Below are 62964 nucleotides of genomic sequence, written 5' to 3'. Positions count from 1 at the left end.
GACCCAATCTTCCGAGAACTCCCCCTGCCTCCCCCTCTTTGGGGCCGCAAACCTTGAGCTAAAAACGAGGCATTTCATCTTTCTTTCTTTTTCTTTCTTTCTCTCTCTCTCTCCTCCTGGGGTTGTTCTGCAAACACCCTGTTCATTTATGGGCTCTGCCAGCACCCCCCTTCTTCTGGCAGCTCAGTCTACCTGTGCCCTTTATGGTTCACATAGTTAAGCACCAAAACCTTCCTTTCACTGCATCTACCAAAGCATCGGTTCCCCAATGCTCCTTCATGCACTTTTTCCAGAATTCCCTTCATAACCTCGGGAGATACTACTTCTCCCCCTCCTTCCATTTGCCATCCTTTCTCCGTCTCTCTGCAACCCTCCTCTCTTAACTTTTTCTTTCCTTGCTCAGTGGGTTTCCAGATTGGGCTCTCTGGAGGGTCCAAAATTGGCACCGCCACCATTTGTAATTCCAATTGGCCAGCGGCCTCCTTCGCCCATTTATATGCCCACCGATTTCCCACCACCCCTGGGCTATGGCCTCTCTGATGAGCTGGTATATCGCTGCGCCGACCAACTCGGAGGCAAAGCTCCCTCTCTATCACTTCCCCATTTTCTTCAACAATCGCAAAACCCAACTTCCTCTTTCCCTCTTCTACTTTGCTTGACCCATCCACAAACCATCTTTCTCCGGTGCTTAATTGTGGTGTTATTACAGGGAAAAACTTCTTTCCCTTTAGTCCCCTCTCTAACCATATTTTTCAAAATTGTGTACCACCCCATAGGCATTCTTTCTCTCAAGTCATCTCAACATCACAAGTTCATTCTTATTTCTCCTTCACTTTATTTAATTCACTTTTACCCAATTCCCTTCCACACAAATTAAATTGGTCACCTACTCACAGCACTGAACACATGACACAATCAAATCCCATGTCCCTCCATTCACAGCAAAGCCAAAAATTTGGAAGACCCACAGCCTGGCCAGGGCCATGGATTTCCAAAAACCTGAAGCATTCCCCCTTCTACTGTGGAGGAGTTCAGTTCCTTAAAGGGACAGACTCACGTTTAACTCTTAAAGGACAAGCTCACATAGCTGTTTCTCTCCCTTCATTCCCTCTTCAGACTTTCTCTCCTCAGCTCAGGACAGATGCCCATGCCACACACACACATGAGCACACACACACACTCTGCACCATTTCCCTCAACAAATATACATACCAATACACAGGCAACTACCTACAAATGGAAAACATTTTCACATACTCATACAAATTCTGACAGTCCTGAAGGACTCCCAGGATTGATTTCTACCAGTTCTCTTCTTCCCCGCCATTTCCACACCGATACTTTCCTCATCTCTGGGTGGCGGCGTCCTGCTGTGTTCCCTTTGTTCCATAACTTCCCTTATTGTTGCTACCATGATCCTGCCCTCCTGCTTACATTTTTCTCTGTTTCTTTTAAGAGATCCTCTATACTCTCCTCAGCCCATCTTGGTTACTGCCTTCTCTCACCCTGATCCTTGATCAGCACTAGCCCCTCTCGACCCTCTGATTGTTTTACACCCAAGGTAGAGTACTCCAGCCCACGCTGGATTTGCTTTCCAGCAATTTTAAGCCTCTGACTGTCGGGGGCAAAACCGGGCCGGCCTCCCAGCAAGCGCTGGCTAGTTTTAAAGTCCGACCTCAACCTATGGCATCGAGACGAGTTTAAAAAGGCATTCCTCATCGCTGCTGTCCTCTTTACTTACAAAAATGCCTGTGGGCGGGTCTAGCCCTTCCCAAGACACATATTACCAGACTTCTACATAAGGCACCTGGTCCGTGAGACCATGTTCCACAATATAGTTCTTTAATTGAGTGATCCAATACCCATCGGACATCCCATTGGGATCCCAAAGGTAGGGACGTTCGGGATCGACCAATGGGTATTTTGGCCACTTGTTTTGTGCACAGCTTAATCATCATCACCTTCTCTAATCCTCTGGTATACCTTTTCAGCCATGGCATGCTCCACTGGTTTATAACCAGTCCTAAGGGCACATCCGGATCTGGCCCTCTGCTGGATCCTACTCGATTGCCAGCCTCCAGTCTCCTAGGCAGTTTGCTCTGTTCTTTCCCCATGACTGACCGTTCTTCTCACTGATCTCGCCCCGAGGACTCCAGCCCGCGCTGGATGCGAATTTTAAGCCCTCTCCTTCTCGGCAAGATCTTATCAGACTCCCAGCAGACGCTGGCTATTTTTAAAGTCTGACTCCTTCAATACCCACCCCCGATGGAGCACTACAGCCGACCTGAGGCACCGGACTCTCACGGCTACCTGCAGGAACTGCGACTGTTTAACCACCCACACCAAAGAGTCCCTCGGTCAGTCACGTCCTCCCACAAGCCTTACAACTCACCTATTCCAGCTTCTCGTCAGAGCCTACGACTGGACAACGCTCAACTGATCCTCCTCGATCAGTTGGCCTCCAACCGGTTGGTCTTCTCCACCCGCTGCTCCGCCAGCTGGGCTTCGCTTCTTTTCTCTGGATCGTCGCTCTGTATAGGAACCTGGGCAGGCGGTCCCGAGGGGTCTCGAGCAGGGACACTTCAACAATGGGAAGCGGTGGCCACTTACCCTCTCACTGCAACCCCTCTGGATCGGTCCTGAACCTCAGGCTCCTGGCTGGCTCGCCAGATTGTCAGCGGGAAAAACCTCCCAGAAGAATTCCAATTCACAAGGTTCGACGATACAGAGAAAAGAGTTTATTTGTAACGCATTTGCAAAGGCGGGCTCCCTCCATGCAGGTGCAGGAAAGAACCAAGAACAAAGCTAGCTCAAAACCTTTATACCCTAACTATCCTCCCCCTCCTTCGAGGGCTCAGCTCACAATCTTCCTGTTTCCCAAGCATTCTTGAGTTAGTTACTAGGTTTATGTGTTTATGTGTCCGGGATGATTCTGCCATCCTTATCTCTTCCTCCTTTCAAAGGCTAATCCCACTCAAACACCTCTTTGTAGACGCCAGCTACTCTACACAATCAGCTATAAATTCCTAACCTAAACGGCTCTATCTAACACGCATATCCTCAGCCCCACGGGTTCAGGGTCCGGTCACCCACCTGTGGCTAACTCCCTTTTTCTTCTCTCATGAGTTTGAGGCACCTTCAGGGGATGCTCTTCACCCCCCCCTCACAACACTGAAACCAGCAGTCAAAGGCTGCAGTTCTGTGGAGATATAATTAATATTTAATGAAAACCTGTATATAAAATGCAGTATCACAGAAATTGCTTCAGGGCTGTGGCTTACCATTTAGATTATCTAAGTTCCACCATATTCCAGCAAAGCAACCCCCAAAATATGAGGGTTGTATTGCATGATGAAAACACAATGTTGAGTTTACTTAAAGTAGACTTCAGTGATACCCATTTCACAAAACTGAGCTGCCCTTCCATTTTCCTCTTTACTGCGGTGGCTTTTCAGAAAAACAGGCAGAGCTTGAAAGGCATTTACACTTAGGAGAATAATCATTGCATAGATAGGCTTATAGGTTAATAATGAACATAACTGTAATTATTGCATAGTTCTGCATGTCATTACGTGCCACAGAATCCTAGAGTTGGACATTAAATTCAGCCCAGTGCAGGAATTTAAGCCTCCCATGTCGGATGGCCATTTAGCCACCACTTGAATAAGTCTAGCAAAAGGGAGCTTAACATTTTTGTGGGCAATTAATGTTATTGTTAAACTGCTCAGAATCTTAGTAATTTTTTTTCTAATGTTATAGATGCCATCATTAAACACATGTTTAGAATGATTTTTCCCCATATTCAGGTGGAGAAATATGTCGGTGAAATTAAGGGAGGACTGAGGCCAACTATGAAAATCACTATCATGGGCGTGATATATCCCACACCAAAAAGGTAGGTACATGACCTGGTATTTGAGCTGCAGTTAAGTCGCCCATTAGGGTCATAACCCATTATTTGGGAAACAAGAGAGGTAGACAGGCTGTTGGTAAAAAGATTCTTTTCTTCTCTCTGAGAACATAAAAAGAAATGTGGAGTAAAAAGACATTTGTTATTCCTGAGCAGTGTGTCTTCACAAAACATACAAAGCCATTTTATTTCAAACAATTAGATTTTATAACAGTAACTTCCAAATTGAGGCCAGTGAATTTGCTGCTGAGGGGGAAAAAAAGATGCATCCTGAGTTGTATATACCTCATTGAGCAGAAGATTGGATTAGATCAGAGGTTTCCAAACACTGGGGGACAATGAGGTCATTTGGGAAAGGTATCCTGGTGCCATCATACACATGTATATGTGAATTTTGTATATATGTGTTTTTATTTTCCTCTTTTGATTTCTCTGATCTTCTGAATTCTGCCTAGTTCACCTTACATCAAGAAAATACATTTTCGTTCATCATTCATTCAATCAATCAATCTATATTTACAGTATATGAATTGATATCCATCTCAAATTCATGCCTGTGTGTGACTCTGCAACAGTTAAAACACTATACAAAGGTATACATTAAAATTAAAATAATTTTTTTAATAAATTAAAAAATTATAAACAACACAGACATAATCAGCAGCCAAAGTAAAAACAGAACACCCCACAACAAATCAGTGCAACCATTGCACAGGCTCTGCCACACATCTGGATTCCCAAGCCGGATACCTGGGTCACCCAGAACTTTCATGTGCATGGCATCTGTTAATGTAATTGCCAGCATCTATTGTTGCTGCATTTCATTTCCTCTAACCTCACTATTTATTTATATTTCCTTTCACAAACCATATACACATCCTTGAAACTCCAGATGCATCTGTTTTTGTACCACTCAAGGCAGTATATATAATGCTTCCTCCCATTTTCCCCACAACAACCACCCTGTGAGGTGAGTTGGGCTGAGAGAGTGACCAGCCCAAAGTCACCCAGCCGGCTTCTGTGCCTAAGGTGGGACCAGAACTCACAGACTCCTGGTTTCTTGTCCAGCAACTTAACTGCTACACAAACTAGAAAGCCAGTTTTGTATAGTAGTTACTATGTTAAAACACACCGCAAGTCTTAGGATGCTGTGGATTCTGCTGGTTTTTCTTCCACAGACTGACATAGCATCACTAGCGCTACCAGATCTGTTCGCAAAAACTAGACAGCAGCAAACATTTAGAGCGTTTGAGATAGCTTTGCTGCCATCTAGTGATTGTCTGGATTTTTGCAGCCAAAATCTGCTAGCCCACAGCTACACTTTTGGAAATTGTATATTTCTGTGGGTGTAACAGAAGTTTTGATTTTTTTATTCAAGAAGGAATTAATTTCTTTTATTATATCCAAAATCAGATTTATATCATACCACACAAAATGATATCACCATCCCATGTCTTTTACACCTTTAAGTTTTTATTGTGCAATTTGTATTCTGCCTGATTATAGAATCATATGGACAATCCAAACAATGTTGCAATACATCTGTTATCAGCCCATATTTTCTATTTTTGCATCCATCTTTGTTCTAGCAGACTTTATTTTTCATTTCCAATTTCTTGATTTCCTTCCACCATTTCTTCCATCTATTTTTTTCCATAGTCATACAAAAGTTAAGAGGAGCAGAGACAGAGAGGAAGGAAGGAAGGAAGGAAGGAAGGAAGGAAGGAAGGAAGGAAGGAAGGAAGGAAGGAAGGAAGGAAGGAAGGGTGCGCTCTTTATAAGTCATATACTGTCACCTTGCATTGCTAAAACCTGTGATCCTTAAACACATATTACTTTCTTATAGTTTTTCAGTGGCTTTGCTTTGTGACCCCAAGGATGATCACACAACCAGGGATATTGGATTATTACTTGTAGTCAGCTTTAGTGAGAAATCCATTGTCCGGAATTCGCAAATTGGTGGGAAATGGGGTAAGGAAGAAAAGACAATTCCCTACTTCCCATTTACAGCAGAAGACTCATTTAAGGTAATGTCTCTCATACAAACATCATGTCTCTCATAGAATATATGTCTTAGGACCGTGCAAAGCTTTGGATTCAAAGATTCAAAGGCAAATAGGTGACTGTAGCATTAAACTGCAGCTCTTTAAAGCAGCTGTGTCTTTTCCTGGTATTGTGCCCCCAAGTACTCTGAAGAGTCTTTTTACCTTCAGATTTTAAGTATTGCACAGTCCTAATTAGTTTATGCTTGACCATCTATGTTGCCTAATCCCGATTGTTAAACTGACAGTCCTCCAAGTCTTCAAAAGCAATGTTCTTCTCCAGCTCTTCAAATCCTTTGACATTTCTGATGGCATTTTTAAAGGTTAGTAAAAGAACTCCAAGCAGCAAACAGCAATCTTGCAGAGTAGAAGCGTTAACCAAAAGAGAACTTGCACATTAAGCTTAATTACGTTCAGAAATAAATTCAGTCTTCACACTGTAGTTAGATGAAGAAAAATAGAGATAGCTTACTTTTATTCAGTAGATCTGGATACAAGTAGATTCATAGTAGAAAGCACTTAATTCTCACTGGTTCTTTGTAGACACTTTATATGTGGAATAGAAAGGGCAAGGAGCTACATTCTGCAGCCCCCCTGCTTGCATGTCTGCCCACGAGGTAAAGGAGATTGTTAATCCCCAAACCCAAGGAGGGGGAGGAAGAGGAAGAGGAAGTCAGGTGACCCACAACATCCCACAAGCACAATAGAGATGCAATTTGCTAGAGCGACCCCTTTATACTTATGAGACAATGCTGAGTTGATCCCTGATAATTCCAACAAGTTCACTACTGCAAGGACTCCAAGATCTGTAAACCAGGACAAAAATATTGATGGCTCTAACCCCACCAAAAAACTGTGGTCCCAAGCTGCAAGGAAGTTACCCACCGTTGCTTTAACTGGAGAGACTGAATTTGTGACCGCATTCATACAGCTTTACTTTCTACAAGAGCAAGGAGGAGAGAACCTAGACCAATAGTTCCCAGTCTGTCGTCTGGGGTAATGGGTAGTGTTTAAGAGTACTTGGTGAAGGTGCATGGGTGTATATGGCCCAAATCTTTTATCGTGGGAGATCACTGAATATTGAAATCTTAGTGTTCTTGCTTGAAATCTCATGAGATTTAATGATCAGTGAGGTGGTTGCATGCCAACTTTCCACCAGTTTCTTTAGCCTTTTCTTTATTTTCAGATGGAGCTTTTGTGTGAACATCAGCAGATCCGGATCCTGCTTGATGGACGTCAGTTGCTTAGTTTCAGTCACCGTGTGCAGCCTGTACAAAGGATGACTGTTTTGCAAATCTCAGGAGACTTCAAGCTTACCAAGGTGGCTTGAAGAAAATAAAATGCTGTTCCCAGTGTTGAGCTACAATACTCAACAATCCCAGGCAATATGACTAACAGCGAAAGATCCCAGAAGTTTTAGCCCAATGTCTGAAAGGTCATAAATTCTCCACCTCTGTAATAAATAACCCCATTTCATTTCTGCATTATGGCAAAACTGCTTTTTCTTCATTCTTTCCTTTCTTTGCTTTTATGTGTGCCTCTTGAAATGTTTGTGAAATTTCTGTTCTGTTTTCTTAGAGTTTTTCTCCCCTGCCAACAGAACTTAAATATTTTTTACTTTAGCTCAGGATTCTGGGACTCTTGCATGTCCATTCTGTTACTGCCTATTGCAGGCCTTGGGGTGAGAGAGCTTTATATTAATTTTATTAAATTAATATAAATTTATATTAATATAATATAAATTTTATTAAATTAATTTTATATTAATTTCTAAGAGGAAAACAACTTGTTACATACAAAAGGCTTTTCAGCACATTTTTTAAATTGTGAAGTAAGCCATACAATGTTTATTGGAGCTTGGGCCCAGGTAAATTTGTATGCTGTATGTTGAAAAAATGAGAATAAATAAGTGTGTAACAATAAGTGTGTAACAATTTCTATTATATTTAACTCAAAGTAATATATTTCCGTTGCACTGAACTTCACCTCACTTTTGTCTGCATTTAAGAACAGGGCATTTTGTTAGCAAAAATATTTGATCTGAAGAGTAGATTCTAGTGCTGAATCAAGCATGCGTTACAAGTATAAAAGATTTTTATCCTATTGTTGGTTACTATCAATCTGCCAAAAGAATTTTATCCCCACTTGTCAAATGAGAGCATCCTTTCTTAGAAGCCCAGGCTCAAACAATGTTAACTAGGATGTTTTCTTCCAAGATTATCTAAGCATGGTTTTCTTGACTCAACAAGGGACGAGATTGTCCCTCCCATTTCATGGATAGATTTCTCCACAAAGAAATGCTGAGGGTTGTTGCTGCTCTTGGTGCTGCTTCCCCACAACTTCTGCCAGCTGAGCTGATTGCTCGTTAGCAAAGGATAGGATCAGCAACTCTCCATTCACACAGTCTTTTACTGCAGTGTAGTTTATTTTCCTTTGGCTGGTCACTGAATATCCAGCCTAAGACAATAAGTCTTGAAGAGAAGAATGGAGCAGGTACTTTTGCCAAACCAAGACCTCAGAAAGTCTTTCTGTTCTTGCCCAGTCTCTGACAAGAACAACTTTCATTCCCAAGGAAACCACGCATGTGTGTGGTCATGGTTATGAGTTCCCAAAATATTTGCATGTTGTATCCAGACTTGTTCCTGTGACAAACACACACAAATCAGCAAAAATACCCAATAGTGTATAATGCATCCAAATCACCCTTTCCTCTATGGATTCGAATGAGAATTTGCAGCTTAAGCTAAGCTTATGCTTTTGAATACAGGTAGTCCTTGCTTAGTGACTGCCCTGTTTAGCGACTGTTTGAAGTTACAATGGGGCTGAAAAATAACTTTACAACTGGTCCTCGCACTTATGACCGTCTCAGCATCCCAGCAGTCATATTATCAAGATTCAGGTGCTTCGCAACTGGTGTGCATGTACGACTGTTGCAGCGGCCCATTGTCATGTGATCACCATTTGCACGCTTCATAGCTGGCTTCAGACAAACAAGAGTCAATGGAGAAGCTGGCTGTGAGGTTCCAGCTGGCTTCTGACTCAGAAAACAAAACTCTTTCTGAGTCAGAAGGGGAAACAGAAACTTACCAGGCAGAAACCAGGAAAGCAAAACTCAGAAATGACTCAGCAGCATGGGAGAAATTACAGACGCTGATTAGCCAGTCTTTGGAGGAGGATTTGAATCCTCCAATCAGCACGCGTGAAAGACGTGCAGAAAAGTGTGCGGAGAAGGCAGCCCAATTGGCTGCAGAAGGGAATAGGCGTGCAAGGGATCGGCATAAAAGGCAGATGTGCAAAGAGCAAGCTGCCGGAGACAACCAATCCTTCAAGCTCACACCCCTTACCTGCATCGGAAGCCTCGCCTGTAGCCAGAGTGGAATCAGCGAGGAACTGCCTTCTGTACAAGCTGCTTCAGAGGATCTTTTTCCTGCTGCCCCTGCCGAGCACAGCCTCACGTCCAGCTCCAGACCTTGCTGCCACATTCCAGTGTGATCCAGGTTTGCACCCAGTCTTGCTCCTAGCTCCCAGTCGTGCCTAGAGTTTCCAGTCCAGTCCAACCGTGCTTCAAGCTCCCAGCCTTGCCCCAAATCTTCAGTCCAGCTTTGTCGTGTTCTAAGCCCCCAGCCTTGCCCAGGATTGCCAGTTCCATTTTATCATGCTCCCAGCTTCCAGCCTTGCCCAGGATCTCCAGTCCAGCCTAGTCATGTTTCAAACTCCCAGCCTAGTCAAGAGCCTCCAGTCCAGCCTAGTCGTGTAACAAACTCCCAGCCCGGGGTCTCCAGTCCAGTCCAGTCCTGCTTCTAGTTCTCAGCCCTGTTTCAAGTCTCCAGCCCAGTGTGGTCTTGCTCCCAGTACCCAGTCTAGCCTGGAATATCCCGTTCCGTACAGCCTTACCTCCAGAGTCAAGCCTTGCCCAGTGGCTCCAGTTTGGTCTTGCCTAGCATCCATGTGTTGTTCCAGTTTGGGTGGTGTTTCAGATTGCGGACGCTTGTTTCCAGTTCGTCTTACCACGCACCCTAGATTCATCCAGTTCCACAGTTCCGGTCAGTGAATCCTGCCCTGTGGTTCTGCCACATTGTGATCCTGCAACCTTGCCTAGTCTTCCATTGTTGCCTGGTTGGTCTTGATCGGAATCGGCCTATCTATTGATCTCAAGGACTTATTACTGTAAATAGTTGTCTTAATAAAGAGTTGTTTGATATTAACCCTGTCTGGCTGCCTCATAGTCTGAACAGGACACTGGCAATAAAATCGCAAGTTGGGGTCACATGCCTTAATAGTGTAGTGGTGGAAGTGAGGTCATAAGTCTGTCACAGTCATGTGATGCCTTGCTTAGCAACGGAGTTGCCAGTCCCAATTGTGGTTGTTAAGTGAGGACTACCTGTATTGAATATGTGATTGTACCTGTTTTTCTAGACCTTCTGCGGTATTTGAGTACTTTTAACATTATGTTTAATAGTTTAAAATCACTTCAGTAATATGTGAAGTATATCAGTAAAATAATAAAATATTAATAGTGAACTATATAACTTCTTTGCAAAAAAAACTTTAAAAAATAGCATGTCCTCATTCCCATTTTCTTTTTAAAAGAACTTTGAAAATTAATAAAGTATATTTAAAATACAAAATGTAGAATATAGAAAAGATAGAACTAAAGAAAAAAGAAAAACTATAAAAGTGCAGAATTAGAGAGAAGACAGAAAGTGACTTCCAACCTTCTCCAGTACAGGTATAAATGCATTTACAAATATAATCTCTTGCCATTAGTTAAACCTTGGTAGCATCATTTCTATAAAATCAAACCTTTTAATCATCAAAACCCAAAATCAAAGCTCATTTTTTTCTGACACAAGCAAATAGTCTAAAAGTGGTTGCCAAACAGAGACAAATCCAGACATGCTATTTTCTCTTATCAATGCTGTTAACTTGGCCATTTGAGCCAGTTCCATCAGTTTAATCATCCATTTCTCCACTGTAGGAATTTGTGGATCTTTTTGTGCATATAAAAGTCTTGCTGCTATAATCATATATAAAAGCAAAGTCCCATGTTGTTTCTCAAGCTTTTTCTCCAGCAGTCCCAAGAGAAACAGTTCTGGGTTTTTTTGTAAGTCCACTTTGAGAGTCTTTTGAATATTAACACATATTTGATCCAGAATTTTTTAGCCTTCTCTCAAGTCCACTTGGGAGACTGTCCTCATTCCCACTATGTAGTTCCATCATTCACTTTATGTCAGGTCTTTGCCTCCAAATAGGGAACTATTAAAAGAAAACTGCAGGGGCTAATCCTGGCAGTTACCGAGAATCGGACACGATTGAATGGCAAATATATATATATGGAATTAAGACTATTATGCCTGCAGTGGAATTTCACCAGAACATTTTCATGTGTGCCAATTTCATATAATTGGTTACACATGCAACTGCAGTGCTTCAATTGATTACTTTTGAGTTCTTGTTTTTTTAAGTGCCCAGAAAAATTGATGAAAGGTGATATATACTTTTTAAACATAACATGGAAAAGTATGGGCATTGCTTTGATCATGTGTCAACAAGAACAAAATACAATTTTAACATCATCCACTGAAGATGATAAGCAATAAAGGAAGAGAACTCCTGCTGAAGGGGAATCCAAAGGATCCTTCCTAGATGGAATGATTATTGAAACCACATACAAGTTAGTGTGGGGGTGTAGTGGCATATATGTTGATACAGCTGAGCTGGCAATGCCCGATGGCCTTGGTGTTACAGTGGATAGCTCAGTGAAAACCTGGACCCAGTGCCAAGAAAGCCAGTGTGCCAGAGGGGTTAAGTGTTGGACAAGAATGAGGAGATGCAGGTTCTAGTCTACCCCTGGGCCTCAGAAGCTTATTGGATGACTATGGGCCAATCACTCTTTCTCAGCCCTACTTATCCTACAAGGCTGTTACCAGGGGGATAAAATCAGAGGATGGAACACTTCTGCATGCTGCCTTGAGCTCCTGCACAAAAGGCAGGATATAAATGAAATAAGTAGATAGATAAGCAAGCAAGCAAGCGTTATGAAAAAGGCAACCTCCATCTTGTGAAGATCATTAGCCAAAGAATAAAAGTGCCAATCTCATAATCATTTCAATAAAATAATGACTTAGTACAAATCTGTGGTGTGACTACAACTCAGAAATGATCAAATCAAATCAAATCGCAATGCTGTGGATAAGTTTAGGGATGAGCTAGAATAGTTTTACTGAAGACCTCAAGGACTTAATATCCACATAGCCTGGAAAGCATTTGAAATTTCAGCATTGTCTCCTGAAGATTTGAACACTCAGAAAATAATTGCTTTGAAAACTTAAGGGTATCTCCCAGCTGCAGACCTCTGCTCCCCAGATTTGCTCAAAATGTTTATTCAGAGCAGTTTTCAGTTGGGGGAAAGCCATAAGAACAAGAAATTCCACTGTAGGAGTGGACGTTTCTCCTTGAAATTTTGTTCTGGAACATCTGCCTCAATTATGAGGTACATGGCACACTTACCAAGCTTTTTCATCTAGCACTGCTCAAGATGCCTTCACTTAGAGCAATCTCAGAGTCCCCAAATGGTTACTTTTTAAAAAGAAAGTTTTAGGAAGCTAAGGACTTTGAGAGTAAAAAAATGGTTTATTTTTTTAAGCAAAAGTATGAACATCTAGAGGACTACCCAATGTTTATACCCATGCAGGATCATGTACAGTTAATGGAGTTGGAATGGGGAGAATCAAACTTGGCAGCATCTGGAGCCCACCATCACAGTAGTATGATGTAAAAAGATAAGTGATCTTTCCCAGTTCTAAGTATTTTGTGTGCCTTATGCTCAGATTATAAATATGCATTACATGTTAAGACATTTTTTCCTCTTCCACTTCCACCCATAGGGGAACAGCAGCCAGTGGCCTACATTGTACGTTCAGCACATGTGACCTCTCATATTCCCATCCAATTATATTACTCACTTCTCCAAAGAACTCAGTGTAGCTCTACATGGCTGTTCAGTTCATCTCTCCTTTTATCATTACAGGAATCCTGTAAGGCAGGTTAGACTGACAACATAATTGAACTAAAGTCATATTGGGACCGGATATGAAAAGGAGGCAAGAAGCAAAGTTTGTTCTCCCAGGAAATCTAGGGCACTATGAGTTAGAAATCCATGGTGGTATTAATATGGTGAATTCCCTATCTTCAGTATGCAAATACCAAGCCTTTCATCACAGCAACATTCTTGGTCTCCAGCACCTTCCTGAATAATGCTGTGATCCCTGAAGCTTCCCACTAGTTAAATAGGAGGGAGGGGGCCCTGCATATATAGAGTCATCTAAAGGCCTACAGTACAGAGATCCTTATTAAGGGATTTGCATGAAATCATACTGAAATGGCCAAATTTGGTTCCAGGATCTTGGGTTTGTTAGTTTCTCCACATCAGACAATTTAGTTCTGTTTCAAATGAAGGTACCGGATAGCATATTCTGAACTGCAGAATCAACATGTCATCACCGGGCCACATTAAAAAAAACACACAAATTGTCAGAATTTACAGAACTTCTGATGAAGTGGATGTGTTATAATGTGCTTCCTTGCTTCAAAGACAAAGCCTAAATAAAGTAGATCTGCCAGATGCTAACTTCATGCCAGGCTAAAACAACCCAGCCAGCGATCTCAAAAAGCAGCCTCTTTATATGTACCAGATACGGTATGAATTTCTCCACTGTCCCATTAACGCACTTTGGTACATCTTCTATGTTAGTGGCTTGATTGCCTCGATCCAGTGAGCTCTTTCTGTCTTGGAACTAGCCTGTATGTAATAGTGAATGTCATTCTTTGTGATGATTTTGAAGAGGTTGCCCTGCACATTTCCTTTCACTCCTGCAAAGGAAAGGAAAAAAAAAAAGAAGCAACCATTTAAAAGGACATAAAGAGAGAAGTTTGGTGTAGTGGTTAAGCCTTAACTGTTAAGGCAACCAGGCTGGAAACTGGGCGGCTATGAGTTCTAGTCCTGCCTTGGGCACGAAGCCAACTGGCTGACCTTGGGCCAGTCACTCTCTTTCAGCCCTTGGAAGGAGGCGGCAATGGCAAACCACTTCTGAAAAACCTTGCCAAGAAAACTGCAGGGACTTGTCCAGGCCGTTGCCAGGAGTCAAACACTGACTCAAAGGCACACACACACAAAAAGCTGCTGCAGTACCAGCAAACTCTCTAGAGCAGTGTTTCTCAACCTTGGCAATTTTAAGCTGTGTGGACTTCAATTCCCAGAATTCCATAGCCAGCAACGCAGGGGAATGCTGGCTGGGGAATTCTGGGAATTAAAGTCCACACAGCTTAAAGTTGCCAAGGTTGAGAAACACTGCTCTAGAGGGCAAATGTCTGAATAGGATACTGTAGAAGACTCACTGAATCTGCTTTTCTGCACTGTATTGACATGAACTTGGCTTAAGCCATGTAAAAATGCTTTCAAAAGCGAGACAAAGGGCCAGCTCAAGCAACTAAGCAGTGCTTCTCTTCTGAATCTATTATATTCCACCTGGGAAGAATTGCTTAAGTTACTCATTCCTGAGGAGAAACCGCAGCCATTTCTGCTGCTGTAATTGCCCTCTCCTAAGCTGCCCTGGTGATGAGTTAAAGAGAGGTGTGAGAGAGAAAGGGGCTGGCGTTTTACCTTTTGGACAACTTCTTTTGCTACAGCTTTGAGAAGGGTGTGCCTATGCTCATGCACGATATGGCTAAAACTGGAGGGAGCCGGGGTTTGGAGCCTGCATATTTTATGAAGCCCCACTTTTTCTCCCATCGTTCGAGAACCGGCCCTAGCATCAGATGTGCTCTAGGAACTCTTCATCATAAGCATTCCTTGGTGGAAACTGGGCCTTGCTGGGTGATAAAGAGAGCTGTCGGCAAAATCCTGATTCTATTTGCTCTCCTGTGTTTTGTGACTGCCCTGTATTTTGCAGTACAGAAAACAGTGGGATAAGACTTTGTAACTCATGGCTCAGAGAGGAGACAAGGCCAGCATTATGGGGATGGAGGTAACATGGGGTGGCCTGCTCATTCTGATGCCCCTGCAGATAGCAAATGAAGGGCCATTCTAGCCTTTATCAATAAACAAAAGGCCCATAACAGTAAGAATGGATCTTGCAAAGAGATAACTTGCCTGTTGGGACTCCGTTGTCTTCCAGTGCTGAGATAAGGCAACCACGGAGAGAAAATCCCCCAACTGGTTTGTTATCTTCCTGTGGGAGAAAAAAGTGGTCCAATGTAAGTGAAGCAAATAATCTGAATGCTACATTCCCTCCAACAAATTTGACACACACAAGGAAGGCCTGACTTGTCTGAGCTTGCCTCTATTTAAGGAGATGCTCTACAGTCCTTTCCTAATTGCTGGCCTCAGTGAGGGCTGTGTGGTATCTATTTAAAGAGGCAGTGCCAGAGTAGCTAAGTTTGCATGACATGCTAAGCCACAGTACTGTTAGCGAGCGTATGGACCCTGTCATCTAGGCTCTGCCACATGTGATTCGTGACATCCTAAATTGGTTGCTGTTGTCAGCTTGCAGAAACTAGAACTGGAAAGTGATGACAATGTCTTGTTTCAGATTCTAGTTTCCACAAGCTGAGAACGGCAGCTGCTTTAGGTTTGCATGACACATTATGCTCTAGGTAAATCTCCACACTTGATTAAAGGGTTTCAACAACTTGGGGATTAAATGGCACTTTCACAATACTTCACACTGCCTGAAGGAACTTCTATGCTGCCAAAGATTCTATTTTCCAGTCCTTTAAAAAGCAGTCTCAAGACCGCCTGGAATCAACTTCTCTTCTGCTGACTCACAACACAGAACAAGTAGCAAAGAATCACAGCCATGCCCTGAACTATCACTGTGGTCCTGGGGAAAGAAAATTTTTTACCACCTGTGGAAAAGGAAATGTTAAAAATCCATTAGGTTCCTCTCACGATCCTACTACAATCTTGATGTGCTGTGTAGCTATTTTATCATATGCAAAAGCTTTGAGTAGTTCCTATGGGAGGCGGGACTGCAGAGCTGTCAGTCTTCTTTTCTCTTTGAAAGACCTGTTAGGGCCAGCTGATGGCCAGGAACTAGAAGCTGGGGCAAGGCAAGACTTCTTGCAAGGAGGTATGTGCACAAGCTACACAGAGCTGCCATATTTCAAAGACAGGACTACAGGTAGACCTCGCTTAATGACCACAATTGGGACCAGCTACTCCATCACTAAGCAACATGGTCATTAAGTGAGACATCATGTGACTATGACTTGCATTTTTACTGCCGGCTTCTCCATTGCCTCTGCTTGTCAGAAGCCAGCTGTGAAGTGTGCAAATGGCAATCATGTGACTGCGGGGATGCTGCGACGATCATTAAGTGCAAGGACTGGTCATAAAGTTACTTTTTCAGTGCCCTTTATCTTAGAACAATCACTAAACAGGGCAGTCATTAATCAAGGACTACTTTACTATGGCTTTAAACACACCATAGTTGAGCTAAAATAAATTTGCTCAGTTCTCAAATACAAGCAACAACATGGAATTACAGACTTCCAGAAATGGTTTCAAACCTATTCAGAGCCCTCAGATGGAAGTGTCCTCTGTGTATCATGTAAAAGCAACTTATACTGTATATATATACACATCTTCCTAACAAAATGATTGAATAAGGATGTAGAACTGTAAGCTGAGGAATATCAAAAGGCACCTTATATCAAGTCTATTTTTCCACTGAATCAATTTTCACTTTTTAACTAGAGTAAAAAAGTACAAAAGAGAACAGGGCTCCTACATGTATCATATTTGTGTAGGGGGGAAAAAAACCCTTCAGCAGGTATAGATCTTGCCGAAATTCCTACATCAGGGGCACCCAAAACCTAAATGTGTTCTTTTTTCAAAAACAGAAAACAATAGCCACAAGGTATATCTGTTCCCAAAGCAAATGTATTATATTAGATTGCTTTCTGGATTCTGTACCCATCTTAAGGTAAAGGTAAAGGTTTCCCTTGACATTAAGTCCAGTCGTGTCCGACTCTAGGGGGCAGTGCTCATCTCCATTTCAAAGCCGAAGAGCCGGCGTTTGTCCATAGACACTTCCGTGGTCACATTAACTTACAACTGATATGGAAGCGAACAGCATAGTGCAAACTACTCAAGATGTACTGTAGATATTAAGGGTAATTCAGGATCCAGTGTGAAGAGGGTTCAATCTGCCCTTAGCCTTACAAAAATTCATGCAGAATTCCTTCCCCTTGCCCACCAACAACAGAGTCCCAAGGGGGGATGGGGGGAGATGTTCTCCAAAGGCACACATGCAGGGAGCTTCAAATACTGGGACACCATTTGCTCACCTTTGTGGGGTCATAGTAGTGTAGGAAAGCAGGGTCTGACCTCAGGACAAAGCGCCTCACTTTCCAGTTCTTCCTCTTGTGCCCCTGAAAGTTGGAAAATAAATTCAACTTTTTCTCCAAAATACAGATCTTCTGTAGTTGTCAATAGTAGAGTAAAAGTATTGCATTATCTATTTACTACCTTTTATCATTGCAGAAGCAGCCACAGGAGGGAGTACAAGCTGAGAGATAATACAGGTAGTCCTTGCTGAACAACCATTTGTTCAGGATCATTCAAAGTTACGACAGTACTGAACATTGGTACTTAACACCCGGTCTCTGAAATTATGGCCGTTGGAGTGCCCCTGAAGCCATGTGATCAAAATTTGGGTGCTTGGCAACCTGCCTGCATTTACAACCACAGGGTGCGCTTCAACAACTCTCCCCCCCCCATCTCCACCCTTTTGGCCCTCTGCACTCAACGGCAGAGTGCTGGGCTGGGCTGGGCTGGGTCTTCATGCCGCAGTGTTAGGTTGAGCCTCTGCACTGGACCACAGCAGCAGCTTGTGCACCCTCCCACCCCTGGCAACATCCACCCCAGCTCAGGACTTCCTCGCGACTTCCTGCCGGTTTCCCCATTGACTTTGCTTGTTGGATGCTGGCAGGAAGTTGCAAGGTCTTTGTTTAACAACCTGTGATTCTCGCTTAACAATGGCTACGGGGACTGCCAGGACAGCCATTGCTAAGCGATCCAGTCATGTGACATTGCGCTTTATGATCGCATCATTTAGCAACCAAAATTCCAGTCCCAATTAACCATTGTTAACCGAGGACTACCTGTATTTTGTCCAAGCAAATTACAGACCTGCTTCACATATTACATTAAGCTATGTTTGCTCAGCTTTGGCTTGATGATTAAGTTACTCCTGGTGGGGTTTACACAACATGCTAAGCTACAAGCCATGTTTTAGAATTCACAGTGGAAGGGCTCATATTAGTATGTTCTTTTGATACTGAAACCGGATTGCAGAGATATTAAACTTATCCATCCTGGAAAGGCAATATTTTCCACAAATCAAAGGATGAAGCAATATGTTCCTCTTTGGCACAGATGTTATGATATTTTACCATAATATTTTGTATCTAATACAGTATTATATGGTTTTGCGTTTGGGGTTTTTTTTTTTGTAAACCAGTGACTATAAATTTAATATATAAGGTAGATGTTTTTATTTGTTTTCCTTTTTTTTCCTTTTCCTGTTTTTTAATCATTTTTATTTTTATAGATGATTAATTTTATTACTGTGGGGTATTTTGGTACTTTGCTTACATTTTGTTTTTCTTTAAAATAAAGAAATTTAATTTTTAAAAGATACATTAATTAAACCAAAACTGAAGTCTCTACTGGAATTAGTATTAGGGCTTGCCATTATTGATATCAACTTTATTTCCTGATGCAAGTATAGAATATAGTGTTATAGTAATTAGCAATTTTATGTTTGACTGCAATGAATACAATGCGCGATTATTTCAGAGCGTACAGTTGGTTTTGCTTTCAACAGAACGTTCCTGATGCTTCAGAACAAGGTGTATTTACTGTGTACACCGCGTTTACCGAGACATTTTACTATGATCCTCTAATTTCACTGGAACCGAAGAGCTGCCATAAATGGCATGTATTAGAAATATTCAATATATTTAAGTGTGTGAGGAAACACTCTAATCCTCAAAGTTGTTTGAATGAGTGTAGATCAGGGATGCCTAACATTTTCAAAGGCCTTTACATTCCCCAGACTGATGGCCAAATTCACAATAAAAATAGTTGATCTTATTTAATTACATTGAACACAAATTAAATATGATTGAGTATAATTACTCTCCAGCCATGTATTGAATAATTTCCCCTTTCTGTTATATTACAAATTACAATTTGTTAATAAAAGTTGGTGGTTTGTGTGGGCCACTCCCCAAGCTTTCAGGAGCCAGGTGTGATCCTAGGGCCTCTGTGCACTCAGGTGTAGACTGTGCTGCATAGAAAAAACATTTTGCCATGTCAGAAACAAAACAGTGATGATTGGGTGGCATTTCCTGTATCAGACTAAGAGGAAAACTATGTATGTATCTCAGTCCATCAAGTCACATATTACAGATGGAAGACTGCTTATCTATATTCTGCCTTCCTAACACTTGCTTTTAACAGAAACGTAGCTTGAAGAGTTTCATTTAGTTACCAGCTAATTTGAACTCTTGTTCCTGTGTTGGTTAATCTGCTAACTGTACATTAATTAAATTGTGAGGGTTTTCTATGAAAATGACTTTTTTTTTCAAAAACAGCTTTAAAAGATACCAGTAAAATATTCCCCTACCCCCATCCTGTGCTTAGCTTGAGATTATGATCCAGAAGTCACGGTTACCTGTTTTATCAAAAAGCCTTGCTTTAAAATTGTGCCACTCAGTTCAAGAATGTTAATATTAAGCTGTTCTTTAGTATTAACCTTTTTCTTATAGCTTTCAGCCTGCAGTAAAAACAAAAACAAAAAAAAACAGGTGTTGTACTGTGATACTAAAGAATCAGTACAAGATTTACAAATACTGATTTCATCTTTTAGCATGATTTTTTTCATTCACTTTTACAAACTTCCATCTCCAAACTTCTCCTCCTTCTCCTCCCGCCATCAGCCATCCACCATTTTAATTATTTGCAAAGCATCATAGTGCATTCTAGGAAATTAAAATGGCAGGCAAACCCAGAGCTGGCCATTTGGCTGCTGTTGCTGTCTTTACTTGGAAGTAAGCACATAGCTTGCTAATTTAAGATGGTGCCCACCAGGAGGGATTTTGCAGTGCTTAGTTGATGGGGTGTTATTCCTGAAGCAGATCCTGACAAGCAGTCATAGTAATCAAAATGCACAACCCAGTGATGGGTTTTATCCTTGTTAGCAGAGCAGTGTTCTCCAATGTTATATTTACATCCAAAGTCTTACTCTAGGCTTGTTCACACCTATACAAAGTCCAACTAATATCATAATACTAGATAAAAGCACTGAAAGCATTAGAAAGTACAAGTCATCTTTCAAGCTTTTATCATTTGCTTGCCTATTTTTTTCTACCAGATTCTACAAAGTAAATGCACACAGCTCACTTTTGAACATCATCCATAGAAAGGAGGTTCAACTTTCAGAGTTTGTGTCACTTACAAATGCATACAAGGCAGTAGAGTCATCTAAAAATTGCTCAGCCAAATCTCCATTCCTCATGGCTCCAGTGCTGCGGACTCCCACAGGTTTAATGAAATTTTCATCCATCAACACAGAGGCCAGTGTGACTGCTTCAAGCCGGGAAGCTGCAAAACTATTGGAAATCAACCAATCTATCAATATGGAGCCTGAAAGGAAGAAAGGGGGTTAATTAGATAAGCAAGAACAATCCACAGTCAGCCGATCTCCAAGACAGGTAGAAGGAGAGACAACAATACTGTGTCCTGATAAATTTTAAAACATAAAATTTAAAAAGTTATCACTGAGCCCTTTTGAAGATTTGTTTATGTATTAAAACCTTTCCAGGTAAATTTAACTCTGCTTTTAGCGGAGCCACCTTCAGTTCACTATTTCTTCCCTGGAAGTCCCTAGTCTTAGATTATCTTTGGCTGAGTACATTGGTTGTAAAGTATCCAACCTTTATACCCAGTGAGTTTCATAAATGAATATGGAGATGAACCTGAACCTCTCTGATTCTAGTCTAGCACTCTAACCACTAAGCATACTTGCTGTTGTAGCTTTACCCTCTAAAGGGTATTTCCATCCAATTTCTGAATTATGCCACCTGTTTTTTTCAAGCAGTGGAACAAAAGGAACCAAAGGTACATTTTTTTATTATTTCTCACATACCAGAGCTCAGTTCTGATAATGAAAACAGGTTCTGAAAAGTATTCTACCAGAAAACAACAACTCTGTAGAGGAGCATATTGGAGAACAATGATGGTGACATGTGTACCTGTAAAGCTTTCTTTATACAAGCTGCCTTGTCCTGTGTTGGGTGTTATCTTGATTCCACTGCTGCTGTCATACATTTTGTCTACAATATGACTGGAGAAAAAATCAAGAGATGGTCGGCGATAAGCAAACAGAAGAACCACATGTGAAGTTACCCACATTCCATTGTTTCCATCAAATAACATGTTTTGAATCCAAAAATATTCAGATTATGTTTGGAATCCAGTTCTGCTTACATGCAAGTGGAAATCATCCATTTCTCCCGAGTGATGGCCACCCTCTACTGCCAGCAGCCATTAACTGTGCTTCATTACATCGCATTCTGAAATTTCATGATACAGTATGGAAGACCAGGTTGGATTCATCAGTGGGAAATGCATCAGGGAATCTTGAGTGCATGTACAGAGGGTGTGGGAAACCTATAGCCTTCCAGATGTGGTTGAGCTACAATATCAAACATCCCTTGCCACTGGCTTGGAAGGCTGGGGCTGTGGAGATGTTTGGTTCAGGGACAAGAACCACAGGTTTCCCATTCCTAACATACAGAAAGCTGTGCTCATTGTTTCAGTACGAACCAGCAGTGTTCAAAAACAGATTGAGAATTTGTTTACCACGTACTTCAGACTGATATTTGCAGGAAGTTTGAAGGAGTTTCTCATGAGATGAAGTTGCTGAACTTGCACTGGATTGCCAGCATGAATAGCACCAGTTATATCCAAAGCCCAAATGTCACGCTCTTCTCGAGAGCAACAGTCAAGGAAATAGTCTGTGTTGGTTTTTGTCTTTAGCTTAATAACTAACTGCAAAAGAACAGCATAAGAAGCAGTGTTTACAGAAATGGCTCCAAAAGGAAAGTGCCTTACAGCACTCATCTATCTATTTTAGCCCAACTGAGAACTATGTTTCATGCTAAAGCAGGACACCCTCACTCCATTAAATAAATTAGCCAGATAAGGAGCAAGAGAGAGATCATAAAAAATAGAAGGGATACCATGCATTCCCAAATCAAGAGGATGAAAAGCTCATCAGATTCAAGGAAGATCATTTATGTTAACATGCAGATTCCGGTGTCATGTTCAGTTGGATCTAAATGAGAGAATGATTTCAATGGTTCCTTCCCTGCACCTGACTTGCAGGCTTGAAAACAGGCACTGCCGAGCTACCAAAAGCTTATCAGGTTGTCTGTCTATGTCTTCCACCTTATTAATCAGAAAAAGCAAGCCTAAATTATCCAACAGATTTGTGATATGTAGAAGTGGTAGGCAAGCAACACAACAAGCTTAAGCTAACCAACGGGCAACAGTCTCATGGATTGGAGGGAATGGACATTAGAGTTGGGTTAGATTAGGCCATCAAATCCAACCATCTGAGTCAGTGTGGGAATCTAAATTAAAGCATATCATGTCTAATGACTAAAGAGTGGTTGGTTCCATGGGTTGGGTTTGCTAGGTCAGAATTATAAAATAATAGAGTTGGAGGTGCTTGCTGGAGAAATCCCAGTTCAAGCATCCCAGAAAGATGGATATCTAGCCTCTGCTTCAACACATCCGATGAAAGACAGTTCATCGCTGCTGTGAGTAACTGGATCCTCAGCTGAACTGTTCCAAGTGTTAGAAAGCTTTTTTTCCCCCTGACTTGCCCATTCACATTTTTTCCCTGCCGTACCATGTGCTCCCTCTTAGATCTATAAAAGTCACCATGGAGTTACGAAGGGATGTCATTGTGTCTTTTTGGGAGTCCTCTTTGAAAAGAACGTCGCTTTATCAGAATGTAATGCCAACGCCTTTCCAAAATCTGCATTGTTCCCTTCTCTAACTGGTTTCTCTCACTTTAAAGTCAACACAGCAATAAGAGAAATGAGCAAAGAATCTAACATGGGACGTACCTGCCTGTTCTCATATTCCAAACATGGGCAAGTAATCGTACAGCCATCCAGAAAAATCCTCCCCCTTGGAGAAGGCTCCTGCTTGCCTCCCACCACTTTATAATAGAGCAGCCTGTCCTGGAAAAGAACAAACCACCTTGTCTTCCAGTTGGGGACAACGTGGCCCTGCAAAAAATAAGGAAGCAAGACATAGTGGTTCCCAAAGCATCTTGAAAGCAGCTCTATCTGCTACAGAGTTACACAGAGCAGTACTTTTACTCATTCTAACTCATAACTTATTTCATTATTAATAGGTTTTTGATTGGTGGAACTTAGAACAAAATCCTAGCCACCAGGGCTGTTACATTTATTTAAGTTTTCCCCTTATGCTTCTATTATTCAGTTGAAAATACCCCATGGGTGCAATATGAGACCCGTGTCTTAGGACAGAACACCACACAGCTTCCGTGCAACATCTTAAAACAAATCCTAAAACTGAAGCTTAAATTGAGATGACTTGAATGAGATACACACACACACACACACACAGTATATATATACACACACACACTCATAAAAGGAATCACAATGTTCATTAAAACCATAGCAAAAATATAACCAATACTGCCCCACTCACATTTGCTAAAGCCCAATTCATACCACTTTTTTTTTTAATGCCCTCAAGTCAAGTCTTGATTCCTGGTGATTGTCTGGACAGGCCCCTGCAGTTCTCTTGGCAACATTTTTAAAGAATGGTTTGCTATTGCCTTCTTCTTAGAGCTGAGAGTGACTGGCCCAAGGCCACCCAGTTGGCTTCCTGCCTATGGCAGGACTAGAACTCACAGTCTCCCATTTTCTAGTCTGGCACCTTTAACCACTACACCAAACTCTCTCTATTGCTCTTACCAGCGATGTATTTTACAATACAAACTAAAAGTTTTTGAATATTAGAAGCACAGCTTTCTCAAAGGAAAAAAGCAACCAGCCCAAATTCAATGTAAATCAGGTGGAGATGTGTTTAAGCTGTTAGAGAATACTTCCAGATAAAATGTTAATGGTGCAATTGCACTGCCATATTCATGGAATTTTACCAACATTCCAGATAATAATATCACTTGTGTTATTAGCCCATGTTTCCTCGTTGTTACATCCATTGTTTCTCAAATTGCAACAAAACAAAACAAAAATCCCAAACCCCATCCTTGTAAAGAGAGAGGTATGTCTGATTTCTCCTAACAGATCTGGACAGCAATAAGACTGGGTGGTTTCCTCTTTCCATTCCTTGCTGGGCACTTCTTGCAGAACCTACAGGGCAGTGTGAAAGGTGCTAAAGAAGCCTTAGGAGAGGAAGGAAGTTCTTGGGAAGCAGAAATGCAAAGTAAACAAGATAAGAAAGGAGTGGCATCTCCAGAACATCATCCACCATAATCAGGAACAGCTCCTCCCAAAGTACTTTAGGCGTGCACTTTCCTGTATATACCTGTTGAAAAACTGTACTATTGTGCAAGCATACAAGTGGTTCACTGTACAACCACCCTCCCTCATTCATGAGACTGCATACAGAACCTTCATACATTTCTCTTTTTCTATTACAAAGGGAAATCTGTTAAGGAAAGGCAGCATAATTGTCTGAGACCATTGATAGGAGCAGACGCCCTCTAGCAGATGTCCTTTTAATCCTCATTGGATGGTTTATAGCTGAAGCCATGCAGCAGTGGGGAAAGCCAGCCTGTTTATAAATGGATCACAATATTATTTGGACCTTCTCTAAAGCTCTGAGAAATCATTAAGTTCTTACACCATGTGTGATTTCAGAGAAGGGTTCTATTGTATAATCATCCTGTCTAGTTGACAGAATTTTATTTTGAGATGGAAGGTGTTCGGACACAGATCATCATTCAGCTGTAACTTTTTCTTGTTTTCTTTTTTCTTTTCTCAAAAAGCTGCTAGGCACTAAAAATGCTATAACTCTACAGAGCCTTTCATTTGGTAGCATTAGGCACCATCTGTGTAGATCTCATAATGCAGGAATCTAAAGCATTATGCTGTTACAGTGGAAAATTGTTTCCATGCCAAAGATCAATTATGATAAAATGTCATAAAATGCCACTATTGAAATAACCTCCCAGGGCATTCTATTGCAGGTCTCAAAGTGACCATTTTGAAAATAAAAAACAGGACTTTAACAGCACCCCTGAGTGAGGACTTTCTGAACTTACATACATCAAAAGGTTTCAGGTTAACTCAAAAGGTCTCAACAAACACAATGCATTTTAATACATTACAGTTGTTAATTGTCAATGTATCTGTGAGCTTTCTCTCATGTAAACTGCATCTGCAAAACCAACTTGTCCTTCCTTCCCCCTCTTATTCCATCATCCTAATTTGGGGGAGATGGGCAGTGATAGAAATTTGGAAAATAAATAAATAAATAAATAAAATAATTAAAATCCTATATCAGTTTAGCCACACTCCTCCTGATTTTTTTTGCTACCATAGATTAACACAGCTGTCCTCCTACCTCGCCTGTTAAAAAAAACAGGTACTGAGTTTCAAACAGCGTACTAGAATACTTGCTACATCATGCCCATTGGCAATTAAAACAAAAACAAACAAAAAACAGGATAATTCAAAGAAAAATAAACTGAAATGAAGTCAATTGAACATCCACTAAAAATGGATCTACAATAATGAAAAAGCAGCAAGTCCAGGGTCATTCATCTGGAAGCAGCCTAAGAAAGTGAATTTGAAAAATGATATGCTAGAAATTGAATGTCCAGTTCTGAACAGTGGGTTCAGAGAAAGTATTAATAGATTACAGAAGGGATAGAAAGTATTAATAGAAATTCTGCAAGGCTGTTAACCCAGTTCAGTTCCTTCACCACTTGCCTAGTGACCATGGGAGATCATTCATAACTCACTTTCTAGTCAAATGAACATTGTTATTTTTTTAAACAAGAGGTTGTAATTAAGTCTACCAGTTAGAGATCACTGGGAGGGGGGGTCTTACCTTTTTAACTAGAAAGCCCTCTTTCAGAATCCCCCTTCCTTCCTCCATGATGGGCATGCAGTCAACAGAAGAATGTGCCTGTTGAGAATCTTGCAAAGCAACTGCAAACCAGTTCTTAATGTGAGGCTTTAAGAGGCGGACTGACTTTCCTCCCACCACTTCAGGCTGACGTCTGGTCCCCTCCCTACCCAGGACAGAGAAAGCAAACACTGAGCTGGCAATGAGAGAGCACCTGTCCTTAAAAGATTACAAAACGGTGAACAAGGTCATTCCATAAAGCCTTATTTACAATCGTAAAGGCTCAAACTGACTGAGTGCCTCAGGTAATATGAGTCATCCATTTGATTACACATCACAGGAAGAAGATTCTTTAGTATGTGGAAGCCAAGAACTTACCGGAGGCTACAACGTTTTGCTCACTGGGAGTTTCCAAGGTTTGTTATATTAACATCCTGACTGTCAGTATATTGCAGGTACTTTTGAGTTGGTGGGATGTGGGCAGCAGTATTTTGGTTTGGAAAGTAGTCTCTAGGCTAACAATCCTGGCTTGTATAGAATAGCATGAACAACATGCTTGGGATAGAACCGGGCTTTGATTATGCCGTCGTAGCAAGTATACTGGCCAACATATGCCAAAACTGGTGCAGTTGTTAATAAGGAATGTTGCAAATGGTATGATTAAGGCTGATAATAAAATCTATACCTTCTCTATCTTACTAAAAAGTGTTATGTGAAAGCCTTGATTGATCAAAATCAGGATGAGCAGCGGAGATCAATTTGTATGGATCCATCTGATGATGAACATGGTATATAGAAGATTGCAATGTAAAAGGAGTGAATGATAAAGAGCATGAATTAACAAATGAAATGAAAGAAAGAAAAATATATTGTTTGCCTGTGAAACTAAGAAAAAGGAGAAGGATGTTATAAATCTGAGTAAAGGTGCCCTAATCTTGTGGAATAAAGTTGATGAATACAGGCAGGAAAGTGAAGGCGTAGGTTTCATTATGAGCAAATGGACTAGAATGAATGTCAGAAAGTATGAATTGATGCCATCTGAGTTGTTGTGGATCTGTAGGAAAGTAGGAAATTATAGGTTTGTGATAGTTGTATGTTACCTCCAGTGAAGGATGATAATGAAAGAATCAGAAATGTTTTGAAAAAAAAAAACTGTGCAACAATTGAATGATTGCAATCCAAGGGGAAAAATATTGTGCTGGGTGTCTTGAATGGATGGGTGGAAATGAGATGAGAGCGTACAGAAAAATTTATTAGGCCATTTGGAGACACAAGAATGAAAGAGAATGGTAGGTCTTTTTATTCCAAATACATGGAATCATAGGATTGGAAGGGACCCTGGAGGCAGTAGACATGGTTTAATCATGTCTATTCATATGCACACATGGCAAAGTAATGAATATAAGTCTGTAAGGATTATTTGATTATTTATTAGGAAAGGTTGAGATAAATAGTGAAACACAGATGATTAATGAAAGGTTCTAAATAAAACAGATGATAGTTAATATATTTAATATATTTAAATATACTTATGTATAATCTCAAAGAAATAAGGACAAAATGTATGGGTCAACATAAATTGGTCTTTATTAAAGGGCTTCCTATTGACTTTTATGTGAAGATCTCCATATGTGTGGCACTACCTCTGACAGACAGTGGTGTAAACCAAATCAGGAGGCAGCTTCCCTTTGTCATTCCCATATGCCCTAAAAGTTGCTCCAGAAGATTTGCAACCCTTTTCTATGGAAGGCCTTAAGAACAGTGAGGAAGTATTTACACTCCCCTTAGTCCTTTGGGTGGAAACTGCTGCTGCTCAGGCCCGCAACTAGGGTCTGTGTCACCTGGGGCAAACATGGATTCTGCGCCCATTTTGGCACCCCCCCCCCGGCACTCATTTTGGCGCCCCCCCAGCACTCATTTTGGCATCCCCCCAGCGTGGTGCCCAGGGCACATGCCCCACTTGCCCCCCTGCTGCTGCTTATGGAAATTGTATTCTATCTTTAGACTGTAATGAGTGACCTATACACAACAGCATCTTACTGAGCTATAGATGAGGTGAAAGGTTTAGAATTAAGGTATCAGCAACAGTTTTCCTCACTGTGTTCACTAGTTTTTTAGAAAAATGCTTTTATGGTCAAAGCATGATTTCGAAAAGGGATCCTGGAGATAAGAAAGTGGGAGGGAAGGAGTTAATGTTATTCTTACATGGCTCCTGATTACACCCAAGAAAACAATCTGAATTCTAATAGTGCGAGTCACAGACGACACAGCATTAGTCACTAAATCAGCACAGCACGTCAGCAAATCTGTTTGCAGACATAATATTGTGGAGTGGATGGGGAAAGCCAACATGTTTTTAGCTTTATGGCTGGGTTCTGGAATACACCCCAATCACTTGCTTTCTACTTTACATATGGGTTAGCCCTATGTAAATATTTTCATGTATTTAATATGTAAATATTTTTATTTATTTTATAGGCCAGAGATGGTCCAGCTTTTATATTCTTGGAGGCTCTCTGCTCTCTAGGCACTCAAGTGTGCAACTACTCGAACATTTCATGGATGACTAGGGAGTATCAAAAATAGATTTCCTGCCTTCCAGTTTTCATGCGATACTTACTTCACTCCCTTTCGCTTTTAAGTCATATTTTTCTTGAGAATCTACATCTCACAGCTTTCTTTCCACCATTCCACCCCATTATCCTTCCCTGTTGCCCAATTCTTACCTTTCTGTTCAATTTATAGTTTTCCATCAACAGCTGAGCTATTTTTGTGTTTGTGGTGATGTTTCCAATGCCAACAATACATGGATAATCCCACTTACACTTTATTTCCCCATAGCACTTGAAATGTTTATGAACGATTCATTGTATGAAAACTGCTAGGCTAAGAAAAACACACATAGGACAAACATTGTAATTAGTTCTTAAACATGTGTCCATACTAATTTGCATTAGAATATTATCGGTCAATCTGTACTTTATACATAAAGAAAATAAATTCCTGGACATTGCAGAAAATGGCTGTGTCTCCTCCAACCTCACGGACACGGGAACAGCATCTGAGGTTACCAATTCTATGTAACTTAATGCTGAAATGTGAGCTTACTACCACAAGAAACTCCTCAAATACTAAATGTATACCCATGTGGAAGAAAACAAGTAGAAACCTGTATGGATATAAAACTAAACTCAGACAGTGATGTCAGATCAGGGAAACAGACATAGCTGTAAGGTCTAATCAGTTCTCAAATTATGTATCTTTGGTCTTATAGACTACCCACATAGTGGGAGGGAGCTGGCAGTAACAAACCATCTGTTGAGATTGATGTCAAAAGTGGCCTGAAGTTCTGAAAATTTTCTCCTGCAAATGAAAGATAATTTGCAGGGTGATTTAGGCATTTATTAAATAATTAGACGTCCTTAATTAAAAATGGAAGCATATGACCTGAAATGGCTTGGGATATGGGTGGGTCCTTAAAAAAGTATTTCAAATTTCCCCAAATTCCAGGGGAAAAAAACAAAAGATTGCTCTTTTCTAGGCTTCAGGGTTTTCAGAAAATTTTACCTCTTTCCAACCACAGCAGATATTGCATGCGTATGCAGGACAGAAGACTCCAGTTTACCAATGGCATCTTTGCTTCTGTTAGGCAGACAATCCAGTATGTGATAATATTCTGCATGGCTTTTGAAAGTCAAATACTGGACACAGAATATCTGCATTTTCCATGGAAACTTGAAACACTATGGTAAGGTTTCCTGGAAACTTTCTATGGATTTGATTCATACATTATACTAAACTGTAGTATTTACCCAGTGTTTGTAAGCCATGATATATGACTGAATGTCATGTGAGAACTCTATCATGGACATATAGATTAGAAATACCAGCAAAAATATTCCTTACTCAGATATGAAGACCACAGGTTGCCATAGAAGTCATTATCATTCACTCTGTTTATTTTACAGACTTGTGAGAATCAAGTATGCTTTGCCCTTGAAGGGAAGACTTGATACGAATTGGATGATTGTTAATCCATACCCACTACTCTGGAAATAAGAGGGATTAAAATGAGAAACTGTCTACATAGACACACACAGGATTGCACTATAGATTGCATGAGTTTGCCATGAAGTCATCTCTGATACATTTAATTCAAAATAGCACTATGACATTTAATCCAATGGAGGGCTGTTCTATTTGGAGCATTATCTCTTTCTCTAGCCGAAGCATCTCCAAATTAATATTTAAACCAATCTGCATTAGTAACAAAGAGAGAGTAAAGCCCCCTTCCCTTACCACTGCTTATCGAGGTAACTGCTTTTTCCTCAGAGATAGGTGCAGAATCCTCATAAGGAGCTAGCAGGCCAGATGGAGAACTTTACTGGACTTACTCATGGACTGGACGTTCCTCAGAACTAAATTTAGGATTTATTAATATGGTTTGTGATATATTCAAAGCTGTAAAAACCAAGTAAGATATATGGTTGGCCATTAAATTTTACTTTGTCTTCAATCTTTTCAGTCATTCCAAACCAAAGAGAACTGCAAAAGCAGTAGGAAAAGACCCCTTCAGTGAAACAGAGCTAAGCCCTATCTAAACAGATCTTAACCTGTGGTGGCAGACTGTCACTCCCACCCCCTAAATCTGAAACCAGCCTGGATCTGCAAAATCTGCATGCCAGATTGATGCAGATTAGGTTTCAAGAAGTAGAGTATGATCTGATCGTGAATTCTGAGTTTAAAATGTACAAAATCTGTATCCATTAAACAGAGGCTTCCCAATAGGGATCTCACTCTCAGGCATTGTATGTCAGCTACTTAGCTATGCATGTGGAATTATTTTTGTATGATCTTCAAACAATTTTCAGCAAACCAATCAGACAAAAGTAACTTGTGCTATTTGTACCAATTTTCTTTTGAACAAAGGTTTCATTTCTCCTGATCTTTTCAATTTTGGAAATGCTTCACAGAGATTTAAGTCTTTGGAACAGAAAATACGAACGCAGGACAACATTCCAAAATGTTTTAAAGCAATGGTAAGTTAGTATGTTAAGACTGCATGACACCCAGTGGTAGGAAAAAAAGTATACTATTATAAGCTACTACAATTAAAACATTTGTTGAGGGTAATAGTAGAAAGAAAAAAAAACTAATTTGATTACTTAGAAGTCTTACCAGCTTCTGATTTTGAAATACGTATGTAAGAACAGAAATTTCTTACATAAAACACAGTATTTAAGAAAAAAAAGCCACATTTAATAAACCTTAGTTTTAGCACATACAAGTCAGTATTTAATAGGATGCAGAAATGGAGCCTGATGTGGCAGATGAGCAAACAAGTACAAGATGTACTATCCTCCTAATAAACTTATTTAGGCAAGTGAGCCCAGTATTTCCTCATACTGCAAATGAGATAATTCATGGTTTACCTTGCACAGTAGGAAAAAGTCCTTTTGTTCTGTCTAAGGCACTGTATACAGCACTCAAAAATGTAAAAGAAAAGCCTACAAAATTAGAAGAGGAAGACTAATGCATCACTGGGACTGTAAAATTCATCACTGAGACTGTAAAAAAGGTATGTTTATTCTTGCTGCCTTGAAAATACAAGAAGTTGTGTATGAGGTAGCCCTAAAGTTACTTGTATAATGAAAACTGATTATGAACTATTTAGAGATCAGGATTTATTGGTTAAAGACGTGTGAACTGCCATCTTCAAGAGCTAAAAGCCACTCTTCCACTTTAGCTCTTGTATTACAGATTTCTTTTATGAATGTGAAAAGGAAGAAATGAAATCCAAGTAAATACCCAATACATTTATTGAATGCTTCAGTGCAGTCTGGAGAAATATTGGTTTAATCCTCAGAAACTCACTGACACAACACAGTGAACCAGTTGCCAATCTGAATGTATAAGATGTGAAAATATTAAGAAGAGTCATCAAAGTATGCTTGGATTATTAAGAGGGAAAAGGTTTAAATCTTCAGTGAGAAGCACCTTCCCACTGAGAAAATCAAGCAACACACTGTAGCAGATGGTTTCTTGTCTGTTCAAAATTTGGTCTCATTAAAAACTTGAAAATATTTCAAGTCTGTTCCTGTGGCATTTTTAACAATGATACCTCATCAGTCATCTCTAGGTGTCTTTAGTTATTTGCATGAATGCATAATTTCCATCTATACTGTCATTCCAACAAATTTAATCTTCAGTTTTTGCTTCCATCTCCTCAGCATCGTCATCTCCATCCACTTCAGCATTCTCACGCTCCAATCTTTCCAACTGCCTTGCAAGCTCAGTCTCATCAGTGTCAGTTACCACCTTGGGCTGTAAATTGACAAAGTGATCAACATTTGGTTATCTTTCAGTATAATCCAACAACTGTTTAAGCAGATGTACTTTTAACATGCAACTGACTTATCCAAATATAACAAAGACAGCGATCAACCTGCTATATGCAGCCAAACTCATTTGGCAGTTATGCAATGATTGGCACTGGGAGGGGCTGCCACGAGTGATGATAGCTGCTGCTTATCTATGGTTTGGTATAAATATTTCATTTATTTTTTATCAGTGCAGATTTCATTGGCCTCTTCCCAACTCCATTAATTAGATTGTGAACTCCTTGAAAAAGAAAAAGAGCTGTAAATTCTAAATCCATAGGAGAGAATAATCTTTATGCTTGCCATAAGAATGTACAGAAATACAACACTATGAAGGAGATCTATCTAACATTTATTGAGGATTTTCTTGTCTAAAACAGGTAAGATGAACATTGTAAAGGCACATTACTTTACAGCACGATTCTGAAAGTTCTTTTGCAGCACAATCTGTTGAGTTAAAGAACCCAGTCCTAAATGATACAATTATTAGAAAGAGTGGGGGACAAGGGAGGGATAGCTATCAAAGAGGCTCTGCACTGAGCTGAATTCACCCAATTCAGGAATTTTCATTGCTGGAGAGTCAAAAGCTCAAAATGGTGTAAAAGCTAGCATCCAATTGCTCTTCATGGATTTTTCATAACAAAATAGTCCAGCCCAATGCAATCCAAGTTGGATTTGTGGTTAAGACTTGCTGTAATAATTCAGTGTCTGCCATAATGGAGCCAGCCATGTGTTATTTTTGCTTATTTATTAAACATACACAGTTCCAGAAACACACTATTGCAAGTATGTGAACTTGTTTGAAGCCAAGAGGTGCATTTCCTAAATTGACTGAACAAGAACAAAAAAATTAACCTGACTGAAGCTAAACTGTATTTCTTTACTTTAATATCAGTTTGATATGATTACTTCTATTTAATAATTGTCGTCTTCTACCACATGAAATCCAGAGGCATCTGTTGTTGAGTACAGCTCTAGGAGTAGCATCCAAGGCTTAAAGGAACTGCAGGAGACCATGGGGCATTAGGATACGTGCTTTTGCTCCACTGAGTCACTCAGAAATGTCATTTCTAATGAACAGAAAACTCAGGATAAATGTTGGTAAACTACAAGCAGCAATGTGCATGTGTGTGAAATGTGTTGGTTTTAGGTAGCCTATGACCGAACCAAAATGTCTGACTGGATGTTTTAGTCTGTATCCGGAATGAAATGGGGCTTTATGATTTCAAATCCAGGTTCCTGAACCATGGCTGATCCAGGCAGCTAGGGGTGGAGACAGCTGAGGGGTGGAAGGGAAGGGAAGGGAAGGTGCTGGGAAGATCAGGGAGTAGGGAGGCTGATAGGTATGTGAAAATGCTGGAACGTGAACGGCAGCAACAGAGGAGTGGAAGGTGCTCAAAAAATTGGGAGGGCAGGGAGAATAGTGGAATGTGCTGTGCTGGTTGCTAAGAAAAGGATGGGGCAACACATATAAGCCTTGCCCTACTCTTCCCATAAAACCACTCTGGGATCTCTCACGATGTTGTTTTGTCCAAAAAAAACAGAACAATTTTGGGTTTTGTTTCCATTGAGCCACAACCAATATGAAAAAATTCAGCAGAAATTTTTTGACATGGTTCTTAGTTTAAAACATTTTTTTCTGTTTCCTGCACACCCTTAACTACATATTTAACTAATTCTAGTATGTTTTCCATTAAAATGTTACTTTTTGCTTCTACAACAAAATGATAAAGAGGTGTTAGTTTACTGGAGCAATAACCCATCTCCTGCAGAGCCAATTGTTTAGGCTGCAAATCTCTTCCAATGTAAATTATTCCTTGGTGTTCAGAACCCCGATTTTGATGATTATTTATTGTTAAGATTGAAAACACACTGATAACATTCTATAGTGTAAAATGAGAATACCTGAAGGAAAGCACACTTTAGACTTGATTCCACTGTACACACTTGGGTGGGGTACATGGATGGATAGGCTGTTAAGAATTCCATCCAGTATTACTAGACATTTCTACTCCTCTCCATAAACCCATTCAAAATCTATCCTGGTTTGGGGTGTTCACTAAGGGAAGAGTACTCTGATGTTCTGGAATAATTAAAATTTGAAATATGGAGTATCTTAGGCAGACACTTACCTTTACTCAGTATCTTTGCTCTGGTTATATTTATCCCTATTTTTTTCTTTTAATATTCCTTCCCTTCTCCTTTCCCTTCTATTCCTCTCTTGTTCCCTCCACTTGAAAACTTGCTTAATGGCAGTGTTCAAAAAAACAAGGCAACAGCAGCACCAACCAGATCAATTTCTTCCTCTTTTTCCTCCACTTAAGAAACCCTTGTGACTGGAGCTGTAAGGCTTTCTTGTGTCTTTCCAAATTTTTGACTTAGCATCTACGCTGTGATCAAACAGAGCCAATAAAGATGGAGCTGAGCAAGCAGGAAGTATATAAGAGAGGAAACAACATATTCCTAATTTTCTGAGCCAGTCCCACACCAGTGAAAATGGAGCACATGCTCTGAAACATAGACCTATAGAAGGGACATTGTGCTAACCTAACTTTCCAACTGGAAAAAATAAAATATTTAACGTCCTTGCTTCTGGTTGGAGACTGCAAGAGCTATGAGACCCCCACGTGGCAATATTTACAGTTGCAGGTATAGCACTGAGGATCACAGGCAAAGGGGTCTGCAAGGGTTGGAGGGGTCAAAAAAAATCAAGATGGCAGCTGCAGCTTGACTCATTGTCCCTCTGCAAGTGCCCTTGATTCCAGCCCAGGTGAACACACAATACTTACTTCCATCTGCACATTAAAGACCCCTCTCTTCTCTTCAATTTTTTCTTTAATGACAGCCATGGCTTGGCTGAGGACAGAAAGACCTTCAGTCCTTTCGAGCGTTGTTGTGGTCATCACATAACGAGGAGGAGCTATTAGATTTATCTAAAAAAGAATGAAGTAATATTAGACTTGCTTTCACAATTCTTAACCTGCTCCACAAAGCTGCTGATAAAACATCATGTATTGTTTAAATCTTGAACTAAAACCAAAACCCACGCCCTGGGCTTATTTCATACTGCTCTTCCTGAAGGAGCCCATTTCTAGTATTTTGGGAAAATACTACAAGATAATAAGCATTTAAATTACAAGTATTCCATGACATACAGGCAGTCCTCGTTATTCGTGGGTTCTGTATTTGTGAATTCACTTATTTGCAAAAATGTATTTGTAACCTCAAAATCAATACTCGCAGTACTGTTGAGCTTATTCACGGACACGCGAAGCAGCAAATATTGGAATCCCCTGAAGCACACATTCCCAGCTGTTTCAGAAATGGCTAATTCGGTATTTGCGGCATTTTGACAGAACATAACTACCATGAATGACAAGAATTGCCTGTAAATCTGTTTAATTTTCTACATAAAGGGGATTTTTTTTCCTATGCTTTCAAAATACAGTATTTTATAACATTAATTAGTAAAGTAATTAATCCAACTAGGCCACTTTAAAGTTGTAATTAGCTTTTGAACGGTACACTATTCCCAAAACAGATCTCTCCTTTCCTCTCGATCCCATTCCTATACATGAACAGACTAACTCTGATGAGGATTAAACCACAGGAAGATGTTAGAATTTTTTTGTATTTAAGATTTTCCAGAAGAACCATGTCAAAGAATGCCCACTTACTTTGATTGGCATACTCTCTGTAGAACAGCTTAGGCCAGCTCGCAGAGCTTCCTTTACTGCATCAATACCCTCATAGCCATAACAGGCCACTTCAATATCTAAAAAAGCCATAATTTTGATATATTAAAAATGTTTTTTTAAAAACCTCAAAATTAAAATATTTAGCAATCAAATATATGTACTTCAATTACACTGTATTTTAAGGATAAATACAAGTGGAAAAACCAGCAAGAGGCCACAGGCTGAGATGATCCCAAGGAAAAATGTGTTAGATTTGCACTTAATCTACAATATGGTTAGGTTGGAACATTTGAAGCAGAAGACACATGAGAAATTCAATCTCATTTATTTATTCATTTTTCGAATTTCTATTACTGCCCATCTCCCCCAAAAAGGGGGACTCTGGACAGTTTACAATAAAATTAAGAATTAAAACCATAAAAATATAAATTACAATATAACAAACCAATAAATAAGAATAATCTATATATAATTATATTTTTATAACTATAAATTTTATAAATTTATAATTTATATATAAGCAAGAATTCTTGTCCTTGTTTGCAACCTTTCCCCCCTTTGCAGTCCCTGTTTGGTATTTACTGCCAATAAAATCTATGGTATCATGACAAGAGAAAAGGACATGGGCACTTGCTCATTTAGACATATTACCACTCCGTTTCAGCACTTTATACACATTGTCGTTCACTATCCCAATCTGCATTGTTATTATGCCTCCTCTATTTAAGGCCTCCTTTGATCTCTGATTCCTGTACAGTACTTTCCTTTAATTAGATCACTTGATTTAGTCACTTGCATCTTCCCGCTTCTTACAATTAAATTTTTCCTCCTGTTTGAAACAGTTTGGTCTAGTGGTTAAGGCAACCGGCTAGAAACCGGGAGACTGGGAGTTCTAGTCCCGCCTTAGGCACGAAAGCCGGCTGGGTGACCTCGGGCCAGTCCCTCTCAGCCCAACCCACCTCACAGGGTGGTTGTTGTGGGGAAAATAGGAGGAGGAAGGAGTACTAGGTATGTTCACAGCCTTGAGTTATTTATAAAAATAATAAAGGCGGGATAGAAAATAAACAAAACAAAACATCTGCATCTAACCCTGTGTCCTGTTAGGAAGAAAGCCCTTCTTTACAATTATTTCACACTTCTGCAAAATGAAAGGAATTCATCCAATAGTTGTCAAGTCTCCACTGACTGGTAACATAAATGGCCAGACTCCCCTCCTTTGTTCCCTGCCCTGAATTTCCAAGTGGTTTGATAGTTGGGGAAAAAAAAAACTGTTTTTCAGTATTCATCCCTCATACTGGTAGAATTTCTTTAACTTACAAAGAAATTAGTTGTCATGTTAGAAATAAATTGAGCTAAAACAAATTTGGGGGGGGGGTGTTTTCATAAACAACCATTGGAATTTTTAAGTTTGCAACAAATGCATTTAGCTTACTATATAATTTAACCACTGCAAATTATAATCTGGACCTGATCTTATTACTTGGCAGAAATGTCCCACAATGTTCCTCGTCACAGTGGAATATTTCTGATTAATAAAGGTAACAGAATCACAGAATTGTTGCACCTTGTTAATCTGCTGATACCCAAAATTCACAGAATTAATTTATGAAGCAGCAGACATGTCAGGATTAGCTAACAATTCTGTGATTTGGAATCTATTGATCCAAATTTAACTAGCATTGCCAAAGTTAAGAGTGGTCTTATGTAAGAAGAAAACGAGGCTGGGGATTTTCATCTCTCTTATTAAAAGCTTCATGGAATGATGCTTCCTTAAAGCATGAATATGTACAGTCAGACTCAAAATTGCTCAAATAACTTTAAACATTAACAGTTAATTAGTAATAAGCTCCATGTAATAAGAATCCATTACCCAATATTCGTATACTCTGAATTCAACTCTGATTGAACTGAGTGGTAAACTAACTATACAGAAAGTTCTAAGTGGCAATATTATGTAAAACAAGATAGTCTTCTCTAATTGTGTATGTAGCTATTTCTCCTCCACCCATTAATTAAGATTTGCTTCTCCTCCACCCATTAATTAAGATCTGTATGAGCTGGGGCAAGATTTATGCAGCTGACTCAAGTCACTTTACAAATTTCAACTGTCATCCTCTTATTAGACCCTTCTTGGTTTATTTCACTGTTTTGTGCATGCTTTCCCTTAATGTCCTTCTTCACCTTCTAAGTGATTCCTCTTTCATAACATCTATTGTAATTTTTTTTCATCTCTCTGCCAATGAACCCAGCTTCCTTACGTTTTCAGAAACTTTCCAACCCCAGTCTACCTTGTGAACCTAGTGTCCCAGAAAACTATTTAACTTACTCTGGATCTGTTCCTTAAGAGAACTAAATAATTCTTTGGATAACATATTCAACAAAAAAGGCTGCTTTTTGAAACATAACACTGTGAAATTCACCCCCTTAATCTATACCCATGCAAACATTTCCTAGTCATCATGTTTACTGTTCAAGTCCTCAGTGAGCTTAAGGTAATCACAGCTTTAGATTTATCATAAAGCAAGCAGCAGCATTGAACATGTCCTCATAGTATACCCACTAATGGACATTTTCGTCATTCAAGTACATAGAACATTCTTCTATAAGACTGTAATAATGCACCTATCTCTAATAAACAAGATCAACTTCTTTAGCCAGTTTTTGGGACTCACCGGCTCGAATTTTGACTGCCTGTGGTGTCAAACGTCTATTGATATTGTCAATTAGCACACGCTTTTCATCTTCTGTCAAATCCAGTCCATCAAGGATTGTGGGGTCGCTATGTAAAAAGAATTATCAAAGTAAACCTTACCAGGATTTCCTAAATTATATACAAGAAGAGAAGAGGAATTATAGAAACAATAAACTATGCAAACATTTAAACACATTTACACATTTTCCCTTCAGCAAAGGATCGTTACCTTGTCGTGGTGCTGGAGCTTGAGCACCTCAATGATGCCATGAGCTAAACCGTGAAGGGCCACCCAAGACGGGAAGGTCATGACAGAGAGGTCAGACCAAATGCGATCCCTGGGGAAGGTAATGGCAACCCACCCCAGTATTCTTGCCGTGAAAACTAAATGGATCAGTACAACCAGAGATATGTCGGTATACCATCGGAAGATGAGACCCCCAGGTCGGAAGATGGTCAAAATGCTACTGGGGAGGAACAGAGGATAAGCTCAACTAGCCCCAGATGTGATGACGCAGCTAGCTCAAAGCCGAAAGGACGGCTAGCGGCCGACGGTGCTGGTGGTGAACGGCGAATCCGATGTTCTAAGGATCAACACACCATTGGAACCTGGAATGTAAGATCTATGAGCCAGGGCAAATTGGATGTGGTTATTGGTGAGATGTCAAGATTAAAGATAGACATCCTGGGCATTAGTGAACTGAAATGGACTGGAATGGGCCACTTCACATCAAATGACCACCAGATCTACTACTGTGGACAAGAGGACCACAGAAGAAATGGAGTAGCCTTCATAATTAATAGTAAAGTGGCTAAAGCAGTGCTTGGATACAACCCAAAAAACGACAGAATGATCTCAATTCGAATTCAGGGCAAGCCATCTAACATCACAGTGATACAAATATACGCCCCAACCACAAATGCTGAAGAAGCTGAAGTAGAGCAGTTCTATGAGGATCTGCAGCACCTACTGGACAACACGCCTAAAAGAGATGTTATTTTCATCACAGGAGACTGGAATGCTAAGGTGGGCAGTCAAATGACACCTCGAATTACAGGTAAGTATGGCCTGGGAGAACAAAATGAAGCAGGACATAGGCTGATAGAATTTTGCCAAGACAACTCACTCTGCATAACAAACACTCTCTTCCAACAACCTAAGAGACGGCTTTATACATGGACTTCACCAGATGGACAACACCGAAATCAGATTGATTACATCCTTTGCAGCCAAAGGTGGTGGACATCTGTACAGTCGGTAAAAACAAGGCCTGGAGCTGACTGTAGTTCAGATCACGAACTTCTTCTTGCACAATTTAGGATCAGACTAAAGAGATTACGGAAGACCCACAGATCAGCTAGATATGAGCTCACTAATATTCCTAAGGAATATGCAGTGGAGGTGAGGAATCGATTTAAGGGACTGGACTTAGTAGATAGGGTCCCAGAAGAATTATGGATGGAGGTTGGCAGCATTGTTCAGGAGGCGGCAACAAAATACATCCCAAAGAAAGAGAAAACCAAGAAGGCAAAATGGCTGTCTGCTGAGACACTAGAAGTAGCCCAAGAAAGAAGGAAAGCAAAAGGCAACAGTGATAGGGGGAGATATGCCCAATTAAATGCAAAATTCCAGAGGTTAGCCAGAAGAGATAAGGAATTATTTTTAAACAAGCAATGCGCGGAAGTGGAAGAAGACAATAGAATAGGAAGGACAAGAGACCTCTTCCAGAAAATTAGAAACATTGGAGGTAAATTCCAGGCAAAAATGGGTATGATCAAAAACAAAGATGGCAAGGACCTAACAGAAGAAGAAGAGATCAAGAAAAGGTGGCAAGAATATACAGAAGACCTGTATAGGAAGGATAACAATATCGGGGATAGCTTTGACGGTGTGGTCAGTGAGCTAGAGCCAGACATCCTGAAGAGTGAGGTTGAGTGGGCCTTAAGAAGCATTGCTAATAACAAGGCAGCAGGAGACGACGGCATCCCAGCTGAACTGTTCAAAATCTTGCAAGATGATGCTGTCAAGGTAATGCATGCTATATGCCAGCAAATTTGGAAAACACAAGAATGGCCATCAGATTGGAAAAAATCAACTTATATCCCCATACCAAAAAAGGGAAACACTAAAGAATGTTCAAACTATCGAACAGTGGCACTCATTTCACATGCCAGTAAGGTAATGCTCAAGATCCTGCAAGGTAGACTTCAGCAATTCATGGAGCGAGAATTGCCAGATGTACAAGCTGGGTTTAGAAAAGGCAGAGGAACTAGAGACCAAATTGCCAATATCCGCTGGATAATGGAAAAAGCCAGGGAGCTTCAGAAAAACATCTATTTCTGTTTTATTGACTATTCTAAAGCCTTTGACTGTGTGGACCATAACAAATTGTGGCAAGTTCTTAGCGGTATGGGGATACCAAGTCATCTTCTCTGCCTCCTGAAGAATCTGTATAACGACCAAGTAGCAACAGTAAGAACAGACCACGGAACAACGGACTGGTTTAAGATTGGGAAAGGAGTACGGCAGGGCTGTATCCTCTCACCCTACCTATTCAACTTGTATGCAGAACACATCATGCGACAAGCTGGCCTTGAGGAATCCAAGGCTGGAGTTAAAATCTCTGGAAGAAACATTAACAATCTCAGATATGCAGATGATACCACTTTGATGGCTGAAAGTGAAGAGGAACTGAGGAGCCTTATGATGAAGGTGAAAGAAGAAAGTGCAAAAGCTGGCTTGCAGCTAAACCTCAAAAAAACCAAGACTATGGCAACCAGCTTGATTGATAACTGGCAAATAGAGGGAGAAAATGTAGAAGCAGTGAAAGACTTTGTATTCCTAGGTGCAAAGATTACTGCAGATGCTGACTGCAGTCAGGAAATCAGAAGACGCTTAATCCTTGGGAGAAGAGCAATGACAAATCTCGATAAAATAGTTAAGAGCAGAGACATCACACTGACAACAAAGGCCCGCATAGTTAAAGCAATGGTGTTCCCTGTAGTAACATATGGCTGCGAGAGCTGGACCATAAGGAAGGCTGAGCGAAGGAAGATCGATGCTTTTGAACTGTGGTGTTGGAGGAAAATTCTGAGAGTGCCTTGGACTGCAAGAAGATCAAACCAGTCCATCCTCCAGGAAATAAAGCCAGACTGCTCATTTGAGGGAATGATATTAAAGGCAAAACTGAAATACTTTGGCCACATAATGAGAAGACAGGACACCCTGGAGAAGATGCTGATGCTAGGGAGAGTGGAAGGCAAAAGGAAGAGGGGCCGACCAAAGGCAAGATGGATGGATGATATTCTAGAGGTGACGGACTCATCCCTGGGGGAGCTGGGGGTGTTGACGACCGACAGGAAGCTCTGGCGTGGGCTGGTCCATGAAGTCACGAAGAGTCGGAAGCGACTAAACGAATAAACAACAACAAAACACATTTTCCTCCTCCTGAAAATCAGATGGCAAAAGATACAAGTAGAATTTATAGATAGGAGCAGACTTGCATGCTGCTGTGTCTTCACAATGAGGAAAAATCTACACCTTGAGTAGATTTTTGAGTAGGGTGCAGAAATCTGCATAAAAGCAAGGAATACATAAATCTGTCCAATTTCTAAACCATAATGAAAGATTAGAAAGGTATCTTTACTTACGAGACAGCAAGTTTGAAGGCATCATATGCACCATATCCAGGCTTTTTGTACTTGTCATCAAATACCCAAGCAGTTCTCTGAAACAGGCTCTCCAGCTGTTCATCCTTTGTGTATTCTAAAACTTCAGCAACATGGCGAAGGATGCTGTAAACCTGGGCAGAAGCAGGGGAAAAGTTGCACGAGAATGCAACATTACCAAGTTTAATACAATGAATCCTAATTCAATGGAACAATACTAAGGGCTGAAAATCTCATGCAATATGGACAGAGGATGTCTTTTCTCAACATATTAAATATTTAATCAATGTACCTACGCTCAAACTTCCTGATCCAGATAAAACTTTCATGCCCCTGTGTCCTGCCATGGTATCTTTTTAGAATCCTTTGATATAGCTAACATATCCAAACAAGTCAGAAGCTAAGCAATTCTTCTAAAGCTGAAAAAGGTATTAAATATATTCCAGATGAATTATTTACTAAATGGTGTACAGACTTTTGCTTCTCTTTGCAGTAGAGCGTACATGTGATTGTCTGAAAAAAGCACGTTCCATTTCCCAGAAATTAACTCATGCATACAGAATAAATAGGAAAAAAACAAAATAATGAAGATTCACTCCAGAATTATTCACAGTATAATTGGAAAGTTCTGTAATGTAGAAATGTTTAGGTGACATGAAATCTCCATACAGAATATGCTACTACATCCCCGATAACAGCCATAATATTAATTTGGTCATATTAACACATTATACTGAAAATCTGATAACTGTCAGTGTTCTTTGTGTAGCTGTGAACTGAACTAGATTTTCTGGTTTTACAGTTAATTGGAACATGGGCATACCTATGCAAGAGCAGAACAATGTGGTATGAAAAAGTATTATTTATAGTATATACAGTATAGCTTCAGATGGATTCCTTGTATTTATTTATATTAAGGTCAAACAGGCTGGAACTTTTAGCAGAATTAATAAGTAGTTCATTATTCAGCAAAGCAGGAAGACAAATGTTTAATACAAGAACTTACAGTTTTTGATTTGGTGAATTTGTCTTCACACTTAATTGCCTCCTCTGGAGAAACTCTTCTTTTTGACAGGTCAATATAACCTAAAATAACAAGAAATATTTCAGAACGTATAAAGGCAATTAGAAGAATTGTACAACATTCCTTCTCTAATAAAAAGCCACGTTCAGTGTAGTTATTAAGTGCAACAGGAAAGATTTGCTCTTCCAAATTACTGCATGCTATCCCTTCAACTATGCTGTTCTACAACTTTAATCATTTCCTCACTGAATGTTTTTAAAAACCATAAATGCGTTCCTATGGGTTGAAAAAAGCTGCTGTATTTGTTACATAACTCACCTTTCTCCTTATCAACCCTTATGACAACAACACATTCATTTCTGCCCATTCGGATGAGTTTATTTATAGAACGGATTCGTCTCCTGGACAGCTCACTGAGTAAGATCATGCCCTCAATACTGTTGTATTCCAAAAGACTAACGTAGGCTCCCATTTCTGCAATGGACCGGACATTGACCATGACAACATCTTCTACTTCAGGAAATTTATGCTGGTAAAACCTACAACTTAGTCCAGGCATCCTGCAATAATAAGTTAGAAAGACAGAAGTAGAAATTTGTTTTAGCAAAGTATAACTGAAAATAGAGTAAAGAATAACACCTAGAACTCCACAGTGACTGGCCAGCACTTGTGAGCAATGGTCAGAAAAACCTTATGTTTCTTTAATTTAATTCATTTAATTCATAATTCATTAAATTAAAGAATAACTTAGAGCTATGAAGTTCAAGATGTAAAATACCTTTGCAAAAAATAAAGAAAAATATTTTAAAGTACACTAACACATTTGATGGCATTTGATACACGCTCTTAACTCACTCATAAACTCACTAAACAGCTTTATATAAATCACACTCACAGCCTTATGTCCAGATTCACATTAATACTGCAGAAGTCTAGGCAGCATGCAGATAAATGTGCAAGGTGTCCTAAAAACCCCAGCACTGGAACTGACAGAGAAGATGCAAATGCAAAGTATTTAAAACTTGAAAATACCCCACCTTCAAGTCTGCAACAGCTGTCTTCACAATTACAGAAATGTCCTGAGTTCAGAACAATCCCTTTTCAATTCTAATACCTCTCAAGTGTTTTGAGAAAGAGGAGCATGCATCCCACTTGTCAGCTGCCTACACAAAATCTGTGTTAAGCTAAAGGCCGCTTTCAGGAGCTTTCACTCAGAACTTTAACAGGGTGGTTACAATTGATGGTGAGTGGGATCAACGGGAAGGAAGACTTGTAAGTGTCTGTATTCTGTATCTGACAGCAACAGTAACTGAAGTCAGCAAAAGCAAATATGATTTGGGACAAAGGTTTTTATGAACAACCACCAGTAGATCGACAGCAGAAGCAGCAACCTTCCCAGCTTTCTTGCCCTCCTATCTGATAAGGCCGGTCAAGGAAAGGTGACCAAAGCAGCAGCCCAAGTACTGCCGAAACCATTAAGCCACTTTCACCCCAAATGGGCGAGGATGAGCCTGAGAAAAAGACTCCAGGACGCTGTTTCCCTGCCCCACGAGGTTCCTAGACGTACCAGGCATGCCAGTTTGAGGACCGGCGCCTAGAGGCGTCCTTCTCTCTCTCTGCACCCTGGGCCGACATTGGCACCCGTTGCAGCTACATCTCCGGCCCTGAAAAGCCTTTCGGGCCGGCGCCGTGCAGGCCCTCCGCTGTCGCCGCCCGCGTCTGTGACCCAAGAAGGCGGGAGGAAAGGAGGCGCTGCGGGGCGAGAGCCCTTTTGTGACATATCTCGAGGGGAGCCCGTGGGCAGGGAGCAGGTCCGAAGGGCCACAGGTCAGCGGCGGAAGCCCATTCCGCGGGCACCGCCGGATGAGACGATCTCACGGCCGCCGCCCCTCTCACGGACAGCCCGAAGGGCTTATGGTGGTCACCCTCGGAGAATTTTCGACATGGTGATCCCTTTCCTGCTCCGCCGCCCGGGTGCGGGAACCAGAAAACAAGCCCCTTCCGAGGCATGAAAACCGCGGGACCGCCCTGCTCCCGCCTTACCTGTCCTCTCCGCAGGCCCCACTCCCAGCGCTTCTAACCCAACTCGCGCTTCAGCGTACTCCCCAGCCTCACACTGCGCAGCCGCTGCCTCGCCTCTTCCTGTTGGGAGGCAACAGGAAGCACTTCGAGAAACTCCGGCCAATCAAGCCGATGGACGCCTACAGAGATAGGAAAACGGAAGTGGTCCACTTTTCAAGTGGAGGGGAAGGTTCATGGAATATTCCGAGATGATTTTGCGACTTTCGATCTAGCCTATAATCCTGGGCTTCCCCGCACTAATCTATCTTTTTCAAGATCGGCCAAAATCAACTCACAGTGGTCTGAACGTGACAAACATGACAAACGTTACTGACCTTTGAGACTATAATTTGGGTTTCCACCTTAAAAAAAACTTCTCAGTATTTTGGTATTAACCCAAGCTGGTCAATTTTAATTCAAACGTTTCAAAAGTTACAGCAGCTTCTCCCAAATTCCACCTCTGCTTGATCCACAATTACTTTCAATTCTGCCGCATGACAAGAAAAAAAAGGTTCTAAAGAAGCGTCTTCTCATATCCAGTCACTCAGAACTTTCACATGGAAAAGCAAGTAGGAGCTCTAATCTTTCTCCAGACAGCCCACAGTGGCTTTTCCGCAACCTGACTTGCTTCAGAATCAAAGCCTTTTGGTTCCGGCTTTTTCTCCCCGGATTCCCACTACGCGGCACTGACCCACCTCCCTACTTTCCTATGTTTCATTTTGCACTCGGACGTTTTAGAGCCCTCTTTCCTTTTCTTTCCTTTCTAGCTCTACGTTTCTGACGGGCACTGTTGCGTGCTCCGCTGCGTCGCGGCGCGCACCAAGGACGTAACGGAAGGGGCTGCGCCAATCGCGAGAAGCCGTATTGGAGGGCTTGGTGCCCTTGGTAACCAGGGGAAGTCACGTGATCGGGTTGGGGCGCCGAGGAGGGAAGGAGCTTGCGGTGGTCTCTGTCGGCTGGTCTTGGCAGCATGTCGGGCAAAGACAGGATCGAAATCTTCCCTTCGCGGATGTGAGTTGCGCTCTCCTTCTGCCCGCTCCCTTGCCCTGTCGCCCTGCGTGAAGATGGGCCAAGAAGGGTATCACAGTGCAGCGGGCTTTTATTTTTAATTCTTGGGCTCAATCAATCCCAGGTTCATGAATTCCTCCTTGAACCCGTTCAATCATCGTGTGGATGGTCGTGTTTTCTGTCTGGGCCGGATGGAGAAGAAAATTTGCAGAAGGGGATGGGTGGGTTCGCTGTCCTCTGATTACAAAAACGAGCCGGGTGACAATTCGTCTGGACTGTTTAAGGCTGAATTAAATAGTGGGTTTGGGGTGAAGAATAAGACAAGCAAAAGGTTTTTTTCCCCTGCATCAGAGTTCCAGCATAGCCACTGGTAACTGTGGGGTGTTCTTTCAGCCTCTCTTGGATACCTGCAGAAGAGGAATAAATAATGATATTTGGAGAGTCCCTGGAGGAATATTATTTCTCACAGCCTTTCCCAACACGTCTGTTTTTTCGCTCAGGTTAGGGGCAAGCAGGATAAACAGGCTGAAGAAAATGAAGAAGTGAAATACATGCATTGTGCTGTCATAAGAACAAATGCTTTGTCATATAGTCATGTGGTTGACTTCGTATGGAACAGGATTGTCACTGAACCTGAATGTTTCATGACAAGGGCATTGTTGAAAGGACTGAATTCAGAATTACTCCTTTTCTAATGTGAGGAATGTAGGAATAAAGAAAGGGTGGGGTGGGAGAGAAAAATCCATAAGTAATACTCTAAAGTCTGTCTACAATAGTAGACAGGATGGCAGGAATTCTAAAGTAAAAAACTTCTAATGTTATACAGTTGTGCCTGCCTTTTCATCATCATTGCAAGTTGACGGTTAACCCAGTGTTAAGTGGGGTGTGCGTACTTAAAAATAAAGTTCACAAATTATGTTTACAGATTGCATTTAAAATTATTTGCTTCTGGTATTTTGATAGCAACCTTCATGGAGTCCAATTCTGTCATGTTTTTAGAAATCAGTTCCATTAATTTTATTGGTACCTATGCCAGACAGGTGAGCACTTTAGCCCTACAATATGATCCTTTGTTTGTCTTGGTATGCATAAGCCTATTGATTTTCATGGATTCACTTGTGCTTAACTTTAAACACAGTAATTGAATAATAACTTCAAACTTTCCTAAACAATAAACATCTTTTAATAATTGTTGGAATTGCTAACTCTGATCAGAGAGGCTTCTGTTCTTACCTCTGCTTCTTAAGGGTACTTATATACTCAATATTGTTGAATATTCTTCCACTTTTTGTATTTCAACTATTTTTTTTCTGCTGTTCAATCATATCCGATTCTTGTATCTGATTTTTGGAGACTGCCTGAACTAGTCAGTGCAGTTTTCTTGGCAAGATTTCAGAAGTGGTTTGCCATTGCCTCCTTCCTAGGGCTGAGAGAGAGTGACTGGTCCAAGGTCACTCATCTGGCTTTGTGTCTAAGGCAGGACTAGAGCTCACGGTCTTCTGGTTTTGGTTTCTAGCCTGATGCCTTAACCACTACACCAGACTCGGTCTATTGTATTTCAACTATACAATCCACCAAATTAGATGACCTAGAGTCAGATAAGTAGGTGACCTTTCAGTATTTCTGTATTGGTTGTCATCTTGTTAGTGCACCTATAGTAGAGTCATATTTGTTTCTGAATGGAACTTTGATCTTTCAATATTTTATATGATCTAAACTTTGTTAAATATCTGTTTAGTAAACTTTTAAGTTTTCAGTGATAATATTTTATCATTACTTAACCTTGAGAATGAAGTGTTGCATTTATGTTATTTTCTCCTGTTTTTTAAAAATAAAAGTCCAGTAGAAAATATTAATATCGAGTATTTAATTCCCCCCGCCTAGCTCCATAATTGAGAGAGATGTCAACTATAAAAACATTTTTTTTTGCTTTTTCTTTCTTGTGGAGAAGTGAATTTGTATGATCAGTTCTGAGTCTTATCTGTAAGTATATATTCCTACTGGCATAAATCTTGCATAGATCAACCACACTTACAGTACGTTTGCAGACTCCAGTGGATGGCATTGTTGACAGCAAACAGAATGTTGTTGAAATGCACACAAAGAATCTTGTTCCAACTAGTAAGTGAGTTAGTCTGCTGGGGAGGCAGTGGCAAAAGCTAGCTGGTACAAGAATATGAAATCTCCCTTTTTCCTTCATTTGAAAAGAACTTCTGTTCTTCAACTTGCTTTTCAGCTTAAGCTCTTTCTATGATATATGTTACAATTTTAAAAAAAGAATCTACATTAAATCTCCTTGGTCAATACTTAATGCTACTCAGTGCTAGTTTATTGTTAAGGTACTAATTATTTTTCCTCAATTCAGACAAACTAGCGGCAGGTAGTTTGAATTCATTGGAAACTTGAAGCATGTGGATAACCAGTAGTGTCTGACCACTAGGCAATTGGGGAAGTATGGAGGCAGAGACACAGCATGTGACCTATTATGTACTAATTTCCAAGAAACCACTCTGTGTTATATTGCCATTTTGCATTTATCAGTTATATAATATGCATCTTGAGTTATAAATGATTTAGTTCTTAATGTGCCTTACTTTGAATGATGGCAAAGAAATAATGCTAAACACATCTTTATTGAGGAATCTATTCACTTGATGGAATGATCCTGTTCTGAAAATTCTCCTGTCAGCACTTCTGAATTTTTTAAGCCTCCCTAGAAAAGAGTTTTCCATCATCACTAATTTGGAGTTCATTCCCTTGTAAGGCTTTTTGGGATTGTAGATATTAAGACTGCAATTCCATGCTTGCTTACACAGGAATATTTGATAGTGCAATTGTTTCAAGCAAAGGATGATGCCATCAGGCCTGTGTCCTAAATGTACCCTCAAGTTCTGTGAGCCAAAGAAGATGGTGGTTTATTTTCAGAAACATCCATCTCAAGTTATTTTCAGAAACATCCATCTCAAAAATCAAAAAGTCACTTTTTCTGATTTTTACAGGGCTCAGACTATTATGAAAGCCCGTTTGAAAGGAGCCCAGACTGGTCGCAACCTCTTGAAAAAAAAATCAGATGCATTGACCTTACGATTCCGGCAGATTTTAAAGAAAATTATTGAGGTAGGGAGTTTAAATGCATTTGTTTTGCTTTATTTTGTTAGTGTTTTAGAAAATTCTTAAGCTTAATATCATCAAACCAATATTTAAATATTGTCATAGTGTAAACAAATTTTGTTCTTTTTTTAAAGATCTAACTTCCATTATTGTCTATATGTTTTATGCTGGGTTCACAAGTGCTCTTTTTCTGTTGTATTTGCAGACTAAGATGTTGATGGGTGAAGTGATGAGAGAAGCAGCTTTTTCCCTTGCTGAAGCAAAGTTCACAGCTGGAGATTTTAGGTGAAGCCCATAAGCTTTGGGTGCGGGTAAAGGATGTCCATGTGAGATGCTGGCCCTGTCATGAAAAATGAATTAGTGAGATGTTTGGCATTTGTGAATGCAGTTATGAGGGAGAAGAACATTCTGTAGCAGATGCTTTAAGAAAACATGAAATAGGTGTACTCATAAGAAGATTTATTTCAAAATAGCATTTAAAGACAAACGAGAAGAAAAACAGTGGAGGATTTGAATTTGTGAAAAGTATTGGCTAGCAGAATGGGATACTGAGCTTTTTGTGGCTATTTTCAAACAGAACAAGGTGGGCAACCTTTTACTTCTTGGACTGCAGAGTTTGCCAGATCAGGATTCAGGTTTCCTACATTTGGCAGGTTTATGTATGCAAATGTTCACACACAAACACTGCTTAAGCGTACATGTACAGTTCCACTCTTTCTCACCTTATCCCTGGCTTCCACCATATACTGCAAATTGCCTGTTTCCATTAGGTGATAATGGATTGCAAGGAACCAGTTATTTGGTTCCTGGCTATCAATGGTGATTGGAACTAGTGTTCTGTTTCCTGTTGAGCAGTAGAAAAATTAGTAGGACTTCCATGGCTCTGGGACCATACTTCTTGTGGTTGTTCATCCATGTTTTAAAACACATACTGCATGCATGATGGCCTGATGATCATGATGGTTTGCTTTGGTCACCATCTTGAAAATTAAGTTCACCTATATTACAGTGAAAAAAGTTATAGAAATACTTTTATAATAGGTAAATGTTAATTTTACCGGTTAAACCATTCTGTCATTTTTATTATGAAAAATACCACCAAATCTTTAAATGTTTCTGCAGTTTTCACCATCAGTCTGAAAAAGCTACACTTGCAGTTGTTGAGTCTTTTCTGTATTTTATGTGAATTAGCCTCATCAGTGAGAGTAATCTCTGAGTAAGAAGGCATGAATTTGTGTCAGATATGCTAGCACTAAGTTTTCAGTTTTTAAAGTTCTATGTTTTGGTAGCTTTGTTAGTTAAAACCGATAAAATCTGGAGAAAACTTTGAGACAAATAGTTTTCACACACCTTTGGGGAAATCTGTTGTATAGCAGTGCAAATTAAACGTTCTTTTCTTTCTGCAGTACTACTGTGATTCAGAATGTGAACAAAGCTCAAGTCAAGATCAGAGCTAAAAAAGACAATGTAGCAGGTGAGTCTTCTATATCAGTCTTTCTCAACTTCAGCAAATTGAAGATGTCTGGACTTGGTAGGCTTCTGGTGGGGGAATGGTGCCTTGAGCTGTGTCTTTCACAATCTCCGTGGTAGATCAGTCAGTGTGGATTGGTTTTCGGGCTCAGGCAGGTTTCCTTAGAGCCCAGAAGTGTTCTCCGGATTAAGGAGAACTCTAGGAATCACCCCATGTGCTCTCCAGATGGCTGGTCACAGCCAGAAGACTGCAAAATGGTATTTCGCGATCGACTGGTGAGTGATTGGCTGGGAGGCAGGTTGTCATCTCTTCCTAAGCTGCACTGAAGCCACAAATGGACTCTAAAGCTGCCCACCCCATTTCTATCACACCAAGGTTTTTTTCCCCTGTTTATTTATTATTAAAGAGAGGCCTTTTGATCAAAGAAATGCAGAACCTCTTGGTGATTTTCATTATTTTTGGAATTTATTAATTTGGAAATTTGGCTTTTTCAATATTTAAATTGTAACATTGGGACTTAAAAAATTTTGCTTGCTCACTGCTATTTTTTTTAATGTTTTGAGGATTATAACAAATTTACCTACTCACTGAACCTGCAGAGCTGAATTCTGATCTATCTGCTTTCACTTTCCCATGAGAACGGCTTCTGTTCACATTTTCTTTCATGTTTACTGAATACTTCCTGATAATTAACTGAAGGATTTTCCCGGTCTCCTGCCTAAGGCATTCTTGAGGCACTAGAGGGCACCATAATGTTCTGTTGAGGGATGTGAAAGAAATCAAAGCAAACTTTAGAGAATTTTGTCTTAAAGTTACCCATGCCCTGGGACATCTCTCAGAACTTGTGGAATCTAGAGTTTACCAACGATCTGAAGATGATCAGGGTGAAAATTACTTTGAGAATAGCGCTCCTGCCGTAAAGAAGAAAACAAGGATGAATGTTTTGAAGCCAAAAGGTGAAGGGAGAAAAATTGACTTGTGGAACGCTAACCCTAATCGTGAAGAAGGACGAGCTCCGGGCGTAAAGGGAGAGGTGGAAATGGCTGCATTCCTGGAATATCGAGACCAGAGAAGGATTGAGCTCCAAGGGCTGGAAGGTTTTTGAAGGTTATTTGGACTTCACAAGGCAGGCTGTTGAATTTGCGACTTGTAAGGAGAAAGCCACGTCTGTAGTACTGAAATATGAAAATGCCTTAGTTTATAATGTTTATAAACAATGAATTTATTTTGGGTAAAAGGATACTAATGGTGTTATCGCTTAAATATATAACGGTAGTAAGCTGTAATGTTTAAGTATATAAGTGCTTTGGTTAATTACATACATATGTATATTAGGATGGTTTTTTAAGGCGCTTGATGGATGCTTTTGCTCCTCTTTGAACGACATTAATCAGCTGTGGACAGGCCCGTCTTTGTTGTTATTTTAGCAGGTACAGAGGAGTAAAATTGTAGCGAAGAAGGATAATATTTGATTAGTTGTTTATTAGGTGAAAAATTGTGCCGCAAAAGGTTTTTTGTTTTAGAGGAGAATGTTATATTGAGAATGGAAACTCTTTATAGAAATAATGTTTATTTTAGTTTAAATTAGAGTAAGAGATTGATACTGAGTTGTAGAAAGTTGGAAGTCACTATGTAGTAGCCCCCTTTGTATTTTTGCACTTCTTTGGGTTTCTTTTTTCTTCTAGTATTCTTTGTTTCACTCTTTGTAGTTTTTATGTATATAAATTAATAAAGCTTTAAAACCAAAGATGTCTGGACTTCATCTCCCAGAATTCCCCAGCCAGCACGGGAGTTGGTCCACACATCTTCAAGTTGCTGAGGTTGACAAATTTGGAATAAATTTTATTATATTTCAAGAAAAGAATAAAAACTACAAAAAAAAACTACAGAGAGAGAAAAAACTAAAAAAGTGCAGAAACACAAGACAAAAAAATTTAAATTTATAGAAAGGTGTGGCTTCAGACTGTTGACAGCAAGGATATACAAAATTTCCATAATCAATCTCTTACCCTATATTAAACCAAAACACCACATTATTTTTATAGGTCATTCTACTTTAACACATAAAAAAAATCACTAAGTACAGTTACTCCTCCCCCTTATATTAAAATGAAGAAAAAAGAAGATTCATATAAACCTCTTGGACATCTTTCTCCTCTCCAAAAGATAAAACATATTTAATTATTCCTTTCCTACCACTATTCTATACATTTCTGTCTACTATAATAAGAATCAGATTAAAAAGCACATAAATTATACTTAATAATGCAACAGTTATAATAACCTCTGTATTCAAAACAGTGAATCTAAATCTTTAAAGGCAAATAGCATCAGTCAAATCCTTAAAGCAAACCAAATGAACGTTCTTCAACCCTTAACCCACTTCAAAATAAACCAGAGCAGTTACATATCCTCACAATGTATAGAGTTTTCCTCTTAAGAAAGTAAAACAGCCCAACTGCCCCCCTCAAAAATCCCAGGTTCTTTTCATGCCATTCCACCAAGAGATCGATACTTATACCTTGCAGATCACTCTCTACTTTGGATTTCTCCAACTCCATTATCTAATCTTCACCCAGCATCTCAATAAAAATCCCAATCTCAGTCTTAATAAAAACCTTTCTATCACTCCCAAATTCCTCAGTTTCATTCTCCACATCCTCAACCTGATGGCAGATTTTAGATCTCATAGTTTCCAGTGTCCTGGATGTCTTGCATAAAAGTTTGACAGAAGTCAGAAGAAATCTGTTTAAGATCCTGGTGAAGGTCAGAAAGTATCTGTTTGAATTCCTCCATGTCTCACGCAGTAGATTATGGCACCCCCTAAGAGCTTAGTCAGCGAAAGTTGAAGATATCTGAAAGTTGTTCACTTAACGTGAGAGTGAATAGCAGACTGTTCTCAAGGGAAAGTGAACAGAAAGCTGAAGGTTCAAATCAGCCGATTCAACGTGTAGGAAAATACTAATATCTTCAAATTTAATACAAAAATAATAACAGGAAAACAATTGTTTACCCTGCAGGGAGGCTGGACCCATTTGATTGGTCCGCCCCCGGTGACTGATGGACCTGGTAGGGTTTCAGAGGGAGCTGGGGTTTATTCCTGAGGGCCTGCTGCATGGTCCAGTGGAGGTCCTGGCCACAGTCTGGAATAGGGCCGCGGCCGGGGCCTTGGACAGGATCGCGCCTGTGCCTCCTCTCTTGCCTCGCTTGACCCGTCGCTCCCTGTGGTTTACGGAGGAGTTGAGGGTTTTGAAGAGGGTTATGAGACGTCTGGAGCGTCGCTGGAGGAAGACAAAGACTGAATCTGACCGAACACAAGCTAGAGCCGCTATTAAGACCTACCTTGTGACGGTAAGAGTGGCGAAACGTGAATATTTCTCCGCTCTTATTGCATCCGCAGAATGCCATCCGATGGCCTTGTTTAAGATCACTCGATCTCTTCTGGGTCAGGTAGATCCAGGGACCCACCTACAAGGCCATTCGGAAGAGTTTTCACAGCATCTGCAGGATAAAATCACTCAGATCCATTCTAAGTTGGACTCTTAGTGTGAAGCGGAGTCTGGGGAGATGCCAGGGGAATGTACTTACCCTGTTATCTGGGAACGGTTTGATCCTGTTGGGCCTGAGGAAGTGGACAGGATTCTCCGGACTGTGAATGCAACCACATGTCATCTTGACCCATGCCCTTCCTGGCTGATAAAATCAGCCCGGGAAGTGACTTGTGGTTGGGTCCAGGCAATGGTTAATGCATGCTTGAGGGAGGGGGTGTTTCTGGCTGCCTTTAAGGAGGCGCTGGTATACCCCCTCCTCAAGAAGCCATTCTTGGACCCTACTATACTGGGCAATTTTCGCCCTGTCTCCCACCTTCCCTTTTTGGGAAAAGTGGTTGAGAAAGTGGTTGCGTTGCAGCTCCAGAGAATTTTGGAGGAAACAGATTATCTGGACCCCTTTCAGTCAGGTTTCAGGCCAGGATATGGGACAGAGACTGCATTGGTCGCACTTATGGATGATCTCTGGCGGGAGTGGGATGGAGGGAGTGCATCCATCCTGGCTCTCTTGGACCTCTCAGCGGCTTTCGATAGCATTGACCATGGTGTCCTTCTGGGGCGGCTCAGGGGGTTAGGGGTGGGCGGTGTAGTTTTGCGCTGGTTCACCTCCTTCCTCCGGGGCCGTTCCCAATCAGTGGTGATAGGAGAGGAGAGATCCGGCCCTCGACCCCTCCATTGTGGGGTGCTGCAGGGTTCGGTACTCTCTCCCCTCCTATTTAACATCTACATGAAACTGCTGGGTGAGATCATCTGTCACCATGGGATGAGGTATCATCAATATGCCGATGATACCCAGTTATATATCTCCATCCTGGGTGAAGTAAGTGATGCGATCTCCACCCTTTCCAGGTGCCTGGGGGCTGTGGGGGCCTGGATGGGGAACAACAGGCTTCAACCCTGGTAAGACAGAGTGGCTGTGGATTGATGGCACCCCTGGATGGGGTGGCACTGCCCCATTCGGAACCAGTGCGGAACCTGGGGGTCCTCCTGGACTCGCGACTCCTGCTCAAAGAGCAGGTGGCAGTCACGGCCAGGAGGGCCTTTGCACATCTTCTGGTGGTGCGCCAGCTACGCCCATTCCTGGACCAACATGCCTTCTCCAAATTAACATACTTGTGCAAATATACTCACTCTTCCTTCTCTCTTGGAATCATCATCAAGACAGACCCTATCTCTTTTCATTCTCTTTGTCATGGTCCCAGCCTGAACCCAACGAAGCAGCACTCTTGATACAATGCATGTATGAAAGAGTCTTTATTGGGTCAGCATCCAAAACGCATTAAAGATTCAAGTAACTTAGTGACACATGAGTAACAGTGTAAGTACATTTCTCCCCCCACCCATCCAGGAGCCTCTGGTGTCCTGATCCATTCCTCTGTCTCGCACTCTCCCGTGCGAAGCCACTGACAGCACGGCCTCTTACTTTCATCTGTCCAGGGTGCTAAATCACAGTGCCTGCCTGCCTGTGAATTCACGAAGCCTGCCTGCCTGCCGCATTTTGCGCCTCAGCCTCCTCCTGTTGTGATTTCTGTCTGATCTGCGTTTTCCATGGTGGCCTGGTGGCTGCCAGTTGTCAGGATGGTCCCGGGGAACCATCATGACACTCCCTAGCTGCCCAGGCCCCTCTTTTTCTGAATCCTTATCTGCCTTTCACAAGGATTTGCACAGCAACAGAGAACAGTTTTAATTGGATGCTGCCAGCAGAAAGAAGCACAGATATCCATTAAACCCCTTCTTTCCTTGTGTGTTAAAACAGTTGTTTCACTCTCATCATTTCTGTCTTAGGCCAATCCTAATTGCCAAACAAAGGGCTCTGGGACAGAGTGATGAGCCTCTTGGCAGTCATCCTTGCCAATACTTGGCAATTATAATTTGCAGTGTAGTTGTGAAGGCAGCAAAGCTTTGCCTGCATATAAGTCCTAAGTGAACATTAACTGTAACAGGAACAGGCATTTACTTAAATTACCCCTGCCACCATGTTTGGTAAATAGGTTTCTTAAAGCAGCTGACATCTGGCTAGCATCCAGGATGTATGTGTTGCAGTTCATTCTGATGAACTGCAACAAGTTATTATTTCTTGAGGGGGGAACAAATTAAGAGCTCAGTCCTCTGCCTTGTATGGGCTACCTTTGGAGGGGTTGCCTCATTCGTTTAATCACAGTTTTCTGCTGATATTTGAACTTAAATGTTGAACTAGTGTTTCTCAACCTCAACAAGTTGAAACATCTGTGGACTTCAACTCCCAGAATTCCCTAGCCAGCATGCTTGCTCAGGAATTCTGGGAGTTGAAGTCCACAGATCTTAAACTTGTTGAGGTTGAGAAACACTGGCTTAAATGCTCACTGCAGACCATCACTGGGCCAAGCAATTTCAGCTCCTATAGAATCCAGCTTGGACTTTTAAGAGAGAGAACTGGATGATGGCTGGGATGGAAGTTGGGAAATGTGTAATTTTTACAACCTGTTGTATGGCTTTTTACAGGTGTGACATTGCCAGTTTTTGAGCATTACCAAGAAGGAGGGGATAGTAAGTGTGCCTTTTCTTTATTTCCAGAAGGCTTGGGGGAGGAGTGGTTTTAATAAACTGTATTAAGATTTCTGGATTCTTATAGCTTAATAAATAACAGCAGTTATGTGAGATTTTACAAGTTTCCTATGTAAGGAAAAAGTTTCTTCAGTTTTTATCTAACCAAGCTGATTTCAGGTGCTGGGGGAAGGTAAACAAGTGAAATGAAATAAGAGATATGAGACATTTTCATCATCTCTTGAGGCATCTGAGCCCCTTCAGGTATAATCCTGAGTGTTGGGAATTAACTCATTCCCAGAAGAGTCAGTATTAAATTGTATTTTATTATATTTCACTTGTTTATTTTATTACCATAGTTTTTATGCCACCTGCTTGCCAAACTCTAGATGGCTTACTATATGCATTCTTGTATTAGAACTAGCAAGGAAAATGAGTGGGGAGTCCTTGGTGCTCTCTGAGCTTGGTTGTTTTCTTGCAGACGTTTCATTGCCTGACTAGGCAGCATCTTCAGTGCTAGCTAGATATTCTCTTTGATTGGAAGATGGGTGGGGTGGCAGTTTTTTTTTCCATACTTGGAACTAATGTCTTTCCCTAATGTTTTCTTTTGGCTTGGAAGTTGACTGAAGTCTTTAATGAATTAGCTAACTATCTAAATATATTATTTAGGTTATGAGCTGACTGGTTTAGCCAGAGGTGGTGAACAGCTGGCCAAGCTGAAAAGGAACTATGCCAAAGCAGTAGAACTCCTTGTAGAACTAGCTTCCCTTCAGGTAGGTGGACACAGAATGCTGTCAGAAAGACATCGGAAAAGTCCACATGGTGGATTATCAGTCAAGGGAATGTAGTACTGCCAACTGTTTTCACAAGGGCTTTGTTTAGTATTTTCCAGCATATCTAACTGTAGTTCTTTCTAAGATAAACGAGAAAAGAAGCCATGTGTAATATTCCAGCCAAAATGGCAGTGTTTTTTGTTGCTAGTTGGGAATTGCATTGGTGCTGGTACAGTAAGTGGTTTTAAGTTAGCTAAAGGGAAAAAACAGATTGCAACCTTTATTTTTCAAAATACAGCATATATGACCACTGTGCAAACTCGAACTTTGTTGTATCTGCCTTCTGCTATATTCCCTTGTCTTTGAAAAGAGTCTATAACTGTTTTGTGGATGCATAGAATCTTCCTGAGATCTGTTAACAACACTACCTAAGCAATTCTGTGGGCACATTTGAGTAGAGATACATGTTGAATAATCTCTTCTCCAAGCCTTTGTAATGCTATGAACTAGAGATGCAGCAGGCAAACTGTTTCCTTCTAGATGTTTTAAACTACATTTCTCATAATATGACTCCCTGGCCATTCTGGCTCTGTCTTATCGGGATTGGAACCTGATTGTGCATGAATTTTAAGCACACGCCCCTTCACCATCTTAGATACCATAGGTAAGGGCTTTTGGGAAAGGAGAGGCTATCTGTGTTGTCACCTGATACCAATCTCTTATTTTTTAAAAAATGTGCCTATGAACTTAAACAGATGGGCCCCAATAAATGGAAACATTTTCATCTATGTGAAATGCCAGGTGAGTGGCTAGGTTGGTATTGTATCAGTTCACTTTGGCCTTACTTGGTAAAGAAATTTTCGAGTATGTTTAGGAACATACCTTTGGTTTGCCTGGGGCTGAATCCTTTCTGAAAGCCAATCTGTCATGTTTGGTCATGATAATGTCTTATTCTACACTCCAACTTGTTTGCTTCTGTAGACTTCATTTGTTACTCTGGATGAAGCAATCAAGATAACAAACAGGCGTGTGAATGCTATTGAACATGGTAAGTGAAAGGTGATAATCCTTAGGATATAATTGTTTAACTCTGGACAATATGGAAAGCTGTGGGTCATTTCTGTGCTTGTTATATAATTGATATCTACTCACCCCTGAATCAGGTGATAGGTATTGTTCTCTGATATGTGTCATAGTATCAAGAGTTTGAAGATTTTCCAAGGTTCCCATTGGAGGAGGATCATAATCCATAGAAATCATCTCCCTAGCACCAGCCTCTTTACATGCCATTTCAGGACACGTTGCAAACCTGTTTTTTTCACACTTTTTCTCCCAATAATGCCCAAGTAATCTCTCTTTCCCTGCCTCTCTTTTTGAGCAAGGGGTCACACTGGGATGCAATTTTGTTCATTTTGTATTCGGTGCTGCCTCTTAATAGCTACTAGGGCTATACCAAATCTCTAGTCCCAAAAATCTGTGCAAGTGTGTCCAATTGGTTTAGATCTGAGGTGTACCACAGGTGATCCTTGAAAACCTTAGATATGGCCCTTAAAGCCCCTCCAAACATTATTTTAATAATTACAGTTCTATCCTAAAAGAGAAGATTATTTCATATATATGGAGTAGGCTTGTTAAAGTCTATTTCATTAATTTTAATTACATGTAAATTGTTCTTTGTCCTGGTTCTACTTGTTTTGGGGAGGTAGAATTTGTTCCCCAGGAGACCACAGACAAGTGTTACACTTGGCCCCAAAAAAGGTTTGTATACCCAGTTTAGATGAAACTTTGGCCCGTCCATGATCCTTGATATGTAAGAAGTAGAATGTTTAAATGCTTGTTGCAGTTGACTAGTGAAGCTTGAAAATAATTTTATTATCCTGCTAGATTGTTTCACCACAAGAAAAATGTCATTTTTCTTTGCCCTGTATCACACTGCCAGTAATTTGTGGCTTACTATATGAGAATCAAATGACTATTATTTTGTTATGCCTCTAATTATAGTATCTCACACTACCATTGATGCCATCACAGACTGAGCATTTTATTTTAGTGCTGAGATACCTGTATTTCTGTGTAAGACTGCCTAAGATCAACTTCCAGAAATTCTGTTTCATTCAGTTAAAAATCCTATTCTTCCATATGTCTTACAACTGAAAATATGAATGGCACTTCTCAGTTGCCAGAATACCTAGATTTCTGCATGGCTCTCCTCTTTTTTAGTTTTCAACTGCATGGATAGCCAAAGCATCTCTCCCAGTTAAGGACTGGGAGGCATTCAGGGGAGGGAGAGGAATGAAAGTTGCTGGGGTGCTGTAATGGGGGAAGACATGAACCCCCCCTAGAACAAAAGCAATATTAGCAGAATAAATCAGAAATGGAGAAGATTCATAATTGCCTAACACACCACAGCACATAACTGGTGCAGGTTGATGTAACCTGAATGACATCCATTTAGGCCTTCTGAATATCCCCAGATGCCTCCTGACTGAACTCCCAAGAAACAAATGCACAGCTGCAGACTTGCAAAACTTTAAAGAGTTGGGAAGTGTTAAGGGGCCCAAGAGACCTCAAGGGAAGACCTCTCCTCCAAAACGTGCCACCTAAATGGCAGACATCAAATGCTTATAGCATTGGAATGTTATGATGAAGAGAACGCAAAACACAATCGGTAGAAGAGGATGTGGGAGGGAGATTTCATACAAGATTTCAGGTCTAACATGGCATGAGCTCTTCTTGTAAAATCGTATGTGGTAACAATTACTTTTTATACAGTGATTATTCCTAGAATTGAACGCACGTTGTCTTACATCATAACCGAGTTGGATGAGCGAGAACGAGAGGAGTTTTACAGGTTAGTGACTCAGCAAGCTAGACACTGAGTACTTTGAATTTAGAAATATTTTTGTCTTTCTGATGCGAAGTGCAGAAGAGGAGATGCCTGCATTAAAAATCTTGTGGAAGCCAGAGTTTTATTTATGTATTGCCTTTACCCTCCCAATTTTTTGCCACAACCACCCTGTCAAGTAGATTGGACTGACAGCAACATGGCTGAAGTCACCCACTGAGCTTTCAGTCCTTGTCCAGTACCTTAGCCACTCCACCACGGTGGCCCACTTAACACTGACTAGGTGGCTGAAGGATTTTCTGTGGGGTTGTTTAGCTGCAAAGTATGGCTTTGCGGACACATTGACCACCCTTACAACATGTACTAGGTTTCCTTGAGAACCGGAGTTGCTTCAGCCAAACCTAGTACAGGAGCGTAATTGGATTTTAAGGTCCACCCCACTTTTTGACACATGCAAGGGATTATTCATAAGGTCCATAACTGGGGTGCTGTTAATGAGAGGCCCTGCTCCTAACTACTACAATGTGAGCCAAAATGTGAGCAGAGCCTTTCTCAGTCATTTTAGTGCACAGCTTGGATAGTAGATAGGAAAGTGATTTTTAAGCAGTTGAGTATTACAGTGCAAATGTATTACTGCAGAGAACACTGCTTATTGCATCCCTCAGTGCTATGATGCCTTCCATAGTACTTATTTCTTGAAAACTGGTTATATTTTGAGAAATAGTTAATCATTACTACTCAGTTAATTTTGCCTAGGTAACACAGACTATGTGAATTAAAGCTTTGCTTGGAGCAAAGCCAGATTGGCTAAGGGATACCTTCACTGTTTCTAAGAAGGTGGATGATTTAAATAATCTTTACATGTGATACAAGTGATGTAACAACCAGAAATAGATTCCCATGCAGCTTGCCAGCCTCCTTTCCCCCTCTTCAGTATATTGTAGGCACTCTGTGTACCCATTACAGTAAATAAGAATCCACATTCCACATTCCTGTTCACTCATCTGCTTTATTTGAAAGTAATTTTTCCCATCCTTTCTATAAATGGAGAGGAATGGAGAATTTAGATAATACTTTTCTTACATTTCCATTCTAAAATCTATCAACAACAAAAACGCCAATAAGCTTGTCCTATGTCCCCCCCCCCAAGATTAAAGAAGATTCAAGAAAAGAAAAAGATACTGAAAGAGAAGAATGATAAACTGCAAGAATTACGGAAGGCTGCTGGAGAGCAAGAACCTGCCAATTTGCTTGCAGAAGAAAAAGACGAGGATCTTCTCTTTGAATAGCTATGAACAAGTTGCGACTGAAAACTAAAAGCTGTGCTACTTTGTGGACCTTATTTATGAAGCTCTTTCTTTGATGTATTAGCCTGAATGTTCCACTCCAGACCTATTCAAGGAATGTTTTGTTGTGGAAAATTGCTCTTTAATTAAACATTTGCATGAAGCAAGATCATTCCATTTCCTGTCTCATTCCTTTGGCATAGAAGTATGGTTTCTCTGTGTCCTGCAAATTCTTGTAGCAAGATTTTTGTTCGTGGTCACAAGTGGAAACAATTACAATGACCATTTCAGAAATTCGTAACTTGGAATTGTGTTTTTCCTTTCTAAAAAAGAAGAAACTTCTATTTTAAATTTTATCTTAATTGTACTGTGAAATCAATAAAGAAATATGGCTAAACAAATAAAGGGTATTGTTGTTTGTCAAATCCCCTTTAAGTAAGGGATTCTCAAAGTGTGGTCCTGGAAGTCCCTTGGGTGGTTTGCCACTGCCATTCCACATTCACCAGCCAGAAACCACTGGCTGCCTCAGCCCCGCTTTCCTGTGTGGGATGCTAGTCAGTGTCTTTGATGTTATATAGCTCTTGACTTACAACTCAAACAGTATCACCCTGCTTAATTGAAAGACTGAGCCCTCAGAGATTTCTGCCATTCTTGACCACCAAAATAATTCAAGTGGCAAATTACTTGTGGGTATGATTTTTTTAGTACAAA

General features: G+C 40.5%; 4 protein-coding genes across 6 annotated transcripts in view; 2 read left to right on the top strand and 2 right to left on the bottom strand.

The window, feature by feature from the left end:
* LOC134487755 (galectin-related protein A-like) overlaps window positions 1–7434 on the top strand; it is a 10917-nt gene extending 3483 nt beyond the window's left edge. The window contains exons 2-4 of one of the 2 annotated variants that reach the window (XM_063289792.1): window positions 3807–3895; window positions 5757–5937; window positions 7139–7434. In XM_063289792.1, the coding sequence (XP_063145862.1) occupies window positions 3807–3895; window positions 5757–5937; window positions 7139–7282 (414 nt within the window). In that variant the 3' untranslated portion in view covers window positions 7283–7434. Of the gene's footprint in view, window positions 1–3784; window positions 3896–5756; window positions 5938–7138 lie in introns of both variants that reach the window. The other variant, XM_063289791.1, reaches the window with a different exon arrangement.
* Window positions 7435–13664: 6230 nt separating this feature from the next.
* PLEK2 (pleckstrin 2) lies at window positions 13665–26652 on the bottom strand. Its single transcript, XM_063293350.1, has 9 exons — window positions 26147–26652; window positions 23158–23322; window positions 21891–22072; window positions 21274–21365; window positions 20478–20665; window positions 19695–19796; window positions 17302–17385; window positions 15104–15182; window positions 13665–13824 (listed from the first exon to the last, which is right to left on the bottom strand). The coding sequence occupies exons 1-9, from the start codon at window positions 26201–26203 to the stop codon at window positions 13697–13699; spliced, it is 1077 nt and encodes a 358-aa protein (XP_063149420.1). The 5' UTR covers window positions 26204–26652; the 3' UTR covers window positions 13665–13696.
* A 5313-nt stretch (window positions 26653–31965) lies between these two features.
* Window positions 31966–45730, bottom strand: EIF2S1 (eukaryotic translation initiation factor 2 subunit alpha). 2 transcript variants are annotated; one of them, XM_063289789.1, is made up of 8 exons: window positions 45671–45730; window positions 43946–44187; window positions 43610–43689; window positions 42586–42737; window positions 38915–39021; window positions 36222–36319; window positions 35334–35477; window positions 31966–32488 (listed from the first exon to the last, which is right to left on the bottom strand). In XM_063289789.1, exons 2-8 carry the CDS (start codon window positions 44184–44186, stop codon window positions 32363–32365), a joined length of 948 nt encoding a protein of 315 aa, XP_063145859.1. In that variant the 5' UTR covers window position 44187; window positions 45671–45730; the 3' UTR covers window positions 31966–32362. The 2 variants fall into 2 exon arrangements, with proteins under 2 accessions (XP_063145859.1, XP_063145860.1); XM_063289790.1 differs by lacking the exon at window positions 45671–45730 and adding an exon at window positions 44267–44290.
* An 839-nt stretch (window positions 45731–46569) lies between these two features.
* ATP6V1D (ATPase H+ transporting V1 subunit D) lies at window positions 46570–62658 on the top strand. Its single transcript, XM_063289788.1, has 9 exons — window positions 46570–46699; window positions 49696–49813; window positions 50013–50092; window positions 51214–51281; window positions 57308–57352; window positions 58019–58122; window positions 59104–59170; window positions 60895–60973; window positions 62118–62658. Exons 1-9 carry the CDS (start codon window positions 46659–46661, stop codon window positions 62254–62256), a joined length of 741 nt encoding a protein of 246 aa, XP_063145858.1. The 5' UTR covers window positions 46570–46658; the 3' UTR covers window positions 62257–62658.
* The last annotated feature ends 306 nt before the right edge of the window (window positions 62659–62964 follow it).

This window comes from Candoia aspera, chromosome 1, assembly GCF_035149785.1.
Source record: "Candoia aspera isolate rCanAsp1 chromosome 1, rCanAsp1.hap2, whole genome shotgun sequence".
NCBI classification, from domain to species: domain Eukaryota; kingdom Metazoa; phylum Chordata; class Lepidosauria; order Squamata; family Boidae; genus Candoia; species Candoia aspera.
The sequence above is the reverse complement of the archived record's forward strand: the minus strand, read 5'-3'. Positions and strand labels throughout refer to the sequence as shown.

Bases quoted from the DNA above. Each gene is read 5' to 3' on its own strand.
- ATP6V1D (XM_063289788.1), top strand. From the start codon at position 46,659: ATGTCGGGCAAAGACAGGATCGAAATCTTCCCTTCGCGGAT. The intron at 49,814-50,012 runs GTAGGGAGTTTA...TTGTATTTGCAG, and splicing joins TTTTAAAGAAAATTATTGAG to ACTAAGATGTTGATGGGTGA. The intron at 59,171-60,894 runs GTAAGTGAAAGG...CTTTTTATACAG, and splicing joins TGTGAATGCTATTGAACATG to TGATTATTCCTAGAATTGAA.
- EIF2S1 (XM_063289789.1), bottom strand. From the start codon at position 44,186: ATGCCTGGACTAAGTTGTAGGTTTTACCAGCATAAATTTCCTGAAGTA. The intron at 36,320-38,914 runs GTGAGTCCCAAA...TGGCTTTTTTAG, and splicing joins GGCAGTCAAAATTCGAGCCG to ATATTGAAGTGGCCTGTTAT. The intron at 32,489-35,333 runs GTAAGTATTGTG...GTCAATTTACAG, and splicing joins TCTTTAATGTGCAGATGGAA to CCCAAGGTGGTAACTGACAC.
- PLEK2 (XM_063293350.1), bottom strand. From the start codon at position 26,203: ATGCCCATCATGGAGGAAGGAAGGGGGATTCTGAAAGAGGGCTTTCTA. The intron at 23,323-26,146 runs GTAAGACCCCCC...TATTTTTTGCAG, and splicing joins AGGGCTTTCTAGTTAAAAAG to GGCCACGTTGTCCCCAACTG. The intron at 20,666-21,273 runs GTACACATGTCA...TCTTCCTTTCAG, and splicing joins GTATAAAGAAAGCTTTACAG to GCTCCATATTGATAGATTGG.